The 72,089-nt window shown below is 37.4% G+C and overlaps 2 protein-coding genes and 1 long non-coding RNA gene across 3 annotated transcripts in view; 2 read left to right on the top strand and 1 right to left on the bottom strand.

The window, feature by feature from the left end:
- The window catches only part of LOC139147413 (uncharacterized), an 18,019-nt gene extending 2,997 nt beyond the window's left edge, over positions 1-15,022 (top strand). The window contains exons 5-14 of the mRNA XM_070718510.1: positions 2,028-2,141; positions 2,763-2,886; positions 3,084-3,163; positions 4,052-4,120; positions 4,449-4,560; positions 5,051-5,127; positions 5,368-5,434; positions 11,411-11,502; positions 11,613-11,688; positions 12,144-15,022. Coding sequence (XP_070574611.1) covers positions 2,028-2,141; positions 2,763-2,886; positions 3,084-3,163; positions 4,052-4,120; positions 4,449-4,560; positions 5,051-5,127; positions 5,368-5,434; positions 11,411-11,502; positions 11,613-11,688; positions 12,144-12,346 — 1,014 coding nt within the window. The 3' untranslated portion in view covers positions 12,347-15,022. The remainder of the gene's footprint in view (positions 1-2,027; positions 2,142-2,762; positions 2,887-3,083; positions 3,164-4,051; positions 4,121-4,448; positions 4,561-5,050; positions 5,128-5,367; positions 5,435-11,410; positions 11,503-11,612; positions 11,689-12,143) is intronic.
- Positions 15,023-35,404: 20,382 nt separating this feature from the next.
- Positions 35,405-36,383, top strand: LOC139148676 (uncharacterized). The gene is made up of 3 exons (XR_011555963.1): positions 35,405-35,517; positions 36,002-36,078; positions 36,316-36,383. It is a non-coding gene; the product is annotated as an uncharacterized lncRNA (long non-coding RNA).
- Positions 36,384-52,596: 16,213 nt separating this feature from the next.
- On the bottom strand, positions 52,597-65,477 carry LOC139148675 (sialate:O-sulfotransferase 1-like). The gene is made up of 4 exons (XM_070720167.1): positions 65,321-65,477; positions 60,358-60,537; positions 54,348-54,554; positions 52,597-53,396 (listed from the first exon to the last, which is right to left on the bottom strand). Exons 1-4 carry the CDS (start codon positions 65,475-65,477, stop codon positions 52,987-52,989), a joined length of 954 nt encoding a protein of 317 aa, XP_070576268.1. The 3' UTR covers positions 52,597-52,986.
- Positions 65,478-72,089: the final 6,612 nt, after the last annotated feature.

Here is a 72,089-nt window from a genome sequence, read left to right as displayed (position 1 = left end):
TGGCGACGTTTGAAAAGGATTTCAAGGGATGGTAGCTGCAACGTTTGAAGGTTCGTCCCCTATTTTTGTTTTATGAGTCAACTGCAAGTTCATGTTCAATAGTACCCAACGCATTTTCCGTCGTTATACGGGCTGAGTTGACGAGTTTAATATTGTTCATCTCACCTTACTGTTTGGAACTTAGAACATGAATAAAAAGTGATATTAAACAAAAAAAGTTAAAAAACTGTAAAAGTATCAGTTACTTCCACTTTAATTTTTGTCAGTAGACAATTTAATGACCCCTATACGACCTTACATTCCCCTATTTTGGATTCGACATTTCCCCCGTCAGAAAAATGCAAAGCTTGATTCAATGATAGCACAAATAGCAAATAAGCATAAAGTTCAGTGGACGTTGTCAAAGTATAAGCAGATCTAAACTGTGTTGACACTCTAGGAGAATATTTACGTTGCCCCGGTTGCACTAAATGTTGAACACAAAATTACCTGACAGCTTTCACAAACAACACGACGTGAGGGATGGTGAACACGAAAATAATTTCTCCCTCTCAAAGTTATACTATAAACGGCACGCATCTGTTTTATGTATTACTCACTAGCGCATGATCTTCAAATGAGGTTTGCCACTTGAACGTGTTCCCATGTAACGAATCTTTTTACTTTACAAGTTTTTGATTGTATTTATAACATGAGGATTTCTATCAGTCTCAACGGATGTAAAGCATTCATCGGCAGTACGGTGCGGTATTGCTGGATTGCTGAATATTTCAGTTTACATTAGAATTCCCAATACTTCTTGCCAACTTTCCCTGTGTACATGAGAATCTGTAATATTTATTGCCAACTTTACAGGTACTAATAGACACTAATGTCGGTAGTGAACACGAATGCCAGATTTAAAAAAAATGACAGATTACAAAGGTACTAAGGAACCGCGACCAGTTAGTTCATGTGGAAAACGACAGCGTATTACCAGATCACACAGATTGGCCGTGGGAATTCTTCGTGTAAATAAATAAGAAAGACATTATAAACAGGTGCCGCATTGCAAGAGTAATCGCATTTCAAGACTTCTCAAGTTAGAAAAAAGAGCCGAAAGCAAATGTTGAAAATGTAACAAAAATCAGAAAATACACTAACGAATTGCATGTCACCTCATTGCGGCCAGGCAAGGCAAAAATTAATACGGAAAAAATGGCAATATCTTTGCATGAATAAAATTCATAAGAAAATAGCTGATAGCCCAGCTTATAGCCCGCTAACATTGGCTAATAGCGGCTAAAACAGCTATTAGCTTGACTAGTTGAATAGCCAAGGATGTTAAGTATAAAAACAGAATAGCTGAATAGCTGCTCAACATCCCCGAAGTAGCTATTAAAGTTTCCGTCATGAGGTCCGAAATAGCTGATTCGCTGCTAAATATCTCAAAGTTGCCTATCTCGGCAATCCTGGTATGTTCACCGGCCCGAAAAATGTGAACTTTGAAGTCGTATCAAATATTGCTGTCAAACGACGACATAGTTTACGATATGTCTTGGTTTTCGACTAGAGTTTAATTAAAAACCCATGAAACCCATGACCCAGATGAACGTCTGAGCCGAGATTTGCCTTCAACAAATTTAGGTCCCTCAAGATTTAAAAAACACAGAGCCTATAGTTACAGTGATCCTACTCCAGTCTGCAGGTACCGTACCTGGGCGGTACAAACACGCGCATATCTAATTTACTGCAGCTATAAAGAATGCTCTTCTACTTAAGATGTTGGAGACACCCGAAGGTCGTCCGTTGCTTTGTTCGTCCTAATGTATAAGTGCGGTACGATGACCAAGAGGGCGCCTTAGTGTGATAAGGTTTTCCCAGACACCGATGCAGAGTTTAAGCTTACACTTTCAGTACATATATAGAAAAAGCATGCTTTTTTTAGAATTGATAACACAGTTAATGTACGCGTGTATGCATGTGTGGATCGATGAACATTGACGTGATACATTCCAATCATTATTTGAAACACTTTATTCTCACAGAATCGTGACGAGGTCGTTTCTGTTGCCCTCTCCTACGGACCATTGTGGAAAAGCGTCGGCCTGCCACATCCAATACCAATAGCATGTGTTGGTTGCGGTGCAGAAGTTGACAAGGTGGGTTGCTGTTTATCTGTGCATGACATTGTATGACCTTGCTGTTGTCTACTCCACCAAATGAATCACAGTCTGGGAATTGATTATTGGTCCTTACTTCAGACATAAAAAATGTATGCAATAGCTATAGGTACGTATACCGTTCAAAATTCAACTTAATTTGCTGGATACCAAGACTTGATGACTTCTTTTAGAGAATGTTTTAATGCTGATGGTATCGGCCGGAGATTCGTTTTTTTTGTGTTATGCGTATCTTGTTTACGCTAGTCTCTGTCTGGAGAAAACAAAGAGCTAAAAAAGCAACAACTAGGAACATTTGAAAGTTGAGGCATAATCGGGATGATCTGAACATGTCACAATACACAGCGGTTGGCCTCAACAGATGCGGAGACATGCCGTGTATGAGGAGGATGTGCTACGACGATAGTTTTACTATCGCTATCAAGATACCAGCAGCAATCAATACAGCAGTCACACATATCTCGTCACAATTGAAATAAATATACAATTTATGGAAATTCACACGCCGTGATATAAAACTTCCACAGTCACACTCCATGGCATTGACATTCATGTGCCACATATGACAAACAACTGTCCTTTCGTCAAATCTTCTGCCAGGAACTTCTAGCTGTGATTGCCAAGTTCACGAATGGAATGTTTGTCTTGGGGGACGTCAGTCAGCTCAGTGACTTTTTTCGAAAGCAAGTATTGTTGATCCAGTTTGTTGCAAAGTTTTCCCATGGTAAGTATTTCCAGGGTCAAGTTTTCAAATGCTCATTGGCACGACAATCGGAAGAACAATGACAAGTTCACATATTTCCAGTCCACTTTTGTCGACATAGCGTTAATTAAATGAAATGATGCGTATGGTAATTCTCAGAGTCAAAAAGTTTGAGGGTTTCTTTTGCTGCAATCTCGGAATTTACTTCTCCTCTCTAGATATTGAACAGTTGCGGAACCTTTTGCTGCTGCGTCACTTTTTCCAGCAGATGGGACAGGCTGTTGAAGAGGAGGAGTTGGTAAGTTTGACTGCATTTAACTCAATTGACAAAAATACATTTACTATTTAATATGATACTTTGGCGATAACTGACATCATCACCTACAGTCGTCTGTTGTGCATTCTCCAGTTTTACTGTTAAAAACAATGTTTTTACCCACAATGCCTGATGATGATGATCATTGCTTTCTACTCAGAATATGCGTGGACGGTAATAATGTGACCCCATCGAAATTTACCCTGTTCTTCACCGCCGATGACAATGCTGAACAATCCAAAGGTGCCCTAGGGTACAAAGGGCAAATGCGTATCAACGCGGACGGGTCTCTACCCACAAACTGGGTCAATGATTTTTACCTTGAAAAAGAACTATTCGTAGGTGATGGACAAATTAAACAAAGTAATCAGAGTAGAAATTTACTTGCATTGTGAACGTAAAAGGAAAAGTATCTTGAGGCAATTTAACTTATACCAACAAAAATGTTCTGTAAAATGACATACTGAAATAAGTGATATACAGTACTAGTCCTTTTTTTATTTTGACGGTGTTCAAAGCGACACCAAAATTTTTACATTTTCATTTCTTGCTTTCGCTGCAATGCATCTCCACAATGACGTCCCGTACATTTTTTTCGTTTATGTTGAAATTACATTTCTTTATTAAACCTCATATAATCTGAAAACCCTACGAGGGCTTGGACTTCACTTATTGTTAAATGTCTCATTCGCCAAAAATATGTATCTCATCTTTAAAGACCTGACACACATTGGACTCGTCAATTCAAAACTCCATTAACAATATTTATGAAATAATTCTAAAGTGGAATAGCATGGATATTCCGCTCAGATCGACACCAAGCCCACCCCCATTCTGAACATTAACAAAAACATCTTGTTAAATTTTCAGCAAGGGTTATTCACTCTCCTGTTGGCGATGCTTATACTGTCTGACGATGATGAAGACGATGACGATTTGGTAAATACCCAGTTCAGTCTCTGTAAAGGGATAATTTGGGGGAAATGAATTCTGACTTGGAAAGGTTACCTACATCAGAATCGGCGACTTGGGGACTGCGACGTTACTACTGTTGGCCAATGACTAGAAAAGCAACATCCTGGTTCAAAGTTCACCATAGTTTACGAACCTGGCGCTCAACTATATTTCATAGCGTATATCCTGGTCCTTCCATAACATTATCACCGATTGATAATCAATTTTATCTGATTCTTGATTAGATTATCGTTGATACATGTAGCCTTTGTTTGTTATGCCATAAATAATTCTGACATTGTGTCAATCATAGGAACTCGAGGGGTATCCAACATTGGGTGCCCGTGTCCGACGAGGGCGTGATTGGAAGTGGGGTAACCAAGATGGTAACGGGGTTGGTACCGTTGTAAAGCATAAAAGGGGAGGTATGTAGGTCGTCTTTGTTTTTTATGATTGTAAATGCCGCAATTTATGAACTCAATATCGAGTCAACAATCTCCCAAGTGTGTTAACCTTCATGGAAGACAGGGTCAATGTCGTGTAAGAACGACCTACCTCCGTGACAGCGCATTAGTATTGTGTTCTTTGTTGACAAGAAAATTAGTTTAGTTGTGCTGTCTTTAACTTCAACAGGCATACATTAAGCATGTGTTTAATCATACATTAAGTGAAAAGCTCTCTCTCTCTCTCTCTCTCTCTCTCTCTCTCTCTCTCTCTCTCTCTCTCTCTCTCATGGTGTCCGTTTATCAGATTGATGTGTCTCTTGTCTTCTTCCTATCTCTGCACTTTCACCTGTCTCCAAGACCATGTGCATGTTTTGTAACGCTGTGTCAACTGCTTTGATTTTCTTTCTACTTTAAACTATCGCGTTGCTCGAACGTCTGTCTGCTATGGATCCATGCAACGGAAATGAAGGTGTTCTGAAGGTTGAGTGGGATACTGGTCGTTGCAACGAGTACCGTCACGGGGCAGAAGGAGCAAGAGATATACGGGTAAAACTATTAACGCTGTGATCATTGAAACGTCATTACTGTATTGGCAATTCGCTGAAATTTCTGGATGATAGAAGGGAAACGTGCGAGATACACATTGTAACAAACCTGATTTCCAAGTTTATTGCAACGTCATAATTCAATGATAAATGACCAGAGAAACACGGTATCAATAGGGGGACTTTTGCATTTGCCATGTAAACAGAATTAATGTAATTTCTTTCTCTACTGGCTATTTAGGTCGTGGACGAACCGAGAAAATATGTGCGCGGCCAAGGTGTTCAAGTTGGAATGCGTGTCGTCAGAGGTCAGTATAAAAAATACAAAATAGTAAAGACAGACAAAAATTTCTGGTCCTGCCTTCTTTCCAAAGACGAAATGACGACGAGCAGTTTTTTAAATTGTATTTTAAATTTAATTCCGTTCGGTCAGTCTGCTTTCAAACCATATGGTTAGAAGTTCATTTCCTTATCTTAAATTATATCTGATCATTTTAATGCCCAGGGAAAGAGACGAAGCTTGCATAAAGCACGCCATCTTGCAAAATCAATACTTCATTTTTCATCGTTGTCGATCTGAGAAGCACAGAAACAAAAACAATGAGTGAATATTTTCGAGTAATGCGCACGCTGACCAGATGAAGCAACTCACAACGATAGCTACCTGCATGCACTGATGCAAAAATAAAGTGATTACTCAATGATTGTAACTTCATTGATCACATCATTTAATATTGTCTACGATCATAAGGTACGATAGAAATTAACTTTTTTCCCTGGTAGTCCGATTGGGCTACCATTTTCTGAAGTTGGTAGCCCAACGACAAGGTCTGGTAGCCCATGCATGAATTAAGAGGTTTTTTGTAAAGGATATTTTATTTATATCTAGACAATAAACGATTTATTTGCATGATTTTATCCAGGAAATAAATTTTCTAGTCATTTGACATCAATACCTGCAGATCATACATAGCCTTAGGAGAACGGTATAGCATGTGCAGTGGACAACGGTGACGCCTCAAAGTTTGACGAATTATTCAAACATACGCAGAGCTTACATGTAAATTTTGATGTTCGCAATACAACGACTTTTCACTCAGCATGTGTAAATATAACATGGCTAAAAATAGATTAGCTATGAATTTCAGGATGACAACTTGGTAGAGTCATGTTCCTAATACTTTCGTGGCAATTTTGACTATATTTCCCCACCATATCATGGGATGATCTCGTACACTTCGGAAAGCGTAAGTTGTGGATGTAGTCCGGCAGCCAAATCCACTTTTTGTCCTGAACCTTGTGTTAGGGTCTTAAGTTTTTTAAAACCGGATTTTGCTAGTCAAGATAACCAAAGTGAAAAAAATAGTTACTGGATCTCTGTCAGTATTGAGCAATTTTAGATAATTAGCATAAATAAAATGGCCGCCAAATTATCACAAATTACCATTGGAAGCAGTAGAAGTAGGCTTTATATTGTTAAACTCTGCAAGTAAAGCACATTTCTATTAGTGCTTCATCTAATAAAAGGTTAGTAATCATAGATGAATAAATTTAAATACTCATTTGCATAAATTAACATAAAATTATCACAAATTACCATTGGAAGTAGTAGAAGTAGGCTTATATGTTAAGGTCTGCAAGTAAAAGCACATTTCTATTAGTGCTTCATCTAATAAGAGGTTAGTAATCATAGATGAATAAATTTAAATACTCATTTGCATAAATTGACACAAAATTATCACAAATTACCATTGGAAGTAGTAGAAGTAGGCTTTATATTGTTAAAGTCTGCTAGTAAAAGCACATTTCTATTAGTGCTTCAACTAAAAAAAGGTTAGTAATCATAGATGAATAAATTTAAATACTCATTTGCATAAATTAACACATAAATCATATTTTATAGGAAAACTGGCGAAACAAAAAGTCTAGGCTCCGTGTTTCATACAGCTCTCTCAACATTATACGCGTGCCCGAACACAAATATAACCGGTCCAATAACTGGCAAACGAAAATACCACAACAGTCTTACAAGGAATACAATCTCTAACAGAAAGAGACCAAATACAACAAGCAAAGAAGCTCCTCGGACGTTTCGAAGAAGAAGTCAAATAACAACTTACACATAAACTCAAAATATAAGTTGTTACGTACAAAAAACTACTTCCCCAAACCAAACCAAAGGGCTCTTTTTCAGGGCCACCAAATTTTTCAGCCAAAGAACTACCATTGAAATACGATGGCCAGGCCGCCATCATATTCAAAATATACATAGAGAAAATTTAACAGATTGAGGAAATCTTCTCTGATAATGGAAGCAAAAGAAAAGAATTAATTAAAGAAACAAACAAAAAATAAGACGCAAACAGGCGTACCAAATACAAATCCCTAAGAACTCTAAATGTATTAAAATATCTCTCGGAATATGAACAGCACGATTGGAACTAATTTGGGACAATTGGATTTTCATATTTTGCGAATTTCTGAAAAGTGTTCGGTGCCATATAGCTGAATGTTGCAGTATCGCAAATTACTCATAAAAACAAGTGTGTAATATAAAAGAAAAGCAGATTAGATTACATTTGAAGATTGAATCGACATTACGTCACCATCCAATTATCTCAAATTAGTTCCAATTGTGTTAAACTATGAACTCCTGAAATGACATTGAATAGAGGCTTATCCCTTGAAAATTCCGAAATGCATTTCAATACAACCAAATCTAACATAACATAGGCAGAAAAAATGCCATTAAAACACTATCAAATTGAACCATAACATTACCATAAAACCATTAGATAAAGACAGGGGAAATGGAATAGCAATATCATTGAAGAAAGTCACAGACTTTTAAGCCAAAAGAGATTACGATACAAAAGTGCATGTAAATGACAGCGACAACACAACCAGAAAACTACACGGACATGTACAAAAATAAACAAATAGACAAATGATACGTTCAAATATCATGATCCCTTGAATACACATAATATGCACACCAACGCAGTATCCACTCCAAAAATTCATAAAAGTCACCAGCATCAGCAAAATTCATTTGTCGTCACGGTCCAAATTATTTATGGCTGCTCTAGCCCAACACACAAAATATCGGAATACATAAGATAGACTATTTCTTAAAACTAATTGTACAAAACCAGCCAATGTACATTAAAGACGCAACGGACTTTACCAACAAACTAAGCAAGATAACAATACAACATAATGCATTACTAGTCACTCTGGATGTAATCTCGATGTACACAAATACTCCACAAACTGAAGCAAACTGTCACAAACGCACTTGATTCAGTATCAACTATCAATTACAGCTGTAAAATATAAAGAAAGATAAAGATAAAAGATCGAAGCGTTCCACCAAAGAATGACTAACAATATTTCTGCAACATAACACGGTTGAATTTTACAGAAACGTCTACCAACAGATTTGTGGCTGTAGCCTGGGTTCACCAGTTTCGCCGGAAATCGCTGATACAACATTCTACAACCTTGAAACTGAGGTCATTAAACTACACAGAAGCAGACTTTCCTTTTGAAACGATTCAGAGATGATGTTTTCATGATCTATACGGGAACAGAAACTGAGCTGAATGTGAATTTATGGCTAACAAGTTACACTGAACTTTCAAATTTACAATAGAGTATTCTCCTCAAAGTGTCATTAATGATTTACAAAGTAAACGATACAATAAAGGGAGAATTCTCGACACAAAAACACACCAAAATAACGGACCATTTCAATATCTAGCCAGAAACTCGTGCGACCCAAAAAGGTATTTTACTGGTTTAATTAAGGTAAATTGCTGAGATATGCCCGTGTAACAACATATAATAATAACCAAGACTTTGACAAGAAAGTTGAATTTTCAACAAAAAACTAAACAAAACAAGGTTATAAGACCACAGAAATCGCACAATCAGAAAAAGAAAGTTGGACACACAAAGTGCGAATCGTACCTCAAACTAGGGAAAATCAATAATAACAAAAATAATATACATACGCAACCAAATACAGTCCACAAATTAGAACAAACGATATAAAACGAGCACTAACAATGAAATTGAAAATAATTGAAAGCGATGAACGTCTTCATTTTTTGTTCCCTGAAAAAACAATAATAGCATACAAGAGAAACAAAAATCAATGCAAAGGATCAACGAAAAAGAGAAAAAAACAAACAAATAAACACATAAGTAAAGAACAAGAGAGTTCAACAACATCCAAAGGAAAACAGGCCATACACAGACAATACAAATATACAATCTCACAATGGATTGGATTCAGATCCAAATATATCAATAGTAGTTTCGTTACAAAATGAACAAATGTAATTCTAGAGGTCAAACACGAATAAAGTAAGGATAACAATATTAAGAACTCACATTTAAGAGTTTCGAAATGCACGTTAAAATGGATCACAAATGATTTTTGACACTACAGACCGAACGACGAATCGTCATAGTACATCCAAAAATAAACTAAACCCCCAAAAAATACACATATTAAGAGTAACATACGAAAAAACTGAACATCCTCAAAAATAGTATGGTGTGTTGAGCCGCCTTCCCCTTTTTACCATTAGAGAACCCGAGTAACTTTGGAAATATCTTCTATAAGTCATTGTACTCCAAACCCATAGTCTTTTTCTGATACACAAAGTGTGACTAATCATGGATTCAATGTGACGTCAGTAGATTCTATATCAACCTCGAAAGTAGTGTAAATCACAACGTTTTTTCTTAAGTGTACATAAAATGCATTGATAGTCGAGCTAGGAAAATGTTCCCACCTTACTTAATCATTGTTTCGGTTGGAAAATCACGACTCAGGTTGGTTTCAGCACAGGCATAAAGATCACTAACTTACATAGAAACATAACAGAGGCTCTTGGCAGAGTGAAACACAATTACCAGAACACTGTCGGCATCAGTTTATATATTTTTACAAGTAAACAGACAAGTACTCGACAATGGGCGAAGGCTAAACTAGTCGGCTGCTTACATGTCTGATTATCAACATTAAATTTGCAACAGAAAAAGAAATATATGTACGTGCAACTATTAAAACAGTGATGTAAAGCTACTGTGTTGAAATAACTGCACAAAGTACAGTAAATGATAATAATGTAGAGTTACGCTTAACAAAAAAATTGTTTACAGCTGGCCGCCATCTTGAAATTATGCAAATTAGCATGTCATTCAAATAGTATATGCCAATATTTATGTTCCAGTTTGCCGTTAGCGACTGCTTGGTGATTAAACGAGAAAAACAAAGTTACAGTATGTATAAAGACATTTGAGTCTTCTTTCTCATACAAAGTGCAATAAGCTGGCAGCCATTTTGATTATGCTAATTTTCTCAAATTGCTCAATGCTGACAGAGGGCCAGTAGTTATACTTCTTTTTGTGGTGGTCTTGGCAAACGAAATCCACCAAGAAAAAAACTTAAGACCACAAAGCAAGGTTTACCCCACTGGCAGCTGGCTGCCGGACATGTTTACAGCTAGCCGCCATATTGAAATTATGCAAATTAGCATGTCATTCAAATAATATATGCCAATATTTATGTTCCAGTTTGCCGTCAGCAACTGCTTGGTGATTAAACGAGAAAAACAAAGTTACAGTATGTATAAAGCCATTTGAGTCTTCTTTCTCATACAAAGTGCCATAAGCTGGCGGCCATTTTGATTATGCTAATTTTCTCAAATTGCTCAATGCTGACAGAGAGCCAGTAATTATATTTCTTTTTTTGGTGGTCTGGACAAACAAAATCCACCAAGAAAAAAACTTAAGACCACAAAGCAAGGTTTACCCCACTGGCTGCCGGACTAATGGCCCGACAGCTTTTTCTTTGCAGTTTGAATAATTTTGTGTTTGATTGTGATTGAAAAATTGTGATTAAATAACTATGAAAATGAATTTTCATTGGCCATCATTTCCCGAGCCTGTTATCCAAGTACATCAGTTCAATATTTTATTCAAAGTTTGGCGCAACAAAGTCGACATTTCCTTTCTGTGTCCAGCTGGGTTGACTGTATGAGCGTTGGTCATCTCACAGCGATCAACATCATGTCGCCCACTAAGTAATTTCATTCCCCAGGCTTTGGTAGTCCGTGTGGGCTACCATTTCATTCCTTTTGGTAGCCCCAGGAAAAAATTGGTAGTCTGTTGACGCGGAATAAACCGCTAATTTTGAGCTCTGATAAGGTACGATAGAAAACAGAATTTATTCTAGAGTCACTAACTGCAGTGTTCGATCACGATTGCAGGAGAGGATTGGCGATGGGGTGACCAAGATGGCGGCAGAGGGAATGTCGGTGCCGTGTACAAAGTCGAGCCAGATGAAGAATTCAACGTACATGTATGTATTGCAGTTACGTTTATAAAAGAAAGAGAATCATTTTATGATTTATTTGACAGGGGAATTGTATATGATAACATTTTACCTTTATTTCCAAATCACCCTTTCAGGTTCGCTGGCCTAACGGTACCAAAAATCACTACAAGTGCAAAGATGGACACACCGATGTACAAGTTCTGGACCAAGGTTGTAGTTTCCCATTAAAATTCTTTAAACCTTCTGTTGGTACATTTTCATGTACTTTTGCATGAAAAATGGCCATTTTTGATATACCGTAAACATTACATATCCCTAAATAAAACGCAGTGACTGTCAATGGGAATAAGAAAGGTACAGCACAATTTCAACATGTCAAATCTGATGCCAATGTTAGAATATATTCTTCATAAAGAACTCCATATTTGCCATGATTTACACAGTATTTTCTCACACTCTAGAATATCAGTTTTCTCTCCTCCCATTGGACCCCGATACCTCATGAGAAGTGAAGTCGGCATGGTAATGTGTACTCGAGGATTCAAATCTATTGATAAAAATTGTTTGATATATCACACCGAATTTAATAAAGGAAGTAGAAACAATAATTACAGGTGTGAGGAAATATGCGTGAATAGCAAGTGTCATCTTTAATCTTTTTGCAGGTAGCGATGGAGACGAGCTGCTGGGAGGACTCATTGCGCTCGCTATGATGAGAGCCTTGGTCAACGTAGCTGAAGACGACGATGGCGCCACCAACGTCAATACCGACAGGAGACAGCTCGAATATCATCACACCAGTCTTGGCAACATAAGCATTAACGTGAGCGACGATGATGATTCCGGCTGTTGTTGCATTATTCTGTGAGATCATTCGTTGGCAGTTACCCTACTTCTGCTACCCTAAAAAGATCAGTTTTTCAGTCGATAAATGATTTAAATTTGATACAGATCGGATTTTAACATTGTAAGGGAGGGTATAAAGCTATTATTAAAATCAAGCGGCGAGAAGGTCAGTCGATTATTTGAGAAATTCGATCTGCGTCGATGCCAGCGGAATATATCAAAAGCTGGCGCGATATTATTTAGTTTTACCATCACAGCACAGAAAGAAAATGTCATCTAAAAGAACAGAATATAAAACTCCACCCGATGTCGAACGTGATTCACGAACGATTGGGAGAGCGATGCCCAGTTTGTAGACGGTGTGATGTACACAGTCATTGGTACACAATTGTCGACACCTTCCATGGTTTCATTTGTTTTGCTTTGCTAAACCGAGAAAATTACGCTTTGAATAAACTCTGCGAATAGCAAGCTATAAAGGTGTGACACCAATTTCCAAACCTATCATCGGTCTACGAAAAGGAAAGTCATTCAGATTCATGAGGATCGATCAACTCTACTATACACGGAGCTTAGTCTGAGTAGTTTTTGTATTTTTAGTGCAGTTTTTCTCTTTCATAATGTTTTTGCAATATCTTGTACATTATCCTTATAGCTGTATAGTATCGTGCATAAATGTTTATGTAGGTATATAAGTTGTAGCCTAATCGGATGTGCAAAGCGTCAGTGCGACGACCACTTCTTTTATCGTTGATGACAAAAAAGCACAGCTGCTAATTATGACAAAAGCTGCCTTTTGTTAACTGTCATCTACTCATAATTTATTAAAAACCTGTCACAGGAAGGAAAATAGTTGCATTAATGTGAACAAAAAATATCTTGTCATTTTTCTCTTTGTGAAGTATGTCACTATAGCAATGTGTTATGAAATATTAGTGCATGTACCTTTCTCATATTAAGTTCTGATAGTGAAAACAGAAGAGGATCAGGTTTCTGTCATGCTTTGTATATAACTGTAGATTTCATGATGATGATTACACCTAAGATGCAAAACAGACTTTCAATTTGCAAACATCCATATATCTCTGATATATTAAAGTTACGCGCCCGAGGGGAGCTCCAAAAACTGCAACTGAATGATGCATTTCAAGAGTCGTGGCTGGTATGATGTGTTTCGTGCAAGTATGAGCTAGTGTCTTAATTCAAAAACTCGCTGACATCCCCCTTTGAGCATTTCTAAAACATGATTAACCTCTTAACCGAAGTCAAACCTCTGGATCCTCTCCGACTGAAGAAATTGATGACCAATCTCTTACTGTACAATGTCACTACAAGCAATCCTACGGGTTTAAATTGCTGTAACTACGCTGATTTGACATAAATTCTGAACATCATTCAGGATTCCAGTGGAGTTTCGTACTTGGAAGTATACATATATTACAGAAATATTTCACTTCTTGTCAACGACGTTCATAATTGTAAATTAATTAATAACATAAACACATTTTGCACATCTGTGATGTGTAGTAAGCATTTTGTTCCATTCCGCTAGATAACACAAAAACTGGAAATAGGTGGCAAGATAAGCGATGATTTTGATCATGGAAAACGTTTGTACCTACAGAAAGATGTATTTCAAGTTTAAGAATACTCATCCAGTATTTAAAGTTTTTCAAATCTATTACTACTGATATAGCTACTATTAAAGATAGCCTTCACATCAAAATCATCTTGAAAATCTTGTCGGGGTAATCCCCTTCAAACCTACTTGCTCAAAGGATTTGTTGAATACTTAATGCCTATCTTTGCCAGTATGTTAAAAATTGTGAGCAAGAAAGTCCCCAAGTCCCTGTCAATTTCCATTGCAGAACTCCTACATAATTTCCAAATAATCGGAGCAAATATTTTGTAACATTGGAGAAAAGAATCCGTACAAAGCAGGCAAGACGATCAAATTTTGAATTTTACATAATGATAAACCGACTTCACAGAATAACTTCCATATGTGACCGAATATAAAATAACATTGCCAAATATCTCCTAAAGATACCTTCAAAAAATATGCACCTGTTTCGAAAACGCGGAATTACAAAAATATCGAAATTTTAGCATCTTATAAGTTCTCCTTTAGGCTTTTTAGAATTCTGATTTTTATCTTTGGAGATCTTCTGTCGCTAAGGTGTTATATATAACCTGATGTCTCTTTTCTAAATACCGTACACTATTTTCATTAAGGTAGAAGCGCCTCGGGGACACATTGTATTTGATGTGTGGTTCCAAATTTCATTCTTGAGTTATTGTCGCCTTAAGGCCCCTTTCGACAGCCCTTGCCTTATCTACCTAAGAAACTAATGTAGTCATCAACGGGTCAACGGTAGAATAGAATAGAACTTCATGTTTTACCCATAGCCGAATGCCGAAGACTGGTAATGAAGTTTAAGGCATCTTGTGAAAATATTCGAACTGCATGAAGTTCTCCAAGTCCCATGAGCCAAGCAATGGCCACGATGGCATGAGCGGCAGTCAACAGTCTAGAGTGTGATTACAGTATTCGATAAGCTGAATAATGGACTTATTTTGTTTCCACGTTTCGTTTTTCTTTTTAACAATCTCACAATTCCCTTTACTATTTCACCACCAAATTTTGCGAATAAACCTTTCTTAAGGTAAATCCTTTTTCAGAATAAATATTTTCCTTAAAGATTTCGTCTTATGTTACTTAATGGTTAAAACCAACTTTTGTTCCCAATGCAGTAATTTGTGACGCTTTGCGAGCGACTTGTTCATCTCGTGCACTCTCTCTCTCTCTCTCTCTCTCTCTCTCTCTCTCTCTCTCTCTCTCTCTCTCTCTCTCTCTCTCTCTCTCTCTCTCTCTCTCTCTCTGGCAATCAGAATCAGAATCGGTAATGTTGTTCTGACGACCGGTATGACCAGAGTGTGTATATATGTTGGTCTTCTCACTATTTTCGATTTTAACGTCACCTCTAGGTTGTTGTTCTACTCCATAAACCATCTTGAAACACCGAAGTGTATTATTTAGCTTGAAAACATGGCATCTATGCGTGCAAAACGCCTCTTATCGCCATACTTGAACTGTAACCCGGACGAAAATTTTAAATGTCAATAACAGCACTGCAGTCTAAACATGTACAGGCTGCATGAGTTCACAAGCTGAATATTGTGCATTTAAAATTTGATTTTGGAGTAGATCAAGAAACTGTAGTTGACGTTCACTTGACAAAATTTATGAAAAACAAATCATCAACAGTTACAGCTACTGGCCCTTGAATTTAGCTGATACGAGAATGTGTTCTTTCCCACAGAAAAGATTTCCAACACAAATGTAAGAGGACTGAATCATTCCCATTTCTGTCACGATCAGCTTTCGTATTCTGTACCAGTTGCTGGAGCATCAACTTTGAACATAAACGACAGTGTGGGCCTATTTAAGGGGCCTTGTTGTGCTAGTGCTACTGTAATATTTTTTCTGTGATATTTTTCTCTAAGCTATCTGGAAAGCAAAACACATTTTTCAGAGAGAAAGAGGAAGTTGAAAAGTTCATCTATAGTTGCTTAGACTTGGTTTAAGTCTGTGATTTGTGAATGTTTGAGTGGGTGGATGCGTTGATTTGTGTTATGTTTTTATGTGAAACGCGTGACTGGGATTAACGCTATACAGGGGAGTTTCTCCCAGAAACTAACTCACCACTGCCCAAACTCAAAGGTAACACGTTCCAAGGCTTTGAAAACCTGGCCTTGACAGCCATATTCCAAATCACTTAGTATGAAATAGGAGATACATAAGAAAAAACTATTACAAATGATTTTTTTAAAATTAACCGACTTTAACCAAGTCAAACAGTTAATCAGTGTACCCGTTCAAAATATAGCTACCTACCCAAATATTTTCTAATCCAATACTTCCAGGCTCGTGGAAGGAAAAAAAGCATTTAGAAAATTTCCACTTCCTGGTAAAAATCCTGAAACTCGTCATCTGAATTACTGAATACCTGAATAAACCGTATCATTGACTATTCTACTTCGTGACCGTTTATTATTCCGCGTTAGTCCCCAATTTAAACGAGCAGGTCGAGCTTACGAAGCGGAATATTGTTTGTCAGCTTCTTTCACTATTTGAATATTGTTACATGATATTTAGCCTTCCGTACTGTGCCACTGCTCTGTTGATCGACTACGCATTTGTCAATGTCATTTGAAGACAGTCTAACGAATCTAAAGCTCGAAGTCTGCAAATCTGCCGACTTTACAGTATCTTGTAATGACCTCTGGTACGACTCCGTGTCATACTTCACTGCCGATACCTCAGCTTCTGCTCAAGATGAGATATCCATCAGGAAAAATTGGTGATATGTTTCAAGCGGCCTGTATTCACCAGTTATTTTAAAAATTCTACTGTCTTTTGTGAGTCTTTAGCTTACTTTGCAGTTCCAGTCCGTGTGCTACTCATCGCGTCATTGGATATTATTTTGCACGCTGAGCGAAAGGCTGTTTATATTCAGTCAGGACTCGTGTAATATATACCGCTTTCTAAATTTCGTGTATGCGCATTTATGCACAGTGTTGGTTTCAGAGTGTGGGATCGATTCTTCCCACATTGTACATAGCACTATCCAAATGGCGAGGAATGTAGGAAAAATATTCTAAAAAACAACCTCGACGTCACTAAATTAATCGCTCAGATCCGTTATTACTTACTTAGAGGATTAAAGCCTTGATGTAAAATGAAAAATAAAGAGCTGAAGTGATATTAGTTGACCTAAAGCATTAATCGACTTTCTTATAGCGGCAGCTGATTCAGACTGGTACACTGAAGACAGATTTCATAAAAATATGTAGTTGTGATAGAAACCGACGTGACAGGATAGAAAAGCGGTCGTCGAAAACAGAAATTATGCTTGATGGAATCACCTGTTGTGAAAAGTTCAGGAAAGGATAAAATGGCGATTATGCTGAGAACATAGATTCTCGACATTTATGGTGTTATTACCTTGGATCTAAATGAGTCGTGGTATCAAATTTCCCGATTGTATTGAATCTGAAATTACAAAACCAAGATTACAAATTTTCACTCTCAATTTTGAAATCCATCAGAGGAGCGCCCTCTGTGTGATAGTTTTAAAAAAGTCAATATTTGGCTCTACGTAATATTTTATAAGATAATATCATTGAGGCAATGGTTAAAGCAATACAAAATACAATCAGTCTGTATTTTGTTGAAATGTTTCTGATGCTTGCGTCAGCAACTCCTCAAAATTAAGGTCAGGCTATATTACTTCTATTTTGGCAAGTTTGTATGTAAACAAATGCATACCGTATACAAGTACATATCTCGACTGTCATAAAAACAATCTAGCATGAAAAGGTTAAAAAGATGAAATCTTTTGACAGATATAACATTTCGATTGTCTTCAGTATGGAGAAAACTATCCACAGCTTTCTTCAGCTTTCTTAATGGCAGGGGACTCGATCTAAGGGGTCAAGTTTGTGCTAGTCTGTAAGAGGATTATGCAGGTGTCATAGCCTTTTGTTTTCCATAGTAAATGTAATCAAGTAAGTAAATTGCCTGGCAAGGCGCCTGAGCCATGCCTTTAATCCTCTTCCGGCCATACAATGGCATTTTGCCTTGTTACGTGGGAGAAAACTAACAACTGCGAATTCAGCAATTTCCGTATAAAACTAATCGCTAAGTGAAGGGATAGAATACAAACTGTAAAAGTATAACGGCTACTTATCTCAGCTGGGACGGCAAAGCCTCAGTCTCAGAGTTGTATCAGTCAGTCGGATGAATGAACAGTCCTTTCGCTTGCAGACTTGAAGTTGCACAAAGTCCACAGTAAAGATCCGGCGTAGCAGTGAAGGTCTTGAAAAGTCTTGAAATTAATACCGCTCGAGTTTCCAAAGACCTAAAGTAACACGCAAGAGACATGATCCCAAATGTCTGACTGCAAGCTGTGCTGGTCCAAGATTTATACTCATGTGGTTGTATAAGAGAATATAAGAACAATCTTGAACTTCCATAGATATGCGAATTACTGCACTGAAATTGTCTCTCTTACACAACTAATTAAATTTCCAGAACATTCCAAACATGACGAATTTATTCAAGGTCGTGAGGTTGTAAAGGACAGTGACATTGAGAATGTTCTAGACTAATTAAACTTAGGTCATGAGTGTGGCGGAAAGTGACCTACATAACGCACCCTCTTCAAAAAAGAAAATTTTTCAAAGAAAAATCTTCCTTTTACAAATGTGACATTAAAAGTGTGAAAAACAATAAACTGTAAATACGAGAGAGACAGTCCTCTATCAAATTGTCTCTCCCCTTGATATGTCTAATGTCAAGATTAAACTCCTGTAACATTAAACTCCATTTTTAACAATCTCTGATTTTTGCCTTCTAATTTCTGCAGAAATACAAGAGGGTTGTGATCAATGTAAACCTTTATTGGCTGATTTGAAGAAGTAAAATAAACTTTAGATTGCCGTGAAGCTAATATCAAAGATACACATTCTTTTTCATTGTAGAGTAGTTTCTCTGGGATTTGTTAGATTTGCCTGAAAAGTATCCTCTTGTAATAAAACAGCACCAGCAGCCGCATCACTAGCATCTACAGCAAATTTGAATGGCAAAATGAAATCTGGTGCAGACAAGACTGCAGCACTTTGCCGTATGGCTTTAAGTGTATCAAATGCCCGCTGGCATCGCTCTGACAAAACAAACTTTGCTCTCTTTTTAAGTAAGTTATTCAAAGGGTCAGTAATTGTAGAGAAATGTGGACAGAATTTCTGTAGTAACCAGCCATACCGAGAAAACACATCAGTTGTCTCTTACAATTTGGTATGGGAAAACTTGAAATGGCACTGATTTTGGCATCAACAGGTTTTACCTCACCCTGTCCTACAGTATGTCCAAGGTAAGTCACCCTTGCCCAACCAAACTCAGATTTGGCAAGGTTGACAGTCAACATTGCTTTGCTCAGTCTCTCAAAGAACTTTCGCATGAGTTTGATGTGTTCCTCGAGGTGTCACTGTACAGGACAACATCGTCGACGTAAGCTTCATATCCTTCTAATCCAGATATGACGTCGTTGATCATCCATTAGAATGTGGCCTCAGAGTTCTTCATTCCGAATGGCATCACCTTGTACTGGAACAATTCGTCTGGTTTAACAAAGACGGAAATTTCACGAGCACGATCCATCAAAGGTACTTGCCAAAATCCCTTTAGAAGATCAAATTTTGTCACATACTTGGCTTTTCCCATTCGATCGTTGCAATCATCAATCATCCCGCGGAATTGGGAAAGTGTCTGTCTTTCTAAGAGTGACGGGTGTAGCATGCTAGCAGGGTACGCTTACCCATTCCGGACACCTGGTACCACCACTAATTATCAGTGGTTCAGGATGGTCCTACTTAAATTTGTGATCACAATTGTCCCATGGACCTGGTAATATATTACCTTGAATGGAAATGATTATTGGACCAGTTTAATGTCATATTCCTGCAGTCCGTGCACATACGATAACTATGATCTGATTTTGGAAGAGTATGCACTGCGAACTGCACTTACTTTACTGGGTTCAATAAAGTCATTATCAAGCAGGTATTTAACTTCTGATTGGGGATATTTTGCTTTTGTTGGATTTAGTCTGTATGGATGTTGTTTCACGGGCTTACTGTCGCCGACATCAATGTCGTGATAGATGATGTTTGTCTTCGTTAGAATATCTTGGAACAGGTGTTTATATTTGAGGAGTTCTTTCACCTGTTGTTGTTGTGACGGCTGGAGGTGTGCCAATTTTGTAGACTCAAGATTCTCCAGGATTTCTGAATTCTGGAGTTTGACCGAGCCCAGCTTTGAATTTAGAGTATTTTCACTCAAGTCAGTTTCACTATCACTACTTTGATAATGGTTTGAACTGACTGCACTGACAGGTTGTGTTACAGTAGGATTATTCCTATCTAAATATGGCTTAAGCATATTTATGTGGCATAACTAGTTTTGTTTTTGTCAGGTGTTATTATGATGTAATTTAAATTGCTTAATTTCTTATCAATTAGATATGGCCCAAAGTAACGAGCATGGAGTGGTTTGCCAGGAACCGGAAGAAGAACAAGAACTTTTTGACCTGGTTCAAACTTCCGTTTTGAGGTGTTTTTATCGTATTTTATGTCATTGACTGCTGAGATGACTTAAGGTTTTCTCTGGCTAACTCACGTGCCTTAGAGAGTTTTGTACAAAAATTTGACACATATGGTAAAATATTCGGACAATCACTATCGGCAAAATATTCAGACAATCACTATCGGCTGAAAATAATTTCTCTTTAAAACGCTTACGTTGGCCACGGACTGTATGTCCAAATACAAGCTCAAATGGGCTAAATCAAAGAGACTCTTGAATCGACTCTCTATCAGCAAAGAGAAGAAAATGGATTCCTTCATCCCACTGCTTCTCTGTGTCAAAACAATAGGTCTTGATCTTATTTTTCAAAGTTTGATGAAATCGCTTAAGAGCACCCTGACTTTCTGGTTGATAGGCGGATGACCTGTACTGTTTAATGCCTAGCTGATCCATGACTTGTTGAAAAATTCCTGACTTAAAGTGGGAGCCTTGATCGGACTGGACACATTTGGGGAGGCCAAATAAAGTGAAAAATTTGACTAAAGCTTTCACTATAGTCTTTGTCTTTACATTTCTCGGTGGCATGGCTTTTGGGAACCGAGTAGATTTACACATTATTGTCAGCATGTACTCATTTCTGATCTTGTTTTTTGTAGGGGCCCAAAACAGTCTATGAGTATCCTACTAAATGATCCTTGAAATGTAGGAATTGGCTGTAGAGGGTCCTTTGGAATGGTCTGATTTGGTTTTCCTACCACTTGACATGTGTGACAAGTTTTACAGAAATGTGCTACATCCTGCCTGAGATTAGGCCAATAAAAATGACTGAGAATTCCATGATAAGTCTTCCTGACTCCAATATGACCAGCCCAGGGGGTTTCATGGGCCTGGCGTAACATTTCAGCACGATGGGACTTTGGTACCACAATTTAATGTTTTATAGCCAAATTGTGATCAACCAAGACATCTGGAGGTCTCCATTTACGCATGAGAATACCAGATTTTGTATAATAAGAAACAGGACTATCTGAAGTTTTACCTTTGTCGTAAACCCTTTCAAACAAACTCAAAATATCTGGGTCTTTGTGTTGTTCTGCAATGAGATTTGATCTAGAAAATGTCTGACCTCTAGAAGTTTTACTGGGAGTTTCAAATCCAAAAGGGATAACGGAATGGTCCGTATCAAACACCTGACTGAGAAAGGTGTCATTTAAGTCAACGTCTGTGCATCGAATGTTTTACATTGAGAGAAATCACCGATGTCACATTTTATCCCAAAACGTACCTTATCACCAATATCATACCGTAGGAAGATGTGAAAGTTATAATAATTGTTTTATTTGCTTTTTAATGTGAAAATAAGAAAATGTATGTCTGAGGATTCATCAATAGACTTGATTACCTTAAAGGAATAGTATTCTGGGACTAATCATTTAATGTTTTCTCAATGGTTTTATCAAAATTGCCCAGCAACATGATCTCAAAGTTCACAAGGCAAATTTTTGAAGATGAGTTCAAAAGCATGTCTGTCAATCAAATTCAGATACTACATGGCAGTTTCAATATTGATTTAGGAAGCACAATGGTGGCTGATACTGATTGACACATATGAAATACTATTTTGTGCGCACCAGATAGTATCTCGTGCGCACCAGAACGTATCAGGTGCGCACTAGATAGTATCAGGTGCGCACCAGATAGTATTAGGTGCGCACCTGATACTATCTAGTGCGCACGAGATACTATCTGGTTTGCACGATATAGTATCTGGTTTTCACTAGACAGTATCTGGTGCGCAGCAGATAGTATTAACTATACGTTTGGAGTCCAGCAAAGCTCTGAACTTCTCCCTCTTTTGTTTAATCTCTTCGTTGATGACATTTCGAGAAATATTTGTGCGTGGTAAATATTGACATATTTAGCACTTTGTAAACTCAGAGTTATATATTTAGAAGAGCACTTTGTAAACTCAGAGTTTCAAACCATTATGTCCGCATAGAAAGTGGTCGATTGGAGAATATGACAAGGGAAGAAAGACTATGCCTTTTATGTGATATGCATCAAGTTGAAAATGAGTTTTACTTCTGTTTGGTGTGTCCTGTTTACACTGATTTGGGAAAACGTTTTCTTTCACCATATTATTATGAAATACCAACTCTCAGGAAATTTATAAATCTGATGAATTCTCCACATCATCGTACAATATTGAATATATCAAGGTGTAATTTTTACAGTTTCAAAAGAAGGAGAAAATTTACTGGAAATTTACCTTTCCAGCAATGTTTTTAATTGTCAAACAAGTCTATGTGTAAGCCCCAAGTTTGTCTCTGTCTATTATTCCTGTATTGAAAAATGGCCCGTGGCCTACATTACCGAATAAACTATTACTATTATTATTGTTATTGTTTTTGTTTTTGTTTTTGTTATTGTTATTATTGTTATTATTTTTATTGTTATTGCCGTTACAGAGACTAGAAGGTCAAAGTTACAACAGAATGTGCATCATTGCATCCTTCTTTCCTATGGCACTTTCGGAAAGCAACAGGCTCATCATATATTATCACTATGTAATGAGACAAATTAAGCATCACAGTAAAGTACTTGAAACATCGTTTAGTTATTTTCACAGGTGTTAGAATCGATGGGAAAACTTGTTGTTTGTGCTCGGGTAATACTTTAAAGAAGAGGCTGTTGTTCTTGAAATGATGTACATGTAGTGCCCTTTTTTCTGTAATGATTTTGATTGAAAAGTAAGTATGGAACGCCGTAGCTGTCATAAATGCATTTTAAGCATATTATCTTTTCCAGTTTCAGAACATGATTCGCATTTTCATAATATGCTAGGCATTACTCCCACGTCACTATGCATTGAGATGAACATTTTGACATTTACAATAACGTTATTTGCATTCAATAAATCATGTTAAGCATTTGCAATACGTTTGTACGCATCCAGTTAATCATGCTAGGCATTACTCTTACGGCATTAAGCATTGAGATGGTCATGTAAGGCATTTGCAATGACATTATTCGCATTCAGTTAATCATGTTAAGCATTTGCAAAAACATCATTCGCATTTAGTTGATTATGTTTGGCATTTTAAGCAACATCATTTGCATTTAGTTAATCATGATAGGCATTCACAATAGCTTTGTAGGCATTCAGTTATTTATATTGGCATTTTCATAAATGTTACAGAAAATTTAGTTGACTGTTAAATGCATTCCGTTTGTTATTTTAGGCATTTCAAACACTGTTATAACCATTTTTTAAAGATTGTAAGCATTTTTATTACCGTTATATCCTTGTGACTGATTTTTGAGGCATTTATTTGGCCATTTTACGAACATTTAACAATTTAATAGGCTTTTACTTAATTATTTTACCACTTTACAAACGTTGGAGTCATGTAAGTAATGATTTTAAGAATCAGCGAGATTTTAAGGCGTTTCATCTCTTATGACAGGTATTTGTAATAATGTAAAAGTTACTATAGACACTTCGCCATTTATCTTAGGCATTAGCAATACAGGCCTTGGCAACAGCTTTGCATACAAGTATGCCATCATGGTTGGTATTTTTAACATTAACTAATTAATTAACTTTACACTACTAAATGCTTTATTCCCTTTATTACACGACGGATACGATTTACACTAGCTCCACTGGTGAAATTCAAAGCAGTCATTGATGTTCCGGCGGCGGCGTCACCTTCACTTTCCTGTATTTCTGCTTGAATATACGCCTGGCATAACTGTTTAAGACGTAGCTGGAGACCCATTGTGCCAACTCCCAGTCGCATGAGTTGGCCCTCACTCATAGATGGAACAAGCGTTGGATCGATTCGCTCAGCTTCAAAATTCGAAGCCAAAGTACTGAGAGACCTTTGTTCGAGGATTCGTTTCATGGCCATGGCGAAAAGTTCGAGCTCAATGCGTACAATATCACGCGAATGCCCGTTGGTGACGATAGCAGTAAAAGTGGGTTAAAAGTGCGCGGAATTCGCAGGAGCGCTCCGTTGATTCGGACCAATCGCGCAGACTCGGAGTTGAGAACAGCGCCCTCACAAATGGGCTCTACAATGATGAAAATGCCTAAGACGATGAGCTGAATGACTTTGACTGTATTGTGCAAGCCTACTATTGACATGGTAATGAGTTGGTCAATCTAAATTAACAGAACAGCGCCCGCACAGTACGTTTCAGGGTAATGTGAATGACGAATACTGCAATGTCAGTGGATTTAATCATCTTAATTGTCGATAACATTGTTTGAAATGCCTAACACGATCATTTAAATGTCAGTAATGTTATTGCGAATGCCTAAGATGATAATTTCAATGCCTATAACATTGTTTGAAATGCTTTACACGATCAGTTGAATGTCAGTAATGTTATTGCGAATGCCTAAAATGATAATTTCAATGCCTATAACATTGTTTGAAATGCTTTACACGATAAGTTGAATGTCAGTAATGTTATTGCGAATGCCTAAAATGATAATTTCAATGCCTATAACATTGTTTGAAATGCCTTACACGATCAGTTGAATGTCAGTAATGTTATTGCGAATGCCTAAAATGATAATTTCAATGCCTATAACATTGTATGAAATGCCTTACACGATCAGTTGAATGTCAGTAATGTTATTGCGAATGCCTAAAATGATAATTTCAATGCCTATAACATTGTTTGAAATGCCTTACACGATAAGTTGAATGTCAGTAATGTTATTGCGAATGCCTAAAATGATAATTTTAATGCCTATAACATTGTTTGAAATGCCTTACACGATCAGTTGAATGTCAGTAATGTTATTGCAAATGCCTGTAATGATAATCTCAATGCAGAGTGACGTGAGAGTAATGCCTAACATGTTCTAAAAATGCGAAACAAGTTCTGAAAATGGGAAAGAGAATATGTTTAAAATGCATTTATGATAGCTACGGCGTTCCATATAAATGGTCGTCACGCAACGTCTTTGAACTTCACGCATACCAATATTCCATAGAAAGACTACAGTCGTCTACGCAGCATTGATGGAAACGAGAGCTTTGAAGTTGTTGTATCAGCATACACAGAGGATTTATTTTTACACTGTAGATACTACGTTTCCAAACGAATCCAACATCTCCGCGCACCGTCCAGTACGGACTGGTAGACAAAAAGAATAATGTCTTTGAAAACTATTCATACACACGAGATGAAGAACAATTTACTTCATTGCTCTATTGAGATATCAAGTGCAAAGATGCTGAGCTCAACCAGCTGAGGTGGCACATCGAAAATTAAATGTTTGAGTAGGTTTTAACTCATGATGATCGGAAACAGTAGAATTCTTTCAAATGTGTTTCCGCAGTTTATACATGAGGAGTGTTACGCATGACAATTTACATCTTGTAAACTGAGTAGGATGGTTTATTTTCGTCATAAAAATATAAAAAAGCCTCACATCAGTAACTATTTGTCCCCTCGAACATACAAGTAATAATGAGACAAAGTTGTATCAATAAAATACATTATACCGAAAGTGGGGAGGTGTATTTTCATCATGAAAATGAAACGGGTCAACATATGGCTGTATTCGGCCTGACATCGAACAAAGAGGAATAGATGAGAATAAAATCATTTTTCAACTATCGCTGAAATGAAGCCGTGTGCGTTCCCAATACCATACATTAAAACTTCTGTATTACACTGACCAAGGAACATCAGCGTCGTCGGAATGTAAAATTTTACAAAAATGAAGATTGCACGATATCAGACCCGGCATCCCACACAAATATCATAACCATGTTATGAATAGTATTGTCATGCAAAACTGATTAGACGATATTAACATAAAAAACAAACCCGATAAAATATTATGAAAAATTTTACACAAAGCTTGATAGCTCTGCAGCACGACTAATAATGTAATGACAGCCCATTCACAAGATACATTTTCTTTGTTAAGAAGACAGGATATCGGCTAAATGGAAAGTCTGGATATGCATAAAATAAATTGAAAGGTATAAGCAAAATAGGACGTCAAATCGGCAAATTTATTCAAGCATCGTACATTTACGCAAACATGATGGTTGTGTCAACCATGTCGAACTGAAGTATATTTTTGGGTTGCAATTAATAATGCAATTTGTTCAAACTAAAATGAAACAATACAAATCTAAATTTTAACCATAATTGCTTACACATTATCAAGGCGTATTGCACAACAAGCTGGCCAAATGATAAACGAGGGGTAGAATTAAGCTCAATATTTGCTTCATAATTTATTTTTAAATGCACAACAAACATAAAAGAGAACAGATATGGCCAATGAATGACTAATTAGAAATGTGGGCACATTAGCAAGGCAATAAAAGATTCGATAACTATCTTGTGCGCACGTGTAGTATCTAGTGCGCACGAGATACTATCTTGTGCGCACGTGAAAGTATTTGGTGCGCACCAGATAGTATCTCGTGCGCACCAGATATTGTCTCGTGGCCACGAGATACTAACCACGAGATACTATCTCGTGGCCACGAGATAGTATCTCGTGGCCACGAGATAGTATCACGTGCGCACCAGAAACTATCTCGTGGCCACGAGAAAGTATCTGGTGTGCACGAGATACTATCTGGTGAGCACCAAATACTTTCACGTGCGCACAAGATAGTATCTCGTGCGCACGAGACAATATTTTTTCTCACAAAAATGTCCCTTATGGGCTTTCTTAGGATAGTGACATTGAGAATGTCCTAGACTAATTAAACTCAGGCCACGAGTGTGGGGGAAATAACCTACATAACAGCCTGCAATACAATTATTCGTTTATATACTGCTTAACAGCAGGAAAATGATGATTCTGGATCCACTTTTTGACCTAGATATACTAGTAACTATTATGTCTAATTTACTACTAATAAGTCCAGCTAAGTGTTTAAATGGGATACAAAAAGACGGGCAAAAATGACGTCGGCCCTTAGTTCACACGCATGGATACAGTATTGTGGTAGAGTCATTGCTAGTCACGCTCTAGACTCTCCACAGTCGCTGTGCCTTGTTTTGTGCGCGCCCACGATAGGACTGCATTCGAAGGCTACGCGCTGCCAGACACAGCGACTGTCGGTTTTTGCAAGTATATGAATATTCATTAGGGTTGTGACTTCAAAAGAAACACCTATCTAACTGGGCGGAGAGAATATATACTAGCAGCTAGTAAACCTCTATACGCGGTATGGTTTTATTTTTCATTTTCAATTTTATTTGGCTATGGTACTTGTCATTTTTTATTTGATTTACGGATGTGTGGTGTTCTATAAAGTACCCGGATCAGGCAGAAATCCGACCGGTCGCTTGCAAGAACGTCCAGACCCTGGGATTCGCGTCGCGTCTCTAAAGGGCGCGCGCGTGTTCCAACAGCATGAACAGGGGAAGAACGCGAATCGCAGGGTCTCTGCCAGACTAGTCACGCTCCTGAACTTTGTTCATTATTCGACTTAGGCACAGCGTTTCACCCACTGAACTTTTTGAATCTTGAATATATAATCTTGCAGGGATGGGTGCCTCGATCGAATTATGTGTAGAGTAAAGGACGATGATGCCGACAGTAACTCCTTATATGGCATAAGGGCCAACGAGTTCATGGAATTCAATGTCCTATCGCTCATTTGTCAATAAAGCGACAAAATGAAAGTTACCTATACTAAACATGAAAACATGCCAGTTGCACTTTTCAAGAATATAAAAGTAATAGAGTTGAAAACACCTGAAGGGTAAAGAGTTTCTGTCGTTCAATTTCGAACAAAAGTTTCACTTAAAACACTGAATTTTATCAGCGTATTGCGGAAACCGCCCCCAACGCTCTAACGGAGGCACTAGAATTGCGATTGTCAAACCTTTAGCAGTGAGTAGGGTTTCAGGGGTTTTCATTGTGTGCTTGCAATAACAACCTGCGGGATTCTTTTTATTTGAGTCCAATCGATGGGCCACTTACTTGTCAAAGTTATTAATAACAACCAAATCTTCAAATTACAGAAAACTTGCCGAATTGCATCGTGGCCTACACTGAAAGACATAGTGTCAATCTGAGTCCCTGCGATAGCATCGCTATCTTACACCCAGCCGTGTCAATATGATAGTGCATAAATTTGTGTAGGGTGTGGTTTTGATCATAATCTGTGATAATTTAACTAACAGTTCACTTGGCAATGCAGTATTATAGTGGTCAACTTGTTCAGGGACACAATTTGGCTATTTCAAGGAGGCGTTATTTCCGAACTGCGTTTTCGTTGAATAGAGAAGTAAAGTGTTTTCTCAAGTAAGGTATGTTCTAAAAGCCCTAGTGATAATACACACATCGCAAAATTTTCTTGTTACCATTTTCTTTCAACTCAAGGAAAATGAAACACATAATTTAACTTTTAATGAGTTGATCATATGTCACGGAAAGAGACTCTTTTGTATTTGCCGTGTAACGGTTACAGCATTCTGTAAAATTTGACTTGTTTATACAGATTCGTCATGCCACTGACACTGTGCTGTGTTTGGATACATCAAGCTCCATGGCCGGTAGGGGCCTGGCAGAGTTGAAGAAAGCCTGTAAGGAGTTCTTACTCGGCGTGCACCAAACATCTCAACAGTTCGATCTCAAGGAGAACGTGGCAGTGGTAGAATTCGGCCTTTCTGTCCGTGTAGTGCAAACACTGACAAATGACTACAGCCGCGTTTTAAGAGCGATAAGTGAGTAAAAAAGCTGTGATTTCCTGTACTTTCGGTTTGGATGTGTTTCATTGTAATTTACCTCTTCAAAGCTACTTAATTGTAAACAGTTGATACAAACTTCACTTATTATATAAGTGATTTTCCGGCAAATCTTACTGAAGTTGTCATGACCATGAAGAGATTTGTCCTCTTTCATAACGTTCATGCTTTTGTTGTAGACGGCTTGATTCCCGGTGGAACGACACCCATGGCAAAAGGACTGTTGGAAGCAATGGGAGAAATAACCGCCAGAGGTGGGTGGGTCATAAGTTCACGCAGGTCGACTAGATACGTGTCACAGGGAATTTTAAAGTCGATCCTGGGGAATACGTGCTTATGACAATAATGTTGCAAATGTTCTGTTATCCATGTTGATTTTAGCGATTCAGTTGTTCTAGAATTTCGTCAAAACGTAAGTTAAACTACTGCAATCCGTGCTTGAAGTTGAGGTTGACTGAACGTCGATTTCTCTTTAGCATTACACATTACTTCCATTAAAGTAATATCATTTTGGGAAATAAAATATAGTAACCAGAATTTTAAATTTGTTATTGATCACTTCAGAATTTTGTGAAAGTTTACATCGTGGACAATCATCCCAGCTTTCTAATGTTAATCTCAAAAAAGAGGTCGTTTGATGTGGTATGATTCGCAGACACTGCTATCCAGATCAAACTCGCGGCGTTATGTTTTCATTTTACGTATTCGTCGACAGATCATGACCAAGTAGCTGCACTGTAGCTTTAGCCAGACGAGATCTTAACTGAAAAAGTCGTGGCTAGAATTTCTCATCGCGAAAGTGGGACTTTTGCATTGCCTCCGGTTCTACCGCTAATCTGGACTTTACATTATCATTTCGTCACTGTTTGTTATTTTCTGTCTATATCAATCTTAAAATTCAGGTGGAGTTCTGAGCTTGCCCGGAGGAAAGAAAATGACCCCCAGAATAATCCTGATGACCGATGGTCAACCTGATGTAAGTTTCCTCAGTTCTTTCTCTTTCAAAGGTAATCTTATACATGCCATACTCCTCTCAACGAGGGGTCGGTCAAGCTAATGGAAAATAATCTCATTAAATTTTAACATTCAACAGAAAGTATTAGTAAAAAAAACCGAATGAGGATAATGGTATGTATAAAATTTGTCTCAAGGGTTCTGTAAAGATGGCTGTGTCTCCATATCGACAAATCAAAACAATTGCAGTCGTTTCCATTTCACGAGAACGGCGTTTGCTGAAACCGCATTGCTGGAAGATGGTAGAGCACTGTAAGGTTATCAAGTTGGTAATCGGGGTCAAGTAAGTTCAAAGAAGCAGTACCTGAAGTTATGTTATCTGGCCACCATAGGCGTGACGATGTGCTCGTAAAATGTAAGACTCCTTCGGCTGAAGGTTGTGCCGTAACGGAAGTTAATATATTACAAGATCGTGATTCATCAAATAATAAAGATATTTGAAGTTATCGTTTATCAACGTTTAGACACCTTGAATGTCGATTTTATCTGTATGTTAACTATAGGAAACGGCCCATGGCGCAGGAAACAAATTTTATCCAAAGTAATAAATATTGTTTGATCAGGCAAACGCCCTCCTTTTGGTGAATATTAATCACTTTAGACGATAAATTTTTCCCTAGACGCTCCTTTTGGCTGTTGGCGCCTCAAATGTAAATACTGTAAATCATAATTGTTGTCGTACGTGTGAGGCTGTGTTACATGCACCACCGAGATCCAGGAGAGCTGCATTTAAGACTTGTGACAACATGTTTTGACATGCATACGCTGATTCAACTGTACCGAATTTGATTATAAAACGTTTAAGTTTGTCTGATGATCAATTTCATGCGTTTGGTGACAGAGATATTTGGATTTTTGGCCAACAATTAAACCCTTTTTCAACCATCTCCAACTGGTAGTTGTAGCATGGCTTAATGTTAGTATCTATTGTAGCATGGCTTAATGTTAGTATCTATTATCATCCACGTGTAATAATTTTAACCAATATTTGCTAATGAAGTTTTCAGATAGTGCCTACCAAGTTCTCCAAAGGCAGCAGAATTATATGTGATATAGCTAAACTGGAGTACATATTTACAAAAATATGCATGGACCTGAAAAAAGATGCATGAAGTCCCAAACATAATGGCTGAATAGTCGTTTATTAATCCTTGAGTCGTTGCTGTAAACCCTGGTAGCTGTATAGCTGCCAAAGATGCCTAAGTTTACTATTTTTGGTAATCTAACCATAATATCTAAATAGCTGCTGATTATCCTGAGTGGTGAGGCTGTAAACCTTCTGTAGCTGAATAGCTACTAAATATCTCAAAGTTAGCTATTTTGCGATCAAGCAGTCCAGCACCTTTTAGTTCACTGTACCGACTCTGAAGTCGTAACCAATATTGCTGTCAAACGACGACGTAGATATTGCCTTGTTTTCGACAAGATTTCAAAAAGCGAAGAAAACTCATGACCCGAATGGACGCCTCAACCAAGATTTGCCTTTAACAAATGTAGGTCCCTCAAAATTTTAAAAACACAGAGCCTATTATTACAGTACTCCAACTCCAGCCTGCAAGTACCTGTCCGGTACAAACACGTTCACATTTGATTTGCTTCAATCGTAAGATGTGCAAGATACCTAACGTCATCCTTGGCTTTACTGTCCCGATGTATAAATTCGATACGATGACCAAGAGGGTGCCTCAGTATGACAAGCTTTTCCAAGACACTAATATTTTAGCTTACACTTACAATACATGCACAGAAAAGGTATGCCTTATTAAAATTAATGGATGGATGGATGGATCAATGGATGGATGGATGATGGATGGATGGATGTGATACATCCCAATAATTATATGAAACAACCTTTGTATCCACAGAATCGTGACGAGGTCGTTTCTGTTGCCCTCTCCTACGGACCATTGTGGAAAAGCGTCGGCCTGCCACATCCAATACCAATAGCATGTGTTGGTTGCGGTGCATAAGTTGATAAGGTGGGTTACTTTAGACCTGTTTATGACCATTTATGACCTTTCATTGACCTTGCTGTTGTCAACTCCACCCAATAAAACACAGTCTGGGAATTGATTGTTGGTTTTTCTTCAGAGTCTGACATAAAAATGTATGCAATAGTCATAGGCACATACATCGTTCAAAATGAAACAAAATGTAGCCAGATACCAAACTTTGACGACTTCTTTTAGCGGATATTTTAAAGAGGCACTCCCACTTGGTAACATTTTTATAACACATTTTTTTAATGCCAACGGTCGATATTTGACATGGCGACTGCGCGCGGATCGCGAGATATCGATAAAAACATGTCCTCAAAAAAGTTTAAGTTTGAATTCCGGTGGCCCACCTGAATTCAGCTTCCGAACATAGAACGTTCGGCACTGGGGCCATTGTCAACTAAGCTATGGAGTACGAGTCTACGCTGACGCTGCTGTACGCCACAGCAGTACCACTCGCGTCGGTGAGCGGTCATGTCCCATGGGAGAAAGCCGAGTCCTACTGACTCGGCAAAAAAACGAAAAACAAAGTTTGCTGATTCCACCAGAATTCGCATAGGTGACTAGCACAGATAGGTGCGGTTGATACATAGTTTGCAGCCGCCGCGTGGTATGCGCGCATACCACACGCGGCGGCCGCTATGTATCGAACCACGCGTAACTGTGTGGCAGACGACAAAATGTAGTCATCAGAGGCAACTAATATTTTACACGTAAAAACTGATATCTATGTGGTATTGTTTAAAAATTTAATACAACTGATTGAGAATAATGAAAACGACAAAAACTAAGGAGAAGTTTTTAAAAGAATTACCAGAGGTAAAGGCATTGATAATGATGTATATAAAGTCATCACAGTATGAGGTAAAATAATAGCGTCATTCGAACGTTTTGGACCCCTTAGAATATCGTCAATCAGCACAACAACACACTTTCGGGGGATTTCGGGTCATAACCAAAAACGATCGTAAAACTTCGGGATGTGAAAAATACGCTCGGGAAATGACATGTTTTTATCGATATCTCGCGATCTGCGCGGAGTCGCCACGTCAAATATCGACCGTTGGCACTAAAAAAATGTGTTTTAAAAATGTTACCAAGTGGGAGTGCCTCTTTAATGTTGATGTTATTGGCCGGAGATCCGTTTTGTTTTATTTCTGTGTGTGTGCGTATGTGTTTGTGTTTGGTATACACTTGTCTTTATATAGAGATAAAAGAGCTTAAAGGTAATAACTAGGAATATTGGAACATAAAGGAGAGCAACAATCTGGATGATCTGAGCATGTCACAGTACACAGCTGTTGGCCTCAACTTGCCGACTTGCCGTGTATTATGGATATGATACATATACTATGTTAGTTTTACTATCTCTGCCAAGAAACCAGCATAAATCAATGCAACAGCCACACATACCTTGTCACAATTGAAATAATTCATGGCAACTCATACGCATTATAAAACTTCTGCAGTCGCACGCCATTGCATTGACATTCATGTGCCACAAATGTCAAACCAACTGTCCTCTCGTCAAATCTTCAGGAACTTCTAGCAGTGATTGCCAAGTACACTAATGGAATGTTTGTCTTGGGGGACGTCAGTCAACTAAGTGACTTTTTTCGAAAGCAAGTCTTGTTGATTCAGTTTGTTGCAAAGTTTTCCCATGGTAAGTATTTCTCAAAGTAAGTTTGTAAATGCACTGTGGTCGGTCAAAGAATGAGACCATTAAACATTTCGAGTCCACTTTTGTCGGTATGACATAAGAAAATGATACATATGATAATTCTCAAAGTCAAAATGTTTGAAGGTTGTTTTTTCTGCAATGCTGGACTTTATTTCTCCTCTCTAGATATTGAAAGGCTGAGAGACCTTTTGCTGCTGCGTCACTTCTTCCAGCAGATGGGACAGGCTGTTGAAGAGGAGGAGTTGGTAAGTTTCATTGTACAGATCTCAATTGACAAAAATGTATTTACAATGTAATGCGTAGTTTAGCGATAACTGGCATCGTCACTTACAGTTGCCTGCTGTGCATTCTCCATGTTTACTGTATATGTGTACCATGGCAAAATATCGAAATTACCCTGTTCTTAACCGCCGATGACATTGTTGACAATCCAGTGGTGTCCTAGGATGTAAAAGGCAAATGCGTATCATAACAGGCGGGTTTCTCCCTCCGACTCGGTCGATTATTTTGCCTTAGAGAGGAACTATTCGTAGGGTGTTGGACATATCAAACAAAGTAATCACATGGTAATTATATTCAATTGCATTATGAACGTTAGTGGAAAATTACCTTGAGACAATTTAATGTATATCAACACAAATTGATCGTGTAAAATAACATATCGAAATTATTTGTATACAGAACTAGTCATTTTGAATTTGACAGTGTTCTGGGCGCCACCAAATTTTTACAAATCATTTCTTACTTTCGCTGCGATGTATCTCCATAATGTCGTCCCGTACATTTTCTTTGTTTATTTTTGAAGTAGATCTCTTCATTAAATCTCAGATACAATCTGAAAACTGGACGAGGACTTGGAATTGACTTACTGTTGAATGTGTCTCATCGGCCAAAAATACACAATATCTCGTCTTTCAAGATCTGATATACATTGGACTCGTCAGTTTACAACTCCATTAACAATATTCATGAAATAATTCTAACATGGAACAGCATCACATGCTGCTCAGATCGACACCAACCTACCCTAGCCCTCCCTTCTGAACAATAACAAAAACATCTTGTTAATTTTTCAGCAAGGGCTATTCACTCTCCTGTTGGCGATTCTTATACTGTCTGACGATGATGAAGACGATGACAATTTGGTAAATACCCGAGTACAGTTTCTATGAAATTTGGAAAGGAGTGATAATTTCGGGAAATTGAATTCAGAAAGGTTAAGTACATCCAAATCCGCTATTTGGGTGCTGCGACATCAACGGTTTCTGCTGTTGACCTATGACTTGAGAAGCAACATCCTGGTTCAAAGTTCGCCAAAGTTTATAAACCTCGCGCTCAACTATATTTCATATTGTCTATCCTCCTTCTTTCTATAACACTATCACCAGCCGATAATCAATTTATCTGATTCTTGTTTAGATTTTCATTAGTACATGCAGCCTTTGTTTGTTACTACTATTCCATAAATAATTTAGACACTGTCTCAATCATCTAGGAACTCGAGAGGTATCCAACATTGGGTGCCCGTGTCCGACGAGGGCGTGATTGGAAATGGGGTAACCAAGATGGTCACGGGGTTGGTACTGTTGTAAAGCATAAAAGGGGAGGTATGTAGGTCGGCTTTGTTTTTTATGATTGTAAATACCGCGATTGATGTACTCAGTATCGAGTCAATGACCACCAAAGTGTGTTAACCGTTACATAAGATATAGACACTGTCTTGTGAGAATCAATGAGTTACCTTTGTGACTGTGCATTAGTTTTGTGTTCATTTGACAGTCAACAAACTTAGTTCAGTTGTGCTGTCTTTTACTTCTACTGGCATATATTAAGCATGTGTTGAATTATACACGAAGAGCTCCATCTCTCTCTCTCTCTCTCTCTCTCTCTCTCTCTCTCTCTCTCTCTCTCTCTCACATAAACAAACAAACAAACTTCATTTGATATTGTGTTGTCTTATTATCTCTGCACTTTCATATGCCTCGATGCACATGTGTTTTACTCTGTGTCAACTCCTGCAATTTTTTATTGTTGAAACTCCCACAATTCTCGGATGTCTGCCTACTGCTGATCCATGCTACGGATATGAAGGTGTTCTGAAGGTTGAGTGGGATACTGGCCATTGCAATGAGTACCGTCACGGTGCAGGAGGAGCCAGAGATATAAGGGTAAAACTATTAACGATGTGATCATTAAAAATTTCACTATGGTGTAGTGACAATTCACAGCTGAAATGACTCGGTGATAGGAGGGAAAATGCACAAGATACATATTGTCAAAAACCTGCTTTCCAAATTCATTGAAACGTCATGATTAATGATAAATGACCAGAGAAACACGGTAACAATAAAGGACATTTGATTTTGCCAAATTAAAAAATGTGTTTTTCTCTCTCGACTGGCTAGGTCGTGGACGAACCGAGAAAATTGGCGCCCGGGCAAGGTATTCAAGTTGGAATGCGTGTCGTCAGAGGTCAGTGAAAAATATATATATTTTAAAGTTAGAAAAAATACGTTTCTAGTCTTAGCTTCTTTCCAAATATAGAATGAAGACGTGCTTAAAACAGGATATATTCGAGGGTCGCTAACTGCAGTATTCGATCACCAATACAGGAAAGCATTGGCGATGGGGGGACCAAGATGGCGGCAGTGGAAACGTCGGTGCCGTGTACAAAGTCGAGCCAGATGAAGAATTCAACGTACATGTATGTATTTCAGATGCATTTATAAGAGATAGTGAATCATTTTATGATTTCAACAGGGAAATGGGATATGATAACATTTTACCTGTATTTCCAAATCACCATTTCAGGTTCGCTGGCCTAACGGTACCAAAAGTCACTACAAGTGCAAAGATGGACACAGTGATGTACAAGTAGTAGACCAAGTAACAGCTTCACATTTCAATAGTTTAAACCTTCTGTACTCTTCATAAAAGCACCATATGTTACCAGTTTTCTTTCCTCCGATTGGTATAAAACCTCATGAGAAGTGAAGTCACCATCATGTAACGTGTACTCGCTCGATTCAAATCTATGCATCAAAAATAGTTTGATATATCACTCAGAGTTCAAGGTTCCATGACAAGAAATGGGCCTTTTTAATCTAACAATTCTCTGGTGGTTAAAGTGGCACTCCCACTTTGTAACATTTTTAAAAACACATTTTTTAATGCCAAAGGTCGATATTTGACGTGGCGACAGCGCACGGATCGCGAGATATCGATAAAAACATGTCTTCAAAAAAGTAAAAGTTTGAATTCCGGTGGCCCACCTGAATTCAGCTTCCGAACATCGAACGTTCGGCACTGGGGCCATTGTCAACTAAGCTATGGAGTACAAGTCTACGCTGACGCTGCTGTACGCCACTGTACCACTCGCGTCGGTGATCGGTCATGCCCCGTGGGAGAAAGCTGAGTCTTACTGATTTGGCGAATAAACGAAAAACAACTCTTGCTGATTCCACCAGAATTCGCATAGGTGACTAGCACAGCTACGTGCGGTTGATACACAGCGGCCGCCGCGTGGTATGCATAGACGCATACCACGCGCGCGGTGAACCACACGTACTGTGTGGCAGACGACAAAATGTAGTCATCGGGGAGGGGGGGGGGCTAATATTTAACACGTAAAAACTGATGTTTTTCTGTGGTATTGGTTAAAAATATAATACAACTGATTTAGAATAATGAAAACGACAAAAACTATGGAGAAGTTTTTAAAAACTTACCTGAGGTAAGGGCATAATGCTGTATATAAAGTCTTTGCAGTGGGAAGTAAATTAATTGCGTCGTTCGAACTTATTATAGACTCCCTAGAATATCGTCAATCAACACAACAACAAACCTTCGGGGGATTTCGGGTCAAAATCAGAAACGATCGTAAAACTTCGGGATGTGAAAAATACGCTCGGGAAATGACATGTTTTTATCGATATCTCGCGATCCGCGCGCAGTCGCTACGTCAAATATCGACAATTGGCATTGAAAAAATGTGTTTTAAAAATGTTACCAAGTGGGAGTGCCTCTTTAATAAGCTCAGAACCCCCATAAATTATACATTTTCTGAAAGTCGAGATATAGGAACATTTTGGTAACCACAGTGTCACCATTATATACATAACTATCACGTGACAGGTAATTTGCTTAACCTTTCAAAAATCGGTTTTCCCTATGTTTTGTCTCAATACTCCAAACATCAGACTAAAAATTTCTTGAATGCAAGCTGTCACAACGCTCTTCCAATGTGTGTCTCAGATTTTTTATAGCTTGCTTATTTAGTTTTTTTTGGAGCACAATTTTAAAGAAATCAACTAGCGTTAAATTCACCGCTCTGGAAGTTTTTCTGGCATAAAAATTGTTTTAGAAGGTTTCAAAAATTCTGAGACACACTTTGGAAGATCCTTAGAACAGCTTGCACTCACACAAATTTCAGCCTTATATCTCAAAGCATTGAAACAAAACATAGGGAAAACCGATTTTTGAAAGGTTATGCAAATTACCTGTCATGTGTAGTTATGTAAACCATATGAACATGCAACACTATGGTAATCAAAGTGTTCGCCTATATCTAGGCTTTCAGAAAATGTATAATTTACGGGGGTGAGGGAAATACGTGAACGGAAAAGTGTCATCTTTAATCTTTTTGCAGGTCGCGATGGAGACGAGCTGCTTGGAGGACTCATTGCGCTCGCTTTATGAGAGCCTTGGCCAACGTAGCTGAAGACGACGATGGCGCCACCAGCGTTAACACCAACATTGGACAGCTAGAATATCATGACAGCAGTCCTGGCAACACGAGCGACGATGACGATTCCGGCTGTTGTTGCACTATTCTGTGAGACCGTTCGTTGGCAGTTACCCTCCTTACGCTGGCTAAACAATAATAATCATAATGTTTATTAATACTCAATATTGTGACCTTAGATCAAATTAAAATAATTTTACAATACTAAAGAAAATTTAAGAGTGCTCACCAAAAGTGACACTGCCACAGAAAATCTAAAACAACGCGTATGGAAAATTGGAATACACAAATCACAAAATGTTAAAATAATGGTTAAGCACAAAACTGTAGTTAAGTGAAAGGAATCAAATGAGTAAACAGAAAATAAGATAAACACAAATTGAGTGAAATGGAAAGTCAATGATAAAATCAGCATAAATCACTAAAACACACAGCCAAACTGAATATAACGATCAAGAATGGTTCAAGCATTTGGGAGTGATTTTAAACTATACACCACCTGGCTGGATTCTTTTCGTTTTGTGGGAACTTTGAAATTCTTCTGACAAAAAATTCTTATAACGTATTTGTGATGGGAAGTGGTGGAATATGATGATGAAGTTTATGCTCAGGATTCAAAATGTCTTCAGCAAATTACTAACACAATTTTGTGCGTCTTGTTACCAAAGTGTTAAAGATTCAATAAAGAAAGCGTTTTACTGTCAGACAACGGGTGTATGATTCTAAAAGCTCCTTTCTGCAGAAAATCAATTGTTGCTCTGATTTCCTCAGTAATACTGCCTTGCCACACGATGCAATCATATTCTAATACTGATCGAACTGAGGATATGTAGATACGTCTACGATCGTCAACTGTGGCACCAAATCTACACAAAATAAGAAGTATATGCAGTTTTTGACGTATTTTCACCATGCAATCTACATGGTTATCCCATTTAAAGGGACAAAGTGGGCCATCTTTCAAAAATTTTGTTTGATACGAGATACTACTTTATATTGTTGACATAAGAAACTCAATGAATTAGTGACCATGCATATATTTGAGCCAGGTTTTAGACACGATACATGAAACCATCGTGAAAATGAATTAATGGTCATGACTATTAATTCCTTTTTGCGATGGTTTCATTTAATTTGTCTAAAACCCGGGTCGATTATATATGAATGGTCACATTTATTCACTATCTTTCAACATGTCTAACAATATAAATAGTATCTCGTATCAAATTCATAAAAGATGGCCGACTTTGTCCTTTTAATCTTATTATTAATTGCAAACCGAGACGCTTGAAGTTATCTTCAATTTAATAAATAAACAATTGATTTATTTACCCAGTTTGAAAAGGCAGTTACATAACACACCAAATCGAGAGGGAGACAGTAACAAAGAAGAGGGTAAATGGGGAGTTGGGAAATAGCTTACAGCTAGTCTAGCCCAAACTCTGGAATGATAACTTGTCAGAAACTCAAAGTTAGTAAAGAGGGCTCATGATAACAATAAAATATAGTTCTTTAAAGAAAAAGGAAGAACTGCATTAATTACAATATCGTAGAAAATCACTACATTACTACGTGGCAAAAATGAAATTATCATAGAACATTATGAGGATACTTTGAGTGTCATGTCAATTATCTTCTCATTTCTGAACTTTGATGATACCTGCTAAAAACATTGATCTAATAGATATCTAATTGTACTGAGAAGCATAAGACAGTGTCAAGTGAGTAAACATCTCATTTTGCATAGTTAATGAAGTTATTAGTTGTAGAACACCGGATTATCTGCACAGAATTTGATGAAGATACTGATCTTACAGCTATCTGACAACCATTTAGTAGTGTGAAGTTTATTGAGGGTTCATTTGCATATTTAATGGACTTTGTAATTAGTGATATAACTCTGAAATTATGGAAACAAATTTTATAAAACATGCAACAGATATTGATCTAACAAATATCTAGCTGCAGCGTGAAGCACTAGGCAGTGTCAAGTTAATTAAGGGTTTATTTGTATATTTAATGAACTTTGTAATTAGTGATATTACTCTAAATACAGCATTAAATTTAAAGAAACGTGCTACATATGTTGATCTGATAGATATCTAATTGTTCCATAAAGCATTGAACAATGTCAAGTTAATAAACAGCTAATTTGCACATTAAATACAGTTTTGTAATTAGTTACTCCGAAATTAGTAACTCCTAGAGTACTGTGCTAAAGTAGATATAACCTGCTACAGATATTGATCTGAGAGATATCTGATTGTTCTGGGAAGCAATTAGCATTGTCAGGGCTCGAAATAATTGGTGGCCATGCGTCAAAAGACCTCAAATTATCTCATTTCGACCTCCAGATTCTATTTTTGGTGATCCATCTTGACCACCAAGTTTTCAGCGGTCAAACTAGTACTGCAGAGCTATAAATGTTACACGCCCCACACAGGGTTTAATGTTAGGAGTATTCAGACACACTATAGATTGTCCTCAATAAATACTTTGGCAGTTACGTAGTACACAATTTGTCGGTTCAATCACAATTCCTTTACTGTGGTTCAATGGCAGTCATTCAACAGAAATCCAACTCATTTCTACTCAACTGAATGTGTATTTGGAAAGACAGTGTCTCTCTTTGTTTTACTGTTTACTGCAATGATTATCATCATTAATTTGCAAACGTTACATAACATCGTTTGCAATGCAAATTTCGTCTAGTCACTAGGTGAGATAGGTCAAGGTACGATTCTCTTACATAACATTACAACATTCCAAAAGTATGAAATAATTGTCATCAGCAGCAATTGTCATTACTTGCATGATTACTAAGTTTGTAATTCTGTCAAAACTTAAAATATGTAACACAATTCCTTTGCATATATTACCAGTCAGTCAGTTAGTTAATTAGTTAGTTAGTTAGTTAGTTAGTTACGCAGAGGTCAATAATAGGTCAAGTTGATAAGTTGTGAAATACTGAAATTTTTCTAGTTGATTTTCGGAGCATCCAACATCAACTTAACGACAGTAACAACGTAGCGGCATGATTCCAAAACAAGACGTCAGCCCACTATTACAGACTGTAATATGTACTGCAATACCTGAGCATTTTCAGTTCATATCTGATTCTGGCTGCTAAGATACAGTTTAAGAGTGTAGAGTAAGTACTTCCCCAAACTTCTAGGCAGTAGCTGATATGGGGAAGTATTAATGCTTTGTACAAAAGTTACAAAATGTGTAAAAGGTAAAATGGATCTGAGCCTTTACAACATTCTACACTTCTTGCGAATAATCTTATTTATCTTATCAATATGTTCAGACCAAGAGAGATGCTTATCCAACAAATGCCAACAAAAGGATCAACATCAACTTTTCTGATTTGCTTGTCAAGGATGTAAACAGAACACGAGACACTCAGTTTCTTACGACAGCCTCTAAATATAATAAAATTTGTCTAACTCCTATTATTGTTAATTTGTTGGAATCACACCACATTTGAACATCGTTTAAGTAAGATAATACAGTAGTAAGGTCAATACAATCTGAACCAGAGTAAGTATGGAAAAGATTTGAATCATCAGCAAATAAACGGAAATCGACAAAAACACATAAATTTGGAAGATCATTATATATATTAAAAATAAAATCGGACCCAACACTGATCCTTTAGGAACACCGTGATGAATGCTAGATTTAAACAAATGGAGGACGGTTTGATAAATAGCTTTGTATCTATTGTAGGCAGGGGCCCCTAAACTCACACTACTCAAGTTTTGACAACAAATGTCATGATTTATAGTGTCGAAAGCCTTAGATGTGTGAACAAACTTCCAAATTTTATCATAAGGCTATGAAAAAGGAAGGTAATTCAGATCCATCCGGATCGAATAAATCTACTGTACAACACGTTTGGAATGCTATCGTCAGTTTTGTAGTTTGCCTTGAAATTTGAAAAAAAATATACGAACATCTGTTTTCTTTCAGCTGTTGATGTTGTAACTTCTTAATTTTACTAGTTTTGCTATTGTTCACGTTATTTTTGGTACAGTTTTCCTCTTTCATCATTATTTTTTTTTGCAAAATCTTGTACATTTTACCACCTATCCTATTGATGTACTATCATTCATAAATGATTACATGTATAGCGAATTTGTGTGTACATGTTGGCTGTGGTAAGGTTTTGTATAGTTTAGGTAGAACATTTTGGTTTTTCCTCTTTGTTATGAAAGATTCAGAATTTTGTTACAGAACACTGTCACTAGTAGTAGTATTAACAAAGTTATGTACAATCACGCCGATACTAAACAAAGCATTGGACAGGGGTAAAGAAAATTGTTCTCGGTTCTAATTACATACATTTTCCTAGAAACCCAGGAAGGTAGTTGTATAAATGTAGCCTAATTTTTCTCCCACAGAGTAAACGCAGGAATGGCGGCCATTTTGAATTTTAAATATCGCAAATTGTTGGGTAATTTCTGACGCTATTTTCAGATTTGCACGGATGACCCCCGATTTTGATCGTTTATTTGGTAAGAGAATGGTTGAAAGTTTCATTCAGAAAAGTTTGAGCAAAAGTTTAAATCTTTCACTTTCTAAGCGCATACTACCTTAATGAGACAAGAATGTTACGGATGATAACATGAATATTTTACGAATGATCCAAGAGAAAATGTTCGTTACCAACAGCATTTTGTAGTTTTCTTTGAATTGACAACTAACAATATTGATTGTACAAAATTTCAAAAAATCCAAATATCACCCAATTAGTTATTTAGGGAGAAGGAGATGAAACACTCACTTTTCACTGAAGGAATTCAAAAGAGAAATTCAACTCATTTCATAAAAGGTGACCTAACATAAGTGTCTTTCTTAAATACAGCTTTCTGAAGGTTAGAAACTCGTTTTTCGCTCATGTTCATAATATATCTCCAAGTTTTTGAAAATTTTTATATATCTCCAAACTTTTGAAAATTTTTATTGAAATATTATCATGAAATTTTACATCTAGGGTGTGTCCAAATGCCCTTCATCAGCAAGTTGCTGAATAATGAGCGAAATTTAGGTTATAGTTTCTACCAGTGTTAAAAGCAAGAATAATGGACCCCTATATTGATAGTCACTGACTCTTATACTGATAGTCATTGACTGTTCATTAGTTATAGTTACAGTCACACGTCAATCATCTTGGACTTATTTAAATAGACTCCGGTTCGAGCGGAGGCCAAGGAGTCATTCTACTGTAATTTTGATATGATCACGCTGTGAGTCAAACAAACTTTAATTTCACAAGAGGTATCTTGTGAAGTCAGTATGTAATATCCACGTATAAGAAATAAACGGTGTTATCTTTGAAGATCATGAGCCTCTACACTGTTTCTGTATCACGACGACCTCTCACTAGCTATTCCTCGAAGGGAGACGGTGAGCCTTAATATCAGGATAAGACAAAAGACTGCAAGGTGCGCATTTCACTTGACTTTCTATCGGATCGTGCACGCGGCAAACTTACACTTGCACTGGTTTGGTTTATCAACATAATAAACCGATGATATTCGAACGTCCTGCTATACACTGCAAGATCCGAGGTGCGAACTTTTTACAGATTCCCTTCTCGCTATGTATCGAACTTTAGCGAGTGTAGTGAAGGCAAGGAAGCGAAATATATCAATGCGCAGCGTGTTCGAACATGGAAATATTATACGTATATGCCTCGTATGCCACACTTGGCTTTATTGTGACAAAACAGAGAAACTGAGTGTAAAAATTTTACAGAATGCGTTATACAATATAAACGAACACTTCTAACACATTAAGCTTTCAATTGTGGGGTTAATTTAGCTTCGCTGCACTTCGCAACACGATCTCATTTGCATACAACATTGAACCTCGGTTCTGGAATAAGATGCGTCTTTTATCCGTATGTGCCATCGCTAGAAGCTGTATGCTCGCTTCTGTGTCTCTGTACGCCTGCCTGTCTGTGTGCAGGAATTGTGTTGCGGGTAAAGCGAAAACCATATTATTCGGTCTGTGGTTCAAAATTTCATTCTTGAGATATCGTCGTCTTATGGTCCCTTTCGACAACCACCCCCCCCCCCCCTCCGCTACCTAATCTGCCTAAGAAACTAATGTAGCCAACAACGGTAGAATAGAATAGAATAGAACTTCATCTTTTACCCATAGCCGAATGCAGAAGACTCTGGGACTGGTAATAAAGTTTAAAGCATCTGGTGAAAATATTCGAACCGTATGAAGTTCTCCAAGTCCAATGAGCGAAGCTATGGCCACGATGGCATGAGCGGCAGTTAAAGCCCGTGTAGCAGTAACTCTTGAAATTTGTTGACCTGAAAGGGCTTTCTGGGTTTTTTTCATGGTTTTCTGTAAATTCTACAAATTTAAAGGATATAGTTCTATACTACTGAACAATTGGGCAAGTAAATTTAAATTTTAATCGTTATTTTGATTTCCTGCCATCTTTAAAGACTGGTAATATTACAAAGCACATGATGCCCTAGTGGAAAATATTCAGCAATATGCGTTATATTGGACTCTGTGTTGTTTCTTTTAAGATTCCAGTTCATACATGCGCGACGTACAGTGTTTTTGCTTTATTTGCATGAGGGCGCCATTTTACATTTGGGCAAACGTCCATTATTTATCCTGATCAAATTTGCACAGGCTGTCCAAGTGGACAGTTTTTTAAACTTGTATAAACACCCCTCAATGAGTACATTCCAACGAACTTTTGTTAGTTTGGAAGCAAAATCACAAAAATAATGCTAAAAGATACAGCTATTGGGCTTTTAACGTCAACTCCAGAATGTTGTTCTACTCCCTAAAGCATGTTGAAACAACTAATTGTACAATTTAGCTTGTAGACACGGCATCTATATATGCAGTATGCACTGTTGTCGTTAATATTGAACTGTTGTCCGGACGAGAATTTAAATGTCAATAAAAGCACTGCAGTCTAAACATATACAGGCTGAGCTGACAAACTGAATAATGCGCATCAAATTTGCTTTTTAGAGTAGATCAAGAAACTGTAGTCGATATTCGATCCAGAAAAATAATGGAAAAACAAATCATCAAAAGTTACAGCTAGTGACCCTCTAATTTAGTTGATACGAGAATTTACAAAGGTTGTCTTTCCCACAGAATTTTAAGAACGAAAAAATGTAACACAAATGTAAGAGGGCCGGATCATTCCCATGTCTGTCGCGATCAGCTTCCGTATATTATATATCAGTTGCTAGAGCATCAACTTTGGACAATATACGATAGTCCGGGGTTTCTGAAGGGGTCTTGAACTGAACCCGAAGACTTAATCCCAGTGGGAAGGACTAGCAAGGTCTTCGACTTTAACGTTGACCAATCATTGCTAAGCTCTGTCGGCTGTTTTAAAGGGTAATTTTGTCATCATTTTGGTTTCGTTATTTCGAACAGAATGAGGTGGTGTTTTGCTAGTGCTTCCATAATATTTTTCTCTAAGCTATTTGGAAAGCAAAACATATTTTTCTGAGAGAAAGAGAAAGTTCATAAGTTCATCTACAGTTGCTCAGACTTGGTTTAAGTCTGTGATTTGTGAATGTTTGAGTGGGTGGATGCGTTGATTTGTGTTATGTTTTTATGTGAAACGCGTGACTGGGATTAACGCTATACAGGGGAGTTTCTCCCAGAAACTAACTCACTACCGCGCAAAACTTAAAGTTAACGCATCCCATCGCTTTGAAAACCTGGCCTTGGCTGCCATATTCCTAATAGCCTTATACGATATAGGAGAGACACAAGAGAAACTATTACAAATGATTTTATTTTGAAAAATTCACCTTCTTAACCAAGCCTAACAGTTATTCAGCGTAGTACCCGTGTGAAGACAGAACACAGACGGTAGCGAACGGTTCATCATAGCTAAGTAATTTTAGCTTGATACTGTGATCAGATCAGCAAGAAAACTAACATATTGCTCTTCTAAAGCCTGCCATTGTAATTTGCAAGGGACTAGGCGAAAAAGGTGTCGTCGAAAAGGGCGTACTATTTCGAAAAATTAACAGTGAATCCTCTGAATTTTCATACACTTTGGTTTGAGTCGATATATCTTTGCATATATAGCATAGCAGTGTCATACAAAGTCAATGTTCTCATTTCAAATATACTAAGTGTTACTTCCCATCGGGAAGTGTTGCTGGTTTTACTCGGTTATACTAATTGGATGTATCTCTATATTATTTTCAGCATGCAGACCGCCATATTTCTTGATAAAAAAGACCATTCCAACTTTTCCCCCCGCACAGAAGCTGGCATGATTTAGATCATAATACATCCACTTATACTTCTGTTCTCGATGTTTATCTAGTCCAGCAAATCTAGAGCTCAAAGTCGGCAAATCTGCCAACTTCACAGTATCATGCACGGATGGAGCCTCTGTTACGAAGTCCGTAGCATGTTTCACTGTCGATACCTCAACTTCTGCTCAAGACGAGATATCTACCAGGAAAATTGGCGATATGTTTCAAGCGGCCTGTATTCACTAGTTATTTTGAAAATTCTACTGTCTTTTGTGAGTCTTTAGCTTACTTTGCAGTTCCAGTCCGTGTGCTACTCATCGCGTCATTGGATATTATTTTGCACGCTGAGCGAAAGGCTGTTTATATTCAGTCAGGACTCGTGTAATATATACCGCTTTCTAAATTTCGTGTATGCGCATTTATGCACAGTGTTGGTTTCAGAGTGTGGGATCGATTCTTCCCACATTGTACATAGCACTATCCCAGTGGCGAGGAATGTAGGAAAAGGTATTCTAAAAAAACAATATCGACGTCACCAAATTAATCGCTCTGATCACGTTATTACTTACTTGGAGGATTAAAGTCTTGATGTAAAATATGTTGTGGCAGGAAAAATAGAGAGCTGAAGTGGTATTAGCTGACCTAAAGGATTAATCTATTTTCTTATGGCGCAGCTGAAGTAAACTGGTACGGTCAAGAGGGATTTCATGAAAATATGTAGTTGTGATAGAAGCCGACGTGAAAGGATGGGGGAAAGCGGTCATCGAAAACAGAAATTATGCTTTAATGGAATCACCTGTTGTGAAAAGTTCAGGAGAGGATAAAATGGCAATTATGCTGAGAACATAGATTCTCGACACTGATGGTGTTATTACCTTGGATCTAAATGAGTCGTGGTACCAAATTTCCCGATTTTATTAAATCTCAAATTACAAACCAAGTTCATCTGTCGTCTGAAGTTCTTGTCATGACACAAGGGAAACGCAATGTAGTTGGCCTGAATTTTCACCGAGATATGGTTCTCACTAGAGGGATCACTTTTCTGTTATGAATAAGGCTGCGTTCACAAAAATGGTTGGGGGAGGGGGGGCTGGAGGAATTCAGGGGGGATTCGAAAATTTTGGGGGTAGTAGAGGGGGGACTTGAAAATTTTGCTCTGCCTGTAGGGGGGACTTCAAAATTGTTTGGTTCCCTTTTTATTTTACATTTTCCAATTTTTGTAGATAATTCAATGAAAATGAATACCATTTTATGTCATCCAATTGTTGTAATGTTAGTAATCATTTAACAAAATCAATAGAACCATTTTGTCACATTTCATGACTTTTATCTCGAAAAAATCTAAACGTGTGATTTGTCATAAAAAACCCAAACGAGCCTAGTAACAGGGCAGCAACTCAGGGAACTGTTGATGATTTTTGCAATATTTCTGTGTCATATGTCAACTAAAGTTTCTTGCTGTCTCCCTACAGCATAATCAAGCACACAATATATTAGTTTGTCGACAAAGTCTGTACATATAAATATGTATTAGGTGATAAGTTAATCAGTGACAGTCAGTTGTCAGTGATACAAATGCATAGTACACATACACAGGCTGTGATAGTAAGCTGAATACTGGACAGTTCAACATGCTGTATGGAGTAGCACAAGAACGCAGTTGTATAAACTGAACAAAAATATTGTCAAAATTATCAAAGTTAATACAACCACTCCCTGCGGGCACTGTCACTATTACGTACTGCCCTGCTACTGCAGTGTCACTGTCACTGCATACCTGAGCAGTGATAGAGATAGCTCTGACTCTGATGTACATGGTAGTTGAAGAAGAGTTTTGTGTCAAATGACGCTCATGACAGTGAAACATACTTGTACACAAGATCAGGCATGAGAGCAACACATGGAAGACCAGGAGGCTTTCTGGCATATGAGAATAATATTAAAGAAAAAAGATGGGGTCACCATGTTCAATTTTCTAAATTTCCATAGTCACGTCATAAAATAATACAAAAGTAAAACTTTGAACAGTAGAGACTAAATGAAAAAATATGTGACTAAATGGAATTAATTATTTTTTAACCAAATTTACCATTATGACACCCAATATTTCAGAGATTAAAACATTTATTTGATGGAATATTTTAACTTTCCAATATTGTCAATTTTGAGTTGCATCTAATTCATATATATGTCTTGTACTTTTAAAACAATTTTTTGGTGGTTCGCTGTGCTCAGTTTTTTACAATATGGCAATCAGCCAGAATTCACAATTTGCATAATCTCTCATGATCGTCATTTTGTGTGCTCTTCGGCAGGAGCAATTGACCTGGCCAGATTTGGATTAACTCAAGTTGGTTTAGACTGATAAATCCAAAAAGTTCACTGATGCGTTTGAAAATGAATTAATTTAAGAACTTGCCTTAGAAATGTGACTTTACAAAGTACTAATAACAGGTAATGTTGAACATCTGCGAGCGGAATGGCGCAATACGTGTTTATTTTGTCTGCGCGCACATCCTTTACAAATACGCGTGCTTGTGATAGTTGGGGGGACTTGAAAACTTGTGGTCATAGAGGGGGCATTGAAATTTTTTTAGGGTATTGAGGGGGGGGGTCTGAAAAAATAAGATTTCAATCGCGATTCCTCCAGCCCCCCCCCCCCTCCCCCATTATTTGTGAACGCAGCTTAACAGGCTTTAATACGCCATCTATGTGCTGGCCATTAATAGGCGGCGTAACAGTGATTGACCTGTGTATGACCCCTTCTTCAACGACAACACTGAACCCACTATGCTGTATCAACAGCTCCATGTTTGCTATCCGCTTACATCTAAACGGCGACATGCTAGACATAATTGAACAAACGCACCAGTTTGAGAATGTCAATGCCATTTGAAATCAATATTTGACAGTTGTTTTTTACTTGTAAGTTTGTCAGTCGTGAATTGTAGTTGAATTTAATTATATTTATTACATTATGCTGTGAATAAATGCATTTTTACCAAATATGGTATTTTGTGTGAATGAGTTGTTATTATTAACAAATTCTCCATGTATCAAACATTTCAACATTCGGTGCAATAGAGAACTAGAAATCTAATTTTGATTGTTGATCCAATAAGCTTACGTACAGAGTTAACGCAGTACAAGTCGCCCTTTACTTGGCAAATTCGTAATTACGAGAATTAAAGCTCGTAATTACGAGAATCAAAAACTCGTAATTCCGAGATTCAAAACTCGTAATTACGAGATTTTAAAACTCGCAATTACGAGAATTAAAACTCGTAATTACGAGAATTAAAAACTCGTTATTACGAGAATAAAAAAACTTGTAATTTCAAGAATTAAAAACTCGTAATGGCGAGAATCAAAAACTCGTAATTATGAGAATTATATTGTCATGAGAATCTATAGTCTGTCATTGTCATCACCAATGAATGAATACATATGGTCAAAAACATAAGTCAAGTAATCACAAACTTTTAAAATCTCAAAAAAGTGGTTTTCAGAACGCCAGAATGTGTGCATAATGATGATTTCGTAAAGTCAATATTTATGAAATTATGTGAAAATTTAAGTGTCTATGAGTTATTACAACTGATCGCCTCTTTTGAGATCACTGTTTCACTTCTACTTAATGACACCTGTGATACAATAATCATCTTTTTGCTTTTATTTACCATTTTCAATCATTGCTCGCGTTCTTGAAAGGAGTTGCACTTCAATTCGGTCATTTATTTTTATCAATTAATTTTTTTAATTTTTTTTGTCACCATCTTTTGTTTATTGTACGAGAATGGTACAGGTGTTGACAGATTTTGACATTGTTTGTTTTCGTTTTCTTCTATTGCTGTTGCTGGTTTTTAGTATTTGTTTGTTTCTTTTTAAAATATGTAAATCGCACTGAGACGTATGTGTAGTGCGTGTAAGAAATAAATATTATTATTATTATTATTATTATTATCTGGATAATAAACAATGTTTGTATACTGTTCTTTTACGTTGAGAGTAAGCAATCCAAGAACACTCAATTGAAAAACATTCTTTACTTTATGTGTCTCTATACAAACTTTGATTCTGTGATTCTTTGTAAGCAAATAATAATAATTGGGAAGTTTGGATCCGCCGGATAACATACTGAATATCTACAATTGCAGCCATGTAAGAGTCCAAAGTTCATTCATTCATTTATTCATCTACGAGTATATTATAATTGCTTACTACACCTTATAATCAAGGTAATACTACACTGAAAACACCATATTCTCGATGATCAATAACCAAAACTGTGTATGAGAAAGTTATAACATCAAAGAACTCAAACTATAGAAAGCCTGTCACTATGATTAAGTCTAATAACTAAGAGAATCGAGGCTTATAGTTACACGAAGCTAAAACTCGTAATTACGAGAATAAAAACTAATAATTACGAGAGTCAAAAATGGTAATTTCGAGAATCAAAATCTCGTAATTACGAGACTTTTTATTTTTTTTCTAACAAAAAATTGTTACATATATACGCTTCCGTATACGTGTAACAATTTTACAAAATCAATAAATGTGGTTTCTTCGAACCGGGGCCATTTTATCAATTTTGCCCTTCCATAGATTACATCTGACTATTTTGCGGTTACTCTTCCACAAGTTCTGTAAGTTTGCTGCAAGACATGAAAGTGACGGAAAATATAACGGTAACAAAGAAAGAAGGAGAAAAGTATTCACGGCAAAACAGAAATTGTACTATTAATTTTCCTCATTACCGTTAGGGTGGGTTAAATTTTCTGCTGACATTTTTCACTACTGAGATTGTTAACATTTAAGATATCGGAATTTACAGTAACTCTTCTACCCTTGCTTGACAAGGTCACATTTTGCGTAATACCAGAAGAAAGAGAAGTCAGTGTAGAATTTGTTTCTGAGTATGAGATAAATTAATATCACTCATCACATGCACAAGCAAAGTTTGTTATCTCTTGAAAAAAAATGGATTTATACTCAGGTCCATATCACTTCAACATTAACAAACAACTAGGCGGCCTGTATTTCTCCTGCGATTTAAATGTGTGTATGATGAGAAAGTTTAGTAAAAAAGCGGTCTCGATTAGTAGATTCTGACAAAATGCATCCATTTGGCAAATTTTGAGTCCTTGTGTTTCAGTTTTGTCGTCAAAATGGAGGTTTGTATTCGTATACCTAGAACCGACCGCCCAACATTTCGACATACGAGAGTACTTTCATGCCATAAATTATTTTCAACTACAATAGGGTAGCTCAAGTTCTACGTCTAGGCCGCACGATTCACCTTCAAAAGCCGTATCGTTAAATAATTCTTTTCATAGACTATATGACAATAATGAACACAAAAGAGTGTAACGCCTCTAGAGCGAACAAATTTCGTAAATGAGAAACTTGAAGCTCGTCGCATGCCATGGTTTCCGTTAGCATGGCAACGAGAGTCGGGAGCGGGTGAAAAGACCGACGTGACAAAATAATGGCGTACAAGTTCGCAAAAGGTGCGCTTAGTCCCAGCTATCGTCTGACATTTGCCCCGCACTCGAACGTAAGGGCCGCGCTCCTCGCTGACACAATCGAGTAGAAATGACTGATAACTTTAAACGTCGTATCGATGTTATTCCAAAAAATAGTTCGAAAGTTTAAACGTGATATCTGTTTTGATAAAAAACCTTTTTATTTTGCAAGAAACACCCAGAATCATTTGCTTGCCATGCCAAAAGTGTATTAGCCCCACACACTTTTCATCGTCAAGCTCGATAGATTCAATGACCGTGTCACCACTCGTCTTCGATTCGTGGTGACACTTATTTTTCACGTCCCTCTTATTTTCCTTCGTTGAACGAAGAAAATGCTGAGAAATAATATATAATTTCAGACCGTTCAATCAATAAATACATACTATGAAAATCTACATAAAAAGAAAGAGGACGTGAATATTTACATAATTCCATGAATAGGTTAGGCTTACCTATAAACATTATAAATGGCCTAACACTTAGATGAGTCATATTTAATACAATTACATCATCAAATTAAAGGGACTATGGACAAAGTTTAACTGATGAAAGAGTTTTAGAAACCAAATAACAATTTGATACTGGTTGATCCTGTTGGCATGGCAATGGTTGGTGTCCTTTCTTAGCTATGAGCTTTGATACCTTTTTCATCAAAGTTAAAGCGTCACATATCATTTCAACAGAAAATGCCTTGTAAGGCGTCCGGACATTGCTCTTGTGTCGGTGAAATTTACCTTCTCCGTTGTTCTCCACGCAGATTTTCCTTTCCTCAGTCACGGTCATGTTCAGAAAATCGACAATCCGCTTGACTTCTCCTAGCATATCGTTCTTGACATTTTCGTAGTGGACAACTAGGGTTGGTACTGTTAAATACGAAAAGTCTTGCACAATGCGTTGGTATCTTTCAAGCTGAGAGTAAGCGAATTGGTGCCAGTCTAAAGTATAGGACATATCCATTGAAAAAGTATATGTGAAAATTTACACGTGCTTGGGTAGTGGAGCTCAATGTCTGAATAATGAATGGCTTCTCATATGAAACCCTTAAACAGAGTGGCCACCATGATTTTCTTATAGACGTGCATGTCGCCGCCCATCACTTTTGAATCATACTGAAACAAAACCAGTTAAAACAAGAGTTTGCCTCTTTGCTCATAACGTTGCAAAGATTTGCGACAAAACGGCCATCCACTATGTGAAAGCACGGTGGCTAGGATAGTCAAGAACATCGGTCTTATATCAGACATACATTTCATATTATCAAACCCAGATTATCACTGATATAATATCCGATTATCCAGTATTGTAGCCCCAGATGTTTTCTACATCTATAAATCCCCGTGCACAGCAAAAACTATAAATAATAGGATCTCGGCCCATAATGGACTCAGGCAAATTTTACAAAGTTTCCATTCTTCCAGTAAGCTCCAGAACATGATTTTGTAATGATATTGTCCTTGTGCCAATTATTCATCAATTGATTCAGGCACATTAGTATTCAATAATGGCTTCAGATATCAAACAAACAAGTATTTTGCGAATACCTTTGATAATACCAAACAGGTATTGAAATGAGAGACAGACATAGATAAATGTCTCTATGGTACTACATCTCGGGTGTGGACGAGTAAACGGAAATGAGTGATTCCAAGAAAGAATAATTTGAAGACAGAAAGGAAAAGAGACTTGCCGATAGAAATTAAAAATATGCACCTGATACACACTGTCGACTAACATAATTGCTACAAATTATCTCGGCAGAAGCACAATTAATAGGGAATATATCAGGTGATGTTTAGTGTGAAAATTGGAAATGTGGGGCTCAGACTGAGATGATTTTACAGTTATCATGCAAGTACCAGGAAATTGAAGTTGCTTAGCTTGTTTACCTTCGTCCATTCTTGAGTCTTTCTGCCACGTCACCTCGCCAACATGGCCGTCGCTACTTTTTCTGTTTTTCTCAGCGATGACGACGTCGATTGGATTGCGCAAAAGGAGTATGGCGGCCTTGCAAACTTTTGATAGACGCTTGGCATTGTGTACTTTAACTGTCAAAGTGTTGCCGGCCGTATAGTCTTCAAATTCACCGAGAAACCCTGGAAATTGTAAGATTTGAGAAACATCATTGCAGGCATGTACTTCTTAAAGATGCCAGAAAAGCTGCGTGAGTTGGTTCACTTCAGCTGTTACTTAGACTGATTTTCCCAGAAGGCTGCTACAATACAAGAGCCTAGGGAGTAGAGGGAGGGGTCAGACCCCCTGCCTCAACACCCAAATGATGTTTAGGGGCTTAATATTTAAAAGTAAAGCTTCAAATAGGATAAGATAAGTGAGCCAGAACTGGCAGACAACAATATCTTGAAGATGAGCCTGAAAATTGAGGTGGTACTATAAAGATATCTCAAAGATATCTCATTGGTAAGAAGCGGAGAACGCTTTGCCACACTTAGCGCACGAAAGCCGCCAAGACAGATATATCATTCATCGTAAAAGTCCAAGTTTTGATATTAAAACGTGGAATTATGTAGGGATCTGCTAACTTTTGGATAAGCTACATGGAATAACCTTGTTTGGCTTTAAATTAGAATGAAAAGCAGCGTTGTAGGACACTAGGTCCCCAGTCGGGCAGAATTTATATCACAAAATGGAGAGAGACCAACAAATTTAATAAGAATCGATAAATATCCTGTCACCACACCTAAAATAACAGATTACAAGAGAGTTAAGGAATGCCTAAGATATGCTTAGCAAGCGACAAATGAAGCTGAGTTGGCCAACAACAAGCAATCACAACATTTTATCTAGGTGTGTGCATGAAGGCCTACCTGATCCTACGGAACAATCCTGCAAGACAAAAGAACCATATTGCGCTGATTGGTATATTTCATTTTGCCTGTGCGTAGTGAAGATGATTATAAGAAGATACGATAGATCTGGGTTTGTTGATATACTTGTTGGTGCAGGTTCTAGTGCTTTGAATGGTGTATTGACTGGTAAACATTATGCACGGCAATGCACTGTTACAAGATTTTCACGGAAAGTCTTGAGAGATTGCTCTTTGAGAACAAAACAGTCTGAAAATGATTAACAAGTGTTCGAGTTTCTGCCTCAACCATCTTCTGAAAAACTTGACCATTTAATTTATTCCCCTGATAAGACAAAAATTGATGGGTAAATTCATGGAGAAGGTATTAGCAAAAATCTCGATGGCTATATGAAGTTCAGAGAAAAGACTCCAAAAGGTATCTCTTTGAAAAACAACTCAGTACTTGATGTCCTATGCCGACCACGTATGGCTTGTTCTTAGTCCAGTGCAAGCAGTTAGCTTAAAGACTAATGATTATTTTCAGTATACAGAATGTCTGTTCTGTATGGCTGATCTCCTTTTTAGTTTTGAAAGTCAGAATTATGCTCGTTATCTGATATTCTTCTCAACAATTATTGCCAAAGTTGAATGCTAAGCATTTTATCAGGAGCTATTTTACCACCAGATATCAGAACAGATGTGTTAAGAGGAGACACTGCTGGCAGATTAGCAATGGAAAAGTTCATCAGAAATCGCCTTGAAAAGAAGTTTAACTTTTTGAACCTGTAAAAAGTCTAAAATTGGAGATTATGGGACACGTGAACAAGAAAGTAAAACTGACAAACGAGAAAGGAAAAGTGGTAGAGTGCAGACGGCAAGGAAATGTTGCTCTTCAGCTGTTAGTCATAGCCCAAAGTCGGGGGCTGCAGCTACATATGAAAGAACTAATGTCTTTCCACTTACAGCACTTACACCAGTAGCGAAAAGTATTGGCACAGCCGATGGTTTTCTTGCAAAAGCTGATGTCTAAAGGTGCTAACTTTCTCACCAAAGACATTAAAGATGCAGTACCACTGCCAAATTAAGATACTCTTGCTATCTTGGATGGAAATGCATACTGCTATTTAATGAAGGAAATTCCCAAAGCAAGCAGTAATAAAGTATTCGATGTGATGCTGAAGAAAATGGATATTGTGATATCAAAAAGAAACGTCCAGATTGTAAACTCTTTCTGACGAATGTTAAAAACGAAAGGCAGTTCGTTCAGGTTTTGGGTGACGTGTGGAGTAAAACGTACTTTGCGAGCAAGTTGCATGGTAGACATGTGATACTCATTCAGGAAGGTCATGCATATCAGGTAACCTCTGAAGATGGCTATATAACAAAGAGGGTGTAAATCACAAATTTGATGTTAACCCACGATGAAATAGATTCAAGCTTTACAGCAAATTTTGAAAAAAAATGGCTACAATTACAACAGAATCGAAAGTCAAGACAGTGACATATTCTTTATCCTTTTATATTATGCAATGACATTTAAAGGTGTTACGATTCTCGGCACACGAAATAAACAAAGGTTAATAGACATAAGTGAACTTGTCTAAGGTTATGGGCGAGAACTTTGCACAGCATTGATGGCTCTTCATGTCATATCATCAGTGCCTTCAAAGGAATAGGGAAAGTGAAACCCATTAAAAGCTTTCAGGGGATACCTCAATTTTGCTCGGTACATGAGCGATTAGGCAAATCCTGGACTTTGCAGGATGATCTCATTGATGAATTGGAAGCATTTACATGTGCTCTGTACTGAAGAAACCGCATGAAAAAAAGTTGATGATCTGCGATTTTGCATCTTGTCAGAAAAATTGCGGATTAATAAGGTATCAATCCTTCAAACAACGTGTGCAGAAGAAGCCTTCCACCATGTAGAAAAGCTATGTTACAACATAGGAAACGGTTAAATTATTAGGCCTACATAAAGAATAGAGCTCATATAGCTGAACCACATGTTCCAGACCAAACGGTAGCCACGACTGGATAACTAGTGATGGAAAGGTAGAACCGTTATTGATTTATGGTCATATTTTACCTGCTCAACTAACGGACATCCTTAACATCAAAGCAAACAGCTCTGATGAAGAAGATTCAACAGATATGCCGGCTCCTTAAACTATTTTACCTTCAGACAGTGATCATTCAAACAGGGAATAAAGTAAAAATTGACGTGTGGTTCAAGTTTCTTATCGATTGCTTTTACAATAACACTTACCATTTACAACATCTTTCTTCTACGCATGATAATAACTTAATTTAATGGTTAATTCTATTCCTTGACCACGATACATTTCTCACAAATAAGGCGTTTCTACAAGTAAGCTGGTAGCTCATATATCAAGATCAGATATCAATCATTTTAAACAATTTTATTGCATCGCACACAAAAGACTAGCAAATTAATGTTGAGGACAAGCAACAATTGAAAAATGTCCAGGATTTATGCCTTAATGACCAAAATGACATGTATCTTGATAGTCAACAACTGAAATTTTTTTTCAGAGAGAGTGTTTTCTAAACTTTTAACAGTATATCATGTTCCGCAGCATTTTGCTTTTGTTAATTCAATCTAGCAGTGGATGTAACACCCTTAACACTGCACAGAACTTATCCTATGCGATACCTGAAAGTTGACTCAACGTAAAAGAAACAGCACATTTTTGAAGTTCGATATAAATGTTTATTTCTACTTCAGCACATTGCAATTAGTAAATAAAATTCATAACTCTATTTTACTTTGCTTCTAGAAGGAAACAATAATTATGAAATTTTCTTCTGTAATAAAATATTAAATGACCAGAAAAATCATTTTTAAATCATCTAATTCTCTTTATTCATACTTATTCTACTAAAACAAATATATTGTAGAAAGATCAGTATCTCGTCTTTCTAAAATATAGGATGTATAGCATTTAATGCCAGTTTAATTCCTTCAGGAAAGAATATCGACCCCTTACCCCTAAATTATATGTAGCCCCATAAGATACCCCATATCTTTGTTTAGATGAACCCTTGAAATCGGCTTATAAACAAGGACACTCTACTGAAACAGCTTTACTAAAGGTCACTAACGATATTTTATGTGCACTCGATTCTAAGCAGGATGTATTTTTAGTTATGTTAGATCTTTCTGCCGCCTTTGATACGGTTAATCATGAATTTTTTTAGCGTTTGCACCATCGTTTCGGTGTCTCTGATAATGCTTTGATGTGGTTTAAGTCATATCTCTCCGATCGAAGACTAGCGGTAATCATTAATTCTACCCAGTCGCCCTATTATCCTCTGGAAACAGGTGTACTCCAAGGGTCAGTCCTTGGCCCAATTTTATTTAATGTTTACACATGCCCTTTAGGCGACGTAGTTGCTCGTCATGGTTGTAAATATCATTTTTATGCCGATGACTCAAATCTGTACATGTCCTTTCGACGTGAAAATTACCATGTCACTTTAAGTAATCTTGAATCCTGTGTCTCAGATGTCAGAGCCTGGATGTCCTCAAATTTTCTACCTCTTAATGATGATAAAACAGAATTTGTAACTTTCTCTAAAATTTTGAGCGAAGTCTTCGTATAGGTGATGCGCTGATTTCAACCCAATGTCAACCAAAGAGCCTTGGCGTCATTCTTGATTCCGGTCTCACTCATGTCAGTCATATTTGTCGCTCTTCCTTGTTCCATATTCGACGCATTGCCCTCATTCGTAAGTACCTATCCATATCTGCCACTGAACAACTTATCTATTCGCTTGTCTCCTCACGTATCGATTCTTGTAATTCTTTGCTGTATGACTTACCACTGTATTTGATTAATCGCACTCAGCAAGTTCAAAATGTAGCAGCAAGAGTTATAACTCGGTCAAAGCGTTCTGATCATATAACACCATTTCTGCAGGAACTACATTGGCTACCTGTACACCAGCGTATCATTTACAAGATTTTAATTCTTACTTTTAAATGTTTACTTAAATGTTAAATTTACTTTTAAATGTTTAGAAGGTGCGAACTTCGTTCTGCCAACGATTTTAAACTCAATACATTCATGACCAAGACAAAAAAGTATGGTGATAGGGCGTTCTGTTCTGCAGCCCCAATTTTATGGAACGAGCTTCCAGTGAACATTCGTTCTTGTAATAATTTTATTACTTTTCATCGTACGCTTAAGACACACCTTTTTAAGTTGGCTTTCTCTATTGATTAGACTTTTTTATGATTTTGCTCGTTTTTAAATTTCTCTATCAATATTTTTATAAATTATCCATTTTCTTACTGTAATGTATCTTTTAGTGGCTGTGATCACTTCTTCTGCGGAGTTTGTCGCTTTAGAAATAAATTATTATTATTATTATTATTATTATTATTATTATTATATCTCAAAAAACACTCGAAAGAAGAAGCATATTGTTAAATTACTCATGTTAATGCTTGCTCTCTTGTTTGATATATAGGATTAAACAATCTAAACCCATGAAGCTGTCAAACGTTTGCTTCATAAACAGAAACTCACAATTGTTACATAGTATTTTGGGTAGGAAAATTCAAATCGTCATAAAATCGTCTAATTCTATATACGCAAATTTATTTTACTAAACTTTATGCTTCCCGTAAAGAAGTTTGTCTAAGCTTTCTGTAATATGTTCTTTATAATTTCGTGAAAAATTATTAATCTAGCAGATGATATAATATTTCCTACCCCTGCCCATTTTTCGCCTTATGGAGCGATGCAACATAAAAACCACCCCACAGAGGTTGTGCATAACATCTTTTATCTTGTTTGGCAGGTTTTAAAGAACCAAAAAATACCCATTTAAGTAGGTTTATGGGGGATGCACGGTAGACCCTCCAGCCAACGGCCTAAATGGTTTGTTTAGCGTTTGTTTCTTTGTTATCTTGGAAAAATTCATTGTTTCGCGACTACATTTTTTTATACTTTTTTATTTTTATAATTGAACGTTATCACAGACAATATTACAAGTTTAAATATTTCTTGAGAATGGCGCACATGAGAAAGAAAAATACGTATCAAAAGAATTGCCTAACTTACCGCCTTCATAGAGGTCCTTGTCGTGGAAGACTGATCCCGAATAAAACCCTGTGGCTTGTTCTATGAGATGACGTAACCACGTATTGCCTGCACCTGGTGGACTGATTAACGGTACCAACGGGAAGGTATCAGGATCCGCCAATCGTACTGAGCAATCAATAGAACTCTGGTCATACATTGCTGTAAAGATATCGATTTCAGTTAACAAGATTTTGAAAGTCCGTAAATAACGTTGTCACGGTAAACTGTTCGCTTGGTTTTAAGTTTTACACCGTAATGAATATATTTGACGTATTTTTGAACTTCATTCTGTTCATGTGATGTGATATGTAATCTTTTACGCACTGTAGAAATAACATAAACTTTCATTCATGTAGATTTTTAAGCGGTCTCCAAGGTTAAATCCGGTATTCGAATTGCCCACAGTACAAACAAACCCACGTGCGTAAATGCGTATATAAATACGTGCATTTCCATACGTGCCTTTAAGTTTCAATGAATTTCAAAAAAATGACAGTGCCTTCCAGGTTGTCTGAGACTGGCAGCCACCATAAAGTACACGACTGCGAACATACTTTGTGTATGAGTTTTACACACTCACAATTACATGTACACATCGGCAGCGGGGGGGGGGGTTTAGGGTAACGGATACGGCGCATATGCACCGAGTACAGGAACACAAATAACAATGGCTATATAGTGTCTATAAGCCTAGCTGTGCAGGGTATTTTTATTGCGTCTGCTACATTTATTCAAGTTTGAAGTCACTAGAAAATGTTGCGATTTAAAGGGAAACTCAGCGATGCAATTTGAAGTACAAATTAAAACGGCTCAACCGTAAGCTTCTAAGCTGAGATCTACGATAATTTCGGTAGTATATTTGCTACAACTATATCTTGAATTTCAGATGATAATAGCTCCGACTATGCGAAACGATATTTGAACGCGTAAACAACGTCATCGTTGAAAATCGCCGATGCTATACTATACTACACGACTTGGAGTCAACACTTCAGGTTTCCACGATAGGGCTCAGCCCTTGGTGTCGCGCCAGGGGTTAAGATTAGAAATGTTATTTGTATTGGTTCATGATAAAATAGAATTAATTGTTACATGTTATATACATTTGTACGACAACTATGCTCAGATTACCCTCCAATGAAAACAGTTGACGTACACGATGTCAGATCGTGCAGGTATGGATTTTCTGTAATGTGCAAAAATTGGCAATTTTTTCCCATGATAACAACCTATTGTGTTTAACAAGCCTTAGGGTAGTATTGTGACATCATTATCGTTGCAACAGTACCTGCACTACCCAACTTCCACATCCAAGCTGAAAACTTGCGTTCCGTCTATAAACACTGGCAGTTTTTGAATCTAGTTATTGACACAGGGGGCGCTTTTCTAGAATTCAAACCAAGCATTCTTTGCATATGCCCTCGTTCATATGCACGACAGTTTTCTCTCTTTTTGTATTTTTAGGCGTGATAGTGACGATATTTTGTATCAGTGTCAAGGTGGATAATAATACTTACTGGCTAATAAAAGAGATATATTTTATTAATGGTATGTTATAAAATAATACTTCGCATGTTTCGTATTTGGAAATTTACGAGCACTCAAAAAACATGGCGGGGCCCAAGAATTTAGTCGGGTACACTTCAGGTTACTCGCATAGTATTTTGTGGATTTGCGCGTGCGTTGTCAGTATGCCGCCGGCGCGACTAATATATCTAATTTTATCGCAAAAGGCCATCAGCCCAAGCAAACAAATCAAATAAAAATAAAATTGACTAAAATCTTCTTTGCTCCCGTATGTGATGATCATATTTATTTGTACGACGAAAGAAATGAATGAATGTATGTACGTACACCAATGTGTCGACACTCTCTCTACTTTAGGAACATTATAGGCCTACTTGTATCAAGACAGAACAAAAGGGCTTACAGCATTATGATTACTGCTAATGACAAACAGTATGGTCCATTACTACCGAGTGAGTCATTTTGAAATATATCAAGGGACAAATAGATGCAAGTATGGATACGGCACGAATTTACAACGAGCTTGAAGGAAAGTGGGTCTGACATGTCCAACTGAAACATTCTGAACATATTCATGGCCAACTAACCACAATATTTCATCTGATCGCAAAACAAATTGATTAGGATAAGTATGCTGTAGCACATTGCGCCTGTGCAGTGTTTTATGGAGTTTGTTCTCTGTAATGACTCTGGACATGAAATTAAACAAAATTTAGTAATTGTTGCAGGTGTTTCCTTTGTCCTATCGTTGTTTTACAACCAACCTGTTTATAACGTCCATAGTGCGAACAGAGTATGCTATGTATCCGTTTTCATGTCAAAGCTTGGAAATTAAACTGTCACCAGCAATATGGTGGTTTCAAACGGGTTCAAACTCACAACCTACGACACCCAGTCGCCTAGCGGAGAAGCCAAAGACAAAACCGCTCCGCCCAATCTCCAAATGAGACGTCGTTTTGATATGGCGTTGTATAGTTTCGCAATGATGTATCCTCTCCCGGTTCAAAATGGACAAAAGGAAACTTTGCACAAAATAAAGTGCAAGGCGAAGCGGAGTACATTATTGAGCGCCAAGGATGCTTGAGTCCATCATCGGCCGAAAGTGGGTACATCATTGATATTCTATAGTTTTGCCATTATCAGAGAATTTGTAGATGTTAAACAACATCTGAGCCACGATAATGTAATCGAATACATTATCAGAAATAATATGGGGATGACGTCATGAAATTCACCAGTATTAACAAAGCTGTAATATAATTTTCTACAATACAGTAATGATCATTTCCAACACTAAGTTTTTGCTTGTTGATAAATCCTCCTGATTTACTTAATAATACAACTGCCAGTGCCACCACAAATAGCTGATCCATATGTCTAGGAAAATTATTTCTCCTTGAATGCCCTACTGATTTAAAAGTACAGCGCAACAACCTTTGGCTTGTGAGTGTACACTTGGGATTAACACCTTTAGTTAATGATCAACTTTCCCAATTTCTATTTCCGCCAGTTGTTTCACCCAAAGCCCCCGAGTTCCCATCCTCCAAAATGAAATGGGTCTTCTCTGTGTGAGTCGCGTCTTAGGCATTGTTACTGCAACACTGGTTTTAAAATACCAGCTGAAGCTTTTAGGCCTAGACACTGGTATACGGAAATCAATTGTTCGCTGTGTTACTGTCGTTGACGTCACCGATATGGCGAAATTAGCGAGCGTTTAGTTTTTTACGGCCGATGGTGGGCTGGCAAAAGCCAGGGGGTAACCTTAAATTAGAAAACTGCAAGGGGGGGGGGGTCATGTATTTTTCAAACAGCACAAAGGGGTCACGTAATCTTCATAAGTATAAGAAGATAAAAATGATTTGCTGCATGATTTCGTTCTGTGAATTCATGTAACTGTAAATCTGAACGAAAGTGTAATTATCTGTCATATGAACATATTGCCTTGGAAATTTTGAGGCCTGTCTTATTGTAAATCGAGCTCACTGAGGGCAATGAACAATTCCTATTACTCACATATTTTGTCAGGGAAAAGATTTAAGTTACCTGCAGACTACTAGTACCATAAAAAGTGAAATTATACTTTTAGGTGAAATTCCAATATCATAATTGTTGTCCACAACTTAACTTTCAAACACCCTATTTGAATCAAATACATTTGTATCAATTGCCAAACACCAGATTAAGTTAGTTTAACATTGTAAAAAATTATTCAGTTTTCTCATAGACTCCAATGTATAGTGAATGAACATTTCGATGAAATTCCAAAATCCAATTTATTGAACCCACATCCATTTTAACCTCCCTTGTCTAATCAAGTACATCAAGATTATCAAAACATCCATTTTAACCTCCCTTGTCTAATAAAGTACATCAAGATTATCAAATGTCTATAAATACACAGAGTTAGGTAGTTATGTATTAGAAAAAAATTATTCATACTTTCCCCGTAGAGTACCATGTACAGTGAATCTACATTTCGGTGAAATTCCAAAATCAAATTTCTTGCGCACATCCACTTGCAACCACCTTAGTCTGATAAAGTACATTACAGTGAATTATCAAACGTCCATACATACACAGATTGAGCTTGTTTTCTATTGGGAAAACTATTCATAGCTTCCTAATAGACTTCCATGTATAGTGAATGACAATTTTCAGTGAAATTCCTTAATCAAATTCCTCGTACACAGAATATGCACCTGTAACCATCATATTTTCATCAAGTACTATTATGTTAATTATACAATGTCTATATATGCACAAGTATAGCAAATTTTTCATTGGAAAAAGATTATTCACAGTTTTATCATAGACTACCATGTATTGTGAATCAACATTATCAACAGCTGGTTATCAATTAAATCCAAGTATCAAATTTTGTACACACGTGTTTGCGCAAAGAAATTGCGATCCACCTGTAATTTCTGTCCAATCCCTTTGAGGGGAATTTCAAAATCATAGCAAGTCAGAAGAAGAAATTTGAACGTTAACACATTGTGAGCTTGTAAGGGGGCCGTCATTTGAAAAATCTGAGATTCCTCTATTTTTGGATTCTATCAACCCCCTCGTTCCTGAGGTGATTGTGTGTGCAGCTTTACTTAAGCAACGGGGTCATGAAATTTTTGTCATCAATGTTTTGGTGTAATGGGTAGAGGTTCACTTATTTTGACTGACGCGCAGGAAGAATTTGCCGGCCCATCCCCGGCCATAATATTTAATTCAATTCTGTATTAGGTCACCACACTGCGATTTCTTTGTTAATTTAGGCGACTTTTTATGAGATTGGATATGATGTCGCTTGAACAAAAAAGTGTCCATAATTAAGCATAGATGACGTCATTTATATACTTAAGGTGCTGACTATAGATCTCGATACCACTGTGTTCAATGAAGTATATAACGGAAGAGTACGTACCACCTGACGTTTGATTCATCTTCTCTCTGGAAGGCTTTGTTAACTTTCGCGAGCCATGGATTTTCAGTGTCTCTTCATGTCTGGTGAAAAGTTGCAACAAGACGAAAAGGAAAAGAATTGTAGCAAATCCAACGCCAGCACGATTTAGTCTTACCATTTCCACAACTGTAAACGATCAAACAAGAAAATCGGGATGCAATACTGAAATGCATTCGTGTTGTCCTCTCTTGTCATCTGAATGCGCATGTGCTCAGTAACACAGCTTACAATAGTTTAGGGCGTAACATTTTTCCGTGACTAATCATATTAACAAAGCAGTTGTAATGAATTTTTGCTAGACCTTGTGACATTCGTCAGAAAAACGGGAGAAATGTTATTGGTCTGAGACCTATATTGGTCAGTACACGAACGAAAATAGTAATTAAAAATAAATATTATATTTCACACTATTATAAAGATATCAGAAAGTATTTTACGGTCCGAGATGATGTCAGATTGGTTACAATGATTTATGTATGGCAGGCCGGCCAACTAAAAGTTGATGGATGACTGTTACACCTGTGGCCACTTTATACCACCTGATGCATTCAGAAATTCTGTTTGTACAAAGGCAAATCGGGCTCTATCTGGGGTTGTAAAATTGACACAATGTGTTCAAGATTGAGATACACCTGTGGCCACTTTTGATGCAGTCAGTAATTATGTGTGTACAAACGCAAATCCAGCCTCTATGCGGAGGGGGTTGTAAACTTTAGCGGCCATACACTGGTCCATGTACAAGTGCCAGTATGAAAATCAGTGGACTTGATTTCAATTTTCCCATACACAGTGTCTGCACGCGACACACAAGTTTTGTGATTCTATAGCAGTGATCTATATCATAAAATTGTGTTGTCTAAATAAACTAATTATCGCGTAGAGGTTTTATCTAGTAGCAGTTGTATCTTGTGTCTCAATTTTTAACACAGGATGCCAATCATGCGTTTTCATTTACAACCCTTGGCAGGGTCTGTTTTGTCTTTATGTAAGCAGAATTTCTGACTCTATCAAGTAGGCTTAATCAACAGTAAAGTGGCCATGGGTGTATGTTGACCTTAAATTGTCTTTGGAGCCACGCAGTCCGTAGAGTCAAAGCAATGGCTGACAAACTCTGCATAATTTCAGATGACAGGATATCACCAGCATAACACAGATAAAGGTTACAGCAGCGATGGTAATGATACCATGATGCAATTGCAATACTGAAGACAGACACGACTACTCAAGTAAGTTAATGCATGGGTGTTTGTACCCATCAAGCCAAAAGTAAGAAAATGGTCAATTATCTTTAAAAACCACCAGATTTGATTGATATTGGGCCAAATTATTGAAATTGACAAATTCTTTTAAAAAATGTCTACCTAAATCTTGACAAGTTGAGTCACGTGACCAAATCTGATATTTTCCCGCCAAAATTTACGTCTTTATTAAATTTAATATTCCAACCGTAACCCGTTAAATTTTCTTGATTTTCTCTGCTCTTTTGGAAACAACATCTATCATATTCTTTTAAAATACATGGCACTCATGAAATTTTATCTATACTTCTTTCTGACATTCAAAATATTCATGTAAAACAACAAAAATATTGTATTTGTTGTTTTTTGTGAAGAAATGTTATTCAAAATTCAATAATTTTGCATCTGCCAGTAGTGTAACACAAGTTCCCATCCCACTTTACATTAATTGGTAATAATATTTTAAATATTTTGATGTTTAACGGTTGGAATGTCAGTTATTTGCAACATACAATTTTGGCGGAAAATAACAGATTTCGGTCACGTGACCTGACTTAGGTAATATATTATGATAAATTTCAACTTAATCAAATGCGAAACATTTTTGGCAATTTTCACAATTTTCTGACCATGTCTGATTAAAAAGTATGTTCAAACTGATTTTACATGTAAGTAAGCCTATGCCCATGCATTAACATACCTGATTAGTCAATAAATGTATGTCCCTACACCTACAGAAGTCATACCTACCATCTCGATGCTAGTCGGTACTGTTACTGACAAACGACAGGTTCTGTCCTTAATTTGTTTACTGTAGTTAGAGATGATTCACCTGACATTAACGCATACACACAATATACAATACATTTTCTATGTGCAAATGTAACACTTGTAATTCAGGTCCAACACAACAAAAAACAGAAGAGCGAAATCGACTCGATATCACCCAAATTCTGACAATGGCATTTACTGCCATTTATTTCGGAGTAGTAGAGATAACAAAATGACATTTTTGTCAAATTGTAAATATTTAAGACTTCTAGGTTGTTTTGGCTTATAGGTTGATTCTTTATGAGATACTGATATTATACTTTTGTAGAATTAATGCAACGATGGGAACAGATGGTTAAAGCTGAAGAAAATTAATGCCAAAAGATTGTTTTTAGTCATCGCGCGTCATTTCAGAACCTGCTTGGCATGTCTTATTGGGGGGACATACTAATCAGTATAGGTATATTCTTGATTTGCATATCCTAAAATGCTAAAATGAAAACTTAAGTACTATGCAGCCAGTGATAAAAGACTAATTGTTGCATGAATATTGTCAAACCAGCATTCTTAGGAATAAAAAAGAAAGAAAGAAAAAGAAGAAAAAAGCTCGTCGTCGAATCACTTTTGTTGAATGTCAAGGACAAGAATCATTATTTTTGGCCTAAGTGTTCTTTAACAGCTCAATGGTTAAATTTTGCCGATAAATACTATAGCAAATCTGTCAATATTGCTAATTAACATTGAGGCCGATACAACTCCGCAACGGTATTTTAAATGAAAACAATCAATAGTCTGATTGTAAATGTATATAACCGAACAGAAAATGGTAAAACATTGTTAAAATGAAATTGCGAGTATCCATTTAATCACTATTTGACTATAGACCATGCTTTGACATAAACGTGAAGGCAGACATAGCATGTGAATACATTATGACGTCAACTAGCGCAGCTGCCATGGAGATTAATAAATTGCCTGTGTTGGCACCAGATTGTCTCATCAGAAAATTTACCCACCAGGTTACAATTTCAATGGAAAACAAAAGGCTATTAAATATTTATAATCCTCTTACAGACTAGAACAAAGGCGATTCCAGGGATTGCGAACGGTGGTTTTTAAAGGCATCTCACTCTATTTTACCTCAACGACCAAGCTTACCGACATTGTAATGGCAAGAAACCATCAATGAACTTTAGCGGTCATACACTGGTCCATGTACAAGTGCAAGCCTTGTTCAGACAACTAAGTATGAAAATCAGTGGAGTTGATTTCAATTTCCCCATACACAGTGTCTGCACGCGGCACACAAGTTTTGTGATTCTATAGCAGTGATCAATATCATAAAATTGTGTTGCCTAAATATACTAATTATCGCGTAGAGGTTTTAACCAGAAGCGGTTGTATCTTGTGTCTCAATTTTTAACACAGGATGCCAATCGTTAGCTTTCATTTACAACCCTTGGCAGGGTCTGTTTTGTCTTTATATAAGCAGAATTTCTGACTCTATCAAGTAGGCTTAATCAACAGTAAAGTGGCTATGGGTGTATGTTGACCTTAACTTGTCTTTGGAGCCACGCAGTCCGTTGAGTCAAAGCAATGGCTGACAAACTCTGCATAATTTCAGTTGACAGGACATCACCAGCATAACACAGATAAAGTTTACAGCAGCGATGGCAATGGTACCATGACGCAATGGCAACACTGAAGACAGACACGACTAGTCAATAAACGTATGTCCCTACACCTACAGAAGTCACACATACCGTCCCAATGCTAGTTGATACTGTTACTGACAAACGACAGGTTCTGTCCTAAATTTGTTTATTGTAGTTAGAAATGGTTTACCTGACATTAACGCATACACACAATATACAATACATTTTCTATGTGCAAATGTTGTCCATTTTATCTCAGAAAGCGTATGACACTTGTAATTCAGGTCTAACACCAAAAAAACGCAGAAAGGCAAAATCGATTCGATATCACAAAATTCTGACGATAGAATGGCATTTACTGTCATTTATTTCGGAGTTGTAGATATAACAAAATGATATTTTCAATTTTGTCCAATTGTAAAAATTTAAGACGTCAAGATTGTTTTTGCTTGAAGGTTAATTCTTTATAAGATACTGATATTATACTTGTTGTAGAATCAATGCAACAATGGGAACAGATGGTTAAAGCTGAAGAAAATTCAGGCTAAAAAATTGTTTCTGGTCATCGCGCACGTCATTTCAAAACCAGCGCGTCATGTCTTATTTGGGCGGGGAAACATACTAATCAGTACAGGTATATCCTTGATTTGCATATCCTAAAATGCTAGAATGAGAACTGAAGTATTAGGCAGCAAGTGATAATTATATATAATCCCATGGTATTTTTCTCTGTTTGACGTCATCGTATACGAGTGTTTTTCGCGGAGCCGTACAACTTCGAGCCGAAGGCGAGAAGTTGTGCGGCTCCGCGAAAAACACGAGTATACGATGACGTCAAACAGAGAAAAATTCCATGGGATTATACATTTATCACATGAACAGTCTTCTTATTTTTCTTTGATGTGGATGGATCAAAATCATTTCAACAATTGCATGATTTTATCGCGATTTTGTGTTTTATTTACGCGGATTACTTTCATTTAACGAGTAAAGCGGCCCGTCACCCAGGAGATGTGCAGATGTTTACAGGTATACTTTCATTCATAAATCCGATTAAGCTGAAATTTCGCTACAGCGAAAGGTATCTCCACCAATCAGACATCCCGATTCGGTCACGTGCGCGTGTCAATCATCGTCTCGCGCTGGAGCGATGCCAAGGCAAGTCTGCCATCATCATAGCTTTCACCGTACCGTGCTACCGACGGATAGCCATAGTATTTTGAGTTATTTAGAATATTTACAATTATATTTATGAAGTTAATACAATGACACTATCGAAACAGTCGTTATCATTCTTAGAGATGCTGTGGCTTTTAAAATATCACAAGTTTACGACCTTGGCGAGCCCGAAAGATTCAGATCGATGACACACAGAGTGTACGCTTGTTGTTGTGGGCACTGCCGTACACGCGTACGTCACCGGTCTCCGCCGCGCCGGTGGCCATCTCAGCTTAGTCGTCAATGTTTTCGTGTTATGGACTTTGATGTTTGCTGTGACCCGGGGCTGTGACACGTATCGCCCGTAGGTACATCTCAATTTTGTTACTTGATGGGAACTCTGTTCTGTTGTGAGTGTTGTCCGAGTCAACTTTCGAAATAAATCGGATTCTACAGCGCTGCACTGCAGAGTTAGGGCTACAGGTCGACAGCTTTATATGTCTTCACTACAGCCTTCCGCTGCAGGTTTATCTCGATCGACAAACGACGGAATAATTTGTGCGATGAAGGAAATTTATCGTTGTTCGTCGAATGACTTTATGCTTGTGCCTTCTATGTCGCTTTCCCGAAGATTATACGGTACTCATTTATTAAGTTGAACTTTCGTTGAGGTGTATCTTTAGGGTTTATCGATATCGCCAACCGGGATCGCCAGGTACGACGTCGCTTGGCGATCGCCAGGTACGACGACGCGACATGCACATTGAGCCTTACGACTGGAGCAGTGACGTTACTGAGCCAAATGATCGATGGTATCTTCATTCGATTCTTGGGAATAGCTAAAGCTTTAGCGACTTGGAATTTCGTTGGGCATGCCTTCTATGTTTCCATATCTGGATTTATCGGGTCACCTTTTTGTCAAAATTCCATGAGCACGGCCGGGAGCACGGCATCGATCACGACAAATCGGTCTGTGTTGCGACGTGCATGTACGAACGGTACCATTGCAGGAAAAAAGTTCCGGTTGATGACGTACAACAGGGGTAATATGGATTTCTTATCTGTGCTGGTGTACGTCACACAGGTGGAGATACGGGCCAGTTCATGTGATAAAAGACAATAATTGTTGCATGAAGAGTGTCGAATCAGCACTATTAGGAATAAAAAAGAAAGAAAGAAAAAGAAGGAAAGAAAAAACGCGTCGTCGCATCACTTTTGTTGAATGTCAAGGACCAGAACCATTTTTTGGCCAAAGTGTTCTTTAACAGCTCAATGGTTAAATTTTACCGATAAATACTATAACAAATCTGTCAATATTGCTAATTAACATTGAGGCCGATACAACTCCGCAGTGGTATTTTAAATGAAAACAATCAATTTAATCACTATTTGACTATAGACCATGATTTGACATAAAAGTGAAGGTAGACATAACATGTGAATACATTATGACGTCAACTAGCGCAGCTGCCATGGAGATTAATAAATTGCCTGTGTTGGCACCAGATTGTCTCATCAGAAAATTTACCCACCAGGTTACAATTTCAATGGAAAACAAAAGGCTATTAAATATTTATAAGCCTCTTACAGACTAGAACAAAGGCGATTCCAGGGATTGCGAACGGTGGATTTTAAAGGCCTCTCACTCTATTTTACCTCAACGACCAAGCTTACCGACATTGTAATGGCAAGAAACCATCAATGAACTTTAGCGGTCATACACTGGTCCATGTACAAGTGCAAGCCTTGTTAAGACCACTAAGTATGAAAATCAGTGGAGTTGATTTCAATTTCCCCAGACACAGTGTCTCTACGCGACACACTAGGCAAATCGGGCTCTATGTGGGGTTGTAAAATTGACACAATATGTTCAAGATTGAGATACACCTGTGGCCACTTTTGATGCAG

The sequence above is a fragment of the Ptychodera flava genome, chromosome 13 (assembly GCF_041260155.1).
Source record: "Ptychodera flava strain L36383 chromosome 13, AS_Pfla_20210202, whole genome shotgun sequence".
NCBI lineage: Eukaryota > Metazoa > Hemichordata > Enteropneusta > Ptychoderidae > Ptychodera > Ptychodera flava.
The sequence above is the reverse complement of the archived record's forward strand: the minus strand, read 5'-3'. Positions and strand labels throughout refer to the sequence as shown.

Coding starts and splice junctions, on each gene's coding strand:
- LOC139148675 (XM_070720167.1), bottom strand. CDS start 65,477: ATGGTAAGACTAAATCGTGCTGGCGTTGGATTTGCTACAATTCTTTTC. Junction 60,538..65,320: donor GATGAATCAAACGTCAGGTG/GTACGTACTCTT, acceptor ATATCTTTACAG/CAATGTATGACCAGAGTTCT. Junction 54,555..60,357: donor CAAGGACCTCTATGAAGGCG/GTAAGTTAGGCA, acceptor TACAATTTCCAG/GGTTTCTCGGTGAATTTGAA.